The 72,089-nt window shown below is 44.1% G+C and overlaps 2 protein-coding genes across 2 annotated transcripts; one reads left to right on the top strand and one right to left on the bottom strand.

Annotated features, from left to right (window-relative positions):
* Positions 1 to 13,731: 13,731 nt before the first annotated feature.
* On the bottom strand, positions 13,732 to 55,241 carry THFS (10-formyltetrahydrofolate synthetase). Its single transcript, XM_086486417.1, has 5 exons — positions 54,954 to 55,241; positions 16,219 to 16,368; positions 14,599 to 15,774; positions 14,342 to 14,488; positions 13,732 to 14,252 (listed from the first exon to the last, which is right to left on the bottom strand). The coding sequence occupies exons 1-5, from the start codon at positions 55,110 to 55,112 to the stop codon at positions 13,977 to 13,979; spliced, it is 1,908 nt and encodes a 635-aa protein (XP_086342543.1). The 5' UTR covers positions 55,113 to 55,241; the 3' UTR covers positions 13,732 to 13,976.
* On the top strand, positions 49,666 to 50,304 carry LOC147437010 (uncharacterized). Its single transcript, XM_086486418.1, has one exon. It carries the CDS (start codon positions 49,666 to 49,668, stop codon positions 50,302 to 50,304), a length of 639 nt encoding a protein of 212 aa, XP_086342544.1.
* Positions 55,242 to 72,089: the final 16,848 nt, after the last annotated feature.

The raw sequence follows: 72,089 nt of genomic DNA, 5'->3' as shown, positions 1-72,089 counted from the left end.
ACAATCTCAAAAGTGTTCTAAATTGAATCCAAATTTGCCAGCAGAGATAGATTAGCATTGCAAACAAGTCTATATGGTTAGAATTTTCATTGGAAGAAAAGTAAATAATGCCAGTTATTAACATTTCCTTATTCTAGGTGTTTTTTATTTAATAGTTGTGCTCCCATAGTAGTGTACATCTTGTGGGTCAAGTTTGAGCAAAAATATTAAAAAACAAGGGAAACCTACCAAAATATCCCTGTAATTTGTGGAAATTCCCAATATACCCTCATGTTTGACCAAAAAATCCGGAAATGCACTTCAATTTCTCCCGAATTCCCCAAATACCCCTCATTAACCTCTTAAGCATCTTGAACAACAATTTTTTTGCAACTCTTCAAAAGAAGATTGGCTTTCCCTCAATAGATGATGATAGGAATAGGTTTTTAAATGGGATTGTGGGCACATAAGATAAAATTGTTCATCATTTTTAGACACAAACGCCTCTATTTGTGAGCTCATTGGTGAATAATTTTGTTTTAAATACTGTAAGATAGAACTTTATTGTCATAAAGATTACACTATGCCTAAATTAAAGCAAATCCATTCCAAAATAATACAAAGGAATATTGGGAATTTTTTAAATTTGAAGGGTATTTTGGTAATTTTTCCAAAAAGAACATATAATAAAAAAAAGCTCCTGAGACCTTGCAAAGAAAATTCCAACTTTCAATCAAAAGTTTTTCTTTTTGCATATCTTAATTTATCATATATAGAATGGACATGATGCTCAAATTTCCTTAGGTACTAATGAGGAAAGGATCGATGATTGTGATGTAGTGCTTGAGAAAGAAATTGGAACGAACAAGTACATGGATCAAAAGGGGACTAGATATATGAAGATAGAAAATCCCAACAATGTGGATATTTGAGGACAAGTTGTAGCACCACAACTTTGTATACAAGGTATCTTTGAACAGCCTCCTGCTTCGGGACTCGATGGGTACGTCTTGGAAAGTTTGGGAATCATATGAGAAATCAAAATAGACAATAATAGCATAGAGGTATACTATTGAAGAATGGACATTCCAATGAACTTTTATGGAAGACAAATGCTAAACCCATTCCACTATAGGAGAGCAAGATCATCTATGTCTTTCAACAAAAGGAGCCTTCTATGTTGCCACACTGTAGGTTTCAAAATAAGTATAATAAGAGCTTCCATACAATGTTTGATTCAGGCATTGATCAAACTACCTATATTGGATATTCTATTAAGCATTGGATGTTAAACAAGAAATCCTCAAAAAACTCAATAGTCATTTGAGAGTGAACAATGAAAGGAGATCTACACAAAATCAAACAAGATTGGGTGAGAGCAGGGATAATCCCAAAGGGTTAGATAAATGAGGGGAAGAACAAATCCTATCATAACTTATGAGAGCAATAGAGGGCCAAGGGGGTCACAACTTCATAACACATTGGTCCAAGACTTAAGAATGGGAAATGTAGTTTCTTAAAGGGTTGGAGTGGACCGTGTAAGGAATTTTTAGAAATGGGTGAAGAAGTATAATGGAAATGGGACCCAAATGATAATTTGTCTAGCTTTGACCAAGTATTGAGGACTGAAAGAGTTCGCATCTTCCACAATCAATATATGGGTTTCAAAATGACTATAGAAGAGAAGGCTCTTACTTGTTTTAGACTTTGGGGAATGGGGTGTCATATTTTCACACTCTTGCCAGAATTGGATTTAACCATAACACAATAGCACATCTTTATAGCTTAAAACAATCCAGGATTACATTGGGTGAGGCACCAAAAGGGGTAGATGATGATCTACAATATGCATATCTATTATTTGTTGAAATGGGTTCAAGATGTCTTAAAAGTATTATGACTCTAATGATGGTTCAAGATGGTTTTAATGTTAAAAAAATCCCATTGTTTATAACTCCCAAGATAATCAAGCAAACTGTTGTGTACAAGTTACAAGCAAGAAGACTAAACTTACGATGGAGTATTTCCTTTATGTATAGAGCCTAAAGAGCACAGCTTCTATTTGACTCGGGCTAATAAAACCATCACAATTCTTCATCTTGCAAAGGATCAATCCATTAAGTGACTCAAATGGCTTGGCATGTATCGGCCATCAATGAAGCAAGATGTCAATAAGTATGTGGAACAATGCAAACAATTCCATAAGGTATCTCCCATACCATCCACCATATTGTTCTAGATTATGGTGGTGCCTAAGTGGGGTAAAAATCTGGTGCAATTTCTTTCAAGCAAATAATTTTTAAACAAATGATCAAATGCAGCAATGAGCTTTTAATGTTGAAGCTCAAAATTATGTCTAATAGCAGACCAATTATACAGGTGATATAAAGATGAACAGATTTGATTATGTGTCTATGAAGAGGAATACATACCTAACCTAGAGTAGGCACATGCGAGACTAGCAAGAGGGCATTTTTCAACAGATTTGACTAGAAGATTGATAATGATGGTTAGAATATGGTGGTCAACTCTACTCTCCGATGCCAAAGAGTACGTAAAAGATGTGATGCATGCCAAAGGCTAAATGCCACACAGGATAAGATTCCTTTGAGACGAATGGTGGGAGCAAGAGCATTTACCACATGGGGCATAGACTTTATGGGACTCATACACCCTTCAACATATATAATTCAAGATCAATATGTCATTGTAGCCATAGATTTTCTGACAAAGTGGGCTGAAAGAAAAGCCATGCAGAAGAACAATGCTCGAACAATAGATTTGTTTTTGTACATGTAAGTATTTTCATGCTATGACCTACTAATAGGAATAGTTAGTGAAAGGGGAACACATTTTTCGAGTGAAGTGATTGAACAATTGCTAAATGAGTTCATGGTCATTCATAAAAATTGTGCACCCTCTCACCCACAAGCAAAGGGCCAATCTAAACACACAAACAAGATCTTAAGCTATGTCCTTACAAAGATTGTCAATTTGGGTAGAACAAACTAGGAAAATCAGTTGCATTCTATACTAAAGGCATATAAAGTGGCATATAGCATGGCCTTGAACACTACTCCATTCAGTTTAGTCTAAGAATTGCATTCTATACTAAAGGCATATGAAGTGTCCTATAGCATGGCCTTGAACACTACTCCATTCATTTTAGTCTAAGAATTTGATGCCATGTTATCTATGTAATTTTCGGTACCCACTTTGCGAGTACACATCAACTTGATTGAACAGGACATGAAAGAAATGAGCAAAGATCTCGCATGACTCTTAACTTGGGAGTCATGCCATGCATGTTCCACCTAGAATGCAACTTTCTGTGGAGTGGTTCATATGGGTCTACTAACACATGACTTAAGGTATTTCAAAATGATTTTTTGAACAAAACAAATACTTAAGATATGGTTTCAAAAGGATAACCCATATATGCCTAGAATACTCACACAAAAAAAACTCATAAAGTGAAAGCGATTGAGGAAGGTGGTGTCTACATCAAATCACATAAATCATTACCTACAACTTGCTTCAACATATGGACAAGTTGTGAAGAAGACTACTTTTCATGTCATACGTGCTTTAATTTCCAAGAGTACATGAAGCCTTTCCAAGTAAAGGTGAAATGCATTCTTACATGACGGCCAAAAGGAGTCTTATATCCAATAAACAAAGGGTTTTATTGAGCAGGTAAATGAAAGTATGGTATGTAAGCTTAAGAAATGTCTCAACGGGTAGAAGCAAGCTCCACATTTCAAAAGTATGGTATCACTAATTTCTATGTCTTAAGGTTGCCAATGTGCAAAGTGAGGCCATTCTAAACATGCACTATATGCTACAATGGTGGGTGTGTTGGTGTAGTGGGAGTTGTAGTGTGGACTCGTACACAATGGTGGTGCAAGGTGAACAACGAATAGGGGAGCACAAATAGCATAATGTAAGAGATAGAGAGATACTCGAGGGAAAGAAACAAAGTGACCAGAATAGAGAAACTTGAGGAGAGACATTGGCAAAGCATGGTAGACTATGGAAATGGGTAGCACCATAGTTTTAATATAAGAAATAACTACAATAGAAAAAAAATCGATGCTCAACCATTGTTTTTCTCACTCAAAGTACGAAAACAATGTAGCGCATGTACAAGGCACTGAGCGTGCATCAACCACATTTAGTTGGACACTTTGAGCTCCCTAGGTCAGGGTATACATAAATAAACGTTGACATTTTTTGTGTAGTACAAACAATAGAAAAATACAAGTAAGTGCCCTCATAGACATGTGCACGAGAGGCGTTTCTCAAAAAGACATGAAGCAAAGTGAGTGTACATGAGATCAAAGGTTATAAGAGGCGATTGCACCACAATAAGGTCAAAGTAGCAGTAGAAGCAAAAAAGAAGAGAGAGAGAGAGAGAGAGAGAGAGAGAGACTCGAGCTACTAGGAAATCTCCAAGTCGATGGCGTTATTAATTTAGGATGATAATACATAACTAGTATGTTGGCTGGGTGATCAGACAAAGACCAGCTGGAGGCACTTGGCCTTTAGACATAACTTGACATAGTGAAAACTTCTCAAAGGGTAAACCTTTAATTACTAGATCCACATGGCTCTTATTTTTGTGAAACTTGAAAATTTTGATGCGCTTGTCCTTAAGCACTTCACAAAGGAAGCAATATTTCACATCAATTTTATTTGTCTTCGCATGAAACATTAGACTCCATGCTGGTTTGATACCATTTTGACTATTATAATGGAAAATAAGAACCTCTATATAAATTCCCAAATATTCCACTAGATGAGTTAGATGTATAGCTTCCTTACTTGATTCGGCAACATACTCTACTTCTGTGATAGGTTGAGTCTTATATTCTTGTAGACAAGATTTCCATGAAAGTGCACCACCAATAAATGTAAAGAGACATAACTTGACAAAGACCTTCTATTGTTCATGTTCCTTAAATATTCTACATCCTTGTAGCCAACTACACATGCATTGTTACCTTCCAAGCAAATACACAACTCCTTTATACTATTCAAGTATCTCAACACATCTTTCACTGCCTCCCAATGCTTCTTTTATAGATTCATAATAAATATCCTAATAACAAATTTCAAGACAAATGCAACGTCTTCATGAGTCCAAATCATGGTCAGAACCACCAGTAGATGTGTAAGGAATCTTGGCCATCTCAACTCCTTTGTACCATTCAAGTATCTCAATAAACCTTTCACTGCCTCCAATGCTTCTTTTTGAATGGTACAACTCATTTCTACCATACAAGTATCTCAACACACCTTTCACTGCTGCCCAATGCTTCTTTTTGAGATTCATAATAAATATACTAACAACTTTTAGATGTATACAGAATCTAGACCATCTCAACCCTTCTCTTATCAGCTTTTGAACAATCCTCTTCGATAAGATTTAGATAAGGATTGGAAATTGGCCTTTTCCCTCCATATTAAAATTCTTTACTATCCCCAAATGTACTCTTTATGTGACAACTAAAGAACCTTCTTTGACATGTCCTATATAATGTGCATGCCAAGAATGAGGTTTGCTTCTCCCAAATCCTTCAATGCATCTACCTCCAAATTGTTCGCCCGAGCAATGAGCATATCATCCACATAATGGATCAAGATCAAAAGACTATCATCTATAACTTTCTTTGTGTAGAAGCAATGATCAATCTCGCTATTCTTGTATCCTTAATAATTCATAAAAGTATCAAACTTATTTACCATTTTCTTGGTTCTTGCCTCAAACCATAATGACTTCCATTTTCAGAAACCCCCATAGGCTGTACATTTGCCTTATTGGAACTTACATTCGTATTTCCACCACTGAAAAGAGGCAACAAAGTGTCATAAATGTCCTTTGAGCTTACATTACTGTCTCTAGTACATGACAGCAAGGGCTGAACAGAATCTTCCACAAACACTACATCCGGAGAAACAAGAATACGTTTTATTTGCGGATGATACAACCTGTAACCTTTGCTTTCAACACTATAACCAACAAAAATACATTTGACAACCTTATCATCCAATTTTCTGCGCTGCACTTGTGGCACCAAGCATATGCCAAACAGCCAAAAACACGCATGTGCTCAATAGAAGGCTTTCTATCATGCCATGTTTCATATGGAGTAATAGACTGCAAAGCTTTTGTAGGACACCTGTTAAGTACATAAGTGGCACACATGATGGCCTCAAGCCAAAAAGAATGTGGCAAAGCTTGACTTTTGACCATACATCGTGCCATTTCCGTCAGTGACCTGTTTTTCCTCTCAGCAACACCATTTTGCTGAGGTGTATAAGGCACTGTACATTGGTGTTTTATCCCACGACTAGCCAAAAATGCATTAAATTCATGAGACATATACTCCCCCCCTCGATCAGAACGGAGGGTGCCCATAGTACATTTCGAGACATTTTCAGCCATAGCCAGAAATTGTTTGAAGCACATAAAAACTTCGGACTTCGCTTTAAGCGGAAATACCCATGCATGCCTGGACTAATCATCAATGAAAGTCACAAAGTATAGGTAAATGCCCAAGGGCGGAGTTTGCATGGGTCCACAAACGTCACTATGCACAAGCTGCAACCTGCATGTGGCCCGAACTGAACCATCCTTTGGAAACTTAGAACGCTGCATCTTACCCAAACTACAGCCTTTACAAACATGTTTGACAGGTGCTTCAAGAGGTGGCAAAGAAGAAACCATATCAGATTTCTGCAAACGCAGCAAACTGGCAAAATTCAGATGACCAAAACGTGCATGCCAAAGTTTTGCATCTGAAATAGCCCTTGAATCTGCAACAGCATTTGCAAAATTTTGTCCACACTTGTCATACAAAGTGAGCTTATACAGCCCACGGCACAAAAGGCCAGATGCAACAATTTCATCACCAAAACTGAGATCATGAACTGTACATCTATCATCCGCAAATTTGACTACAAGTCCAATTCTAGCAAGTGCGGATACAGACAAGAGATTCTTCTTGATCCCAGGTACATAAAGTGCATCAACAAGTGTGAAAGAACTGCCATTAGCAGCAGTAAGCACAATCTTTCCAACTCCCTGAACTGGATAAGAGGCATTGTTGGCACAAGTGACTGAATTCCCATGAGGGACAGACTCGAGAGAGGTAAACAATTCACGATGTGAGGTAATGTGCTTTGTAGCACCACTGTAGAAATACCACACATGTGAATCTGCAGCAACTGACAAGCATGCATCATGGACAGCAGGATTGTAAGTGCACTCTGCACTAAAAGCCCATTCTGCATCAACATCATCATTACAGTCTCCTTGCACAGAAGACTCAACAATGGCTGCATTTGTAGTGGAACCAGCATTTGCAGTGGATGCAGCATTTGCAGTGGAACCACCCTCTTTCTTCTTAGCCTCTTTGGCCTTCAACTTAGGACACTGCTTGATCAAGTGATCATTAGCTTTACAATAATGGCAACGCATCTTCTTTTAGCCCTTATCACCAGAATTGCTAGACGAAGTGCTGCCAGCAGAAGCATTAGGAACAGAATTTTTGCCACTCGTAGCAGAACCATAAGAAGTGGCTGCATTACTGTTACCACCCTTTCTTTGAGAAGCAATAAAAGCCTGTTCAACTGCACGCTGCCTAGTCCTGTTTTTTCTAGAAAGTGACTCTTGCAACAGCAATGTGCATAATGCATCAAACTTGACAACTTCAGGATTTCCTTGGGTCATAAGTCTCCAAGTACTAGAAAAAGTCTGTTAAGAATCTGGTAAGGCATCAAGAACAGTCTGCACAAGGGAACTGTCTGAAATGACTTCTCCCGCAAAAATAAGTTGCTCATTGATATCCTTGACACTAGCAAGGAAAGTGTCCATATCATCTTCCTCGTGCATCATCTTCGATTCTAGCTCTTTACGCAGCAAAGCAATTTTAGCCTCATTGCGACTTGCATAAAGACCAACTAGAATATCCAAAGCCTGTTTTGCAGATTTCGGTGAACGGATGTGAGGAACAATGGTGTGCTTCACAGACAACGCAATCAATGCATGAGCTTGCGCATCGTTAACATCCCAACGAGCTTGTTCTGTCATAGGCAAAACAACTCTAACAACAACAATCCTTGCAGCAAGACCTGCAACATCCTCAACATCGCCTACATCCTCAGAACCAGGACGTACATCAATGCCCTGCACAATGTTCCACACACCCTTTGACACAAGAACATGTTGCATCATATAAGCCCACATAGGGTAGTTGTCCCCATCCAACCTGTCCTCAGCAGGAAACATCTTGAACACATCTGTGTTGTTGTTGTCAGCCATGGTAAATGCTGCACCTGATGTGAACATTGCCCAAAAATAGGAGAAACGAAGCGGGAACAACCTGTGCTATATAGCACAAACCGTAGAAGACTATAAGGCACCTGTTATGCAGAAAACGGCATTGACAGACATTCTGCTCAAAATGACGAAATAGCCTGTGCAGACCTGCCTATAGTGGAAACGGAGGCCGAAATGAGCCCAAATCAAAATTCTGAGCAGACCAAGCTCTACGAGAGTGATGGGCGTATATACAATGCACGGGGGAAAAAACCTCCTAAAGAGGGAAAAAATGCCCCAGCGGTCCTAGTGTGTTCACACACATCACTACCACATGTATATGGTAACAACGTCCTTCAATGTGATTTGCAAGATATATACCTATTTACATGACAAAGCATCCTTCCCCCTTTTGGCATAGGTTTAAACCCCTTGCCCAAATCTTCTATAATAAATTATCCTCTAATTTTATATAGCACTCTCCACTGTCATCTCATAACATAGACTCATCATAACAGGATGGCTCTCCACATTTCAACACTACTCGTCACACTGATACTACTTTGTAAATTCTTAGAGGTACTAGGAGCCAATACACACACTTTTTTAACCTTGTAGCCCATGGATAGTAGCCTCTCATCTCTCATAAATAGAGGTATAATCTCCTTAAAGGTTATCATTCCTCTTCTCTACCTCTTTTCAAGGGATCGTATGAATTTTCTTCTCATTGAATATGAAATCACTGTACATATTATCTTATGAGACTGTTGATCCAATGACATCTAATCTCACCATCTTCTTCACAACCAAGAAAAATATACTTCAAATGATCATGCAAAGGTGTTCGTCAATTCCAAGCTTCTTATGGAACAACACCATCTAGTGCTTTCATGTATCATATACTAATAACATGAAGTGCATTATTTTGAAACTTGAGGCACCACGTGGTGATGGAAAGATCAGTAGGAACCGATTTTCGCACAATTGGAACCAATCTATAATACTTTTAGTACTTGAGTTGACGGGCACTTCACACTTTAAGACGAGACATGGTAAGGTGGAGTTCCTCTCCTAGATGTATTGGGCCCTTGACGTCGCACCCCTTGTGGTCTTTTTTATAAGTTGATTTTCTTAGATACAACCATTGGTGGGAGTCTGGCTCCAACTGGATGTTGATAGCTCTCACAAGGCCTCACTTTTATAGGTACCTTGCCTCTTGCTTTTACATGGCTCAAAGCCCCAAACACAACTGGTCTCCAAAGATAGCATTCAAAAAGTCCCAAATGTCAATTTCTTTCAAAGTGGGAGCCCAAAAGCACCTACCATATTAGCTGCCTATTCCCGCGTTTTGCACCTCAAATCGCACCACATTTTGAGTGCTCTCTGAAAGCTATTGTTGCCAAGTTTGAGTTCTTTGTTCAAGTGAAATTTGAGCTCAACTCTTCATTCTGTCTTTTTTATATGGTGCCAACATGCTAGCTCACCAAGTTGTGACCCCCCCCCCCCCCCCCTCCCCAAAAGAAACTCCCTCCTACAAGAAGAAATTTGATACTTGAGCAGGCACTGACTTCATGCAGACATGCCAATGGCCATCTCTTCTAGATGGTGCATTCTAAGGCATGCATCCATAGAATATCCAGTTCCACAATTAGCTTCTATCTTGTTATCTCATACTTTATTAAATTCTTCATATTTCAGAATGATGATCTCCCTGGTCTTCTCATCATTTTCAAGACTTTTGGTGCACTAAGATTACCATTCATGTACTTTATCTTATCCAATCCAGAACTCTTGATGCACTAGAGTCAAATCTCCAAAAAAGTATGTGTCCACAAATGCATTCCCATAAACATGAATATGAAATTAAGTACATGTGCTTAGAGCACATCCATTGTATGGATGGATCCTAGACTCTTGTCCAACCATACTAAAAACTGTTACAACTTTGTTCTACACCAGTCCATCTGCTCGATGTAGGAAATATAAACTTGTCCATCTGCTCAAGGCAAGTTTTTCCCTTTGCTCAAAGCAAGTATTTCATCAAGTCCAAACAAGTAGTTGTAGAAAACATCAAAGCTCCAAGGTAGAATCGCCCGTTTAGATGGTAAATCTATCGGCATACAAACATTGACATAATTATAGACATTGCTCAAACTAAATTTCTTAGACTAGCTAATATTATCCCCAACAACAAGCTATGCCTTAACGATAGACCACGTATAGTGACCTCATAAAAAGTTTAAACAAATACCAAACAAGTTGAATGAGAATCAAACAAGTTTGGATAGCACATCGACAAGATTCAAATAGGTCCAAACAAGATCATACGATTTCATATAATACCCAAACAATATTATCGAACAGGATTAAACAGTGATTCAAAACATTTCTCAAACAATTATCAAACAAATAACGCTTCTTTTAACCATGGAAGTTGATATCCATTGCCCATGCTTCCAAAAGCTTGTAAAACAATCTTTTTCGGCTCAAAATAATTCCACTACTTATTATATGCTAAAATAACAAGAAGATCAAGAAACGCAAATTAGGAACATGTTGAAATTTTATATAGAACCCTAATTTAACGTACCTATACCTTGCAAAGTCCTTTTTCACTATCATGGGTGAAACTTCTGCTTAAGCTTTATGGGACAAGTTGTGCAAAACATATAAGAGCAACAGCGCAAGTAACAAGGTGTTCCTCATGAAAAGCTATTTGAGCTTTCCATGAAAGAAAGTGACACAGTTTTTGAGCACTTTGAATGTGTTCAATGTACTTTTCAGTCAATTAACGTCACAAGGACTAGATTTTGACAACAAAGTACGGTCTATCTTCTTGTTATCCTCTCTACCCTTTTCATGAAACATATTATGCACAGCCATAAGCAACTTTGTACTTGAGGAAAAAATGATCTATGATGTTGTAGTTTCATGTCTACTCAGTGAAGAGATTTGTAAGAATTCTATGGAGCCTGAAAAGTAAGGTAATGTGTATATTGCCAATGGCAAAAGATAGAGAGGTCACACTCATAATCGTGCCAAAAGTGAGGATCAGGAGAATTCTCGTAGCAAATCTAGAGGTTATTTACAAAATGTTGAGTGCTATCATTGCCACAAGAAAGAGCATTTAAAGAAATGGCAAAGAGACAAGAAAAAGTCTTAGAACTTAAAGAAGTTTGACAATGATGGAATGGGCAAAGCTAAAATTGAGGAGCTCAATATGCTAGAGTCTAGTTTTGCATAATGGCACGTAATTCATAGTCAAGAATGTCAAACATGTCCCCAAGTTAAGCGAAGATTTTGATATCTGTTGGTTAGCTTGACAACTCGGATTACACAACCACCTTGGAAAATAATTTATGGAAAATTAAAAAGGGCAATCTTGTTATTCTCAAAGGTCAGAAGCATGGAAAACTTTACTCTATGTTTGTCTCGTGTGTAAAAGAGGATTGTATATCCATAATCGAGCTACCGTCTACTATGTTGTGACACAGCCACTTAGGCCATATGAGCCAAAAGGGAATGATAACATTTTGGTTACTTACGTGTGTTAAGTTTTTCAAACTTTTCTATGTGTGAGCATTGCATCTATGGCAAACGAACTAAGAAAACCCCATCGTCATTCGACAGGAAGCATTTGCAGCCACTAGAACTTATTCATAGCAAGGTTTACGGTCCTATGACCAAATCCTTGAGGGAGCTAGCTATTTTGTGACCTTTATAAACGATTCTACTAAGAAGATATGGGTTTATCCTTTGCATCTAAGAATCAAGTTTTCTCTGCTTTCCAGAAATTCTTAGTATTGATAGAGAATCAATTTGGCAAGAAGCTCAAGAGCTGATAATGGTGAAGAGCATGTCTCTAGGGAGTTTGAAAATTTATGTAGCAAGAGAGGTATTAAGAGGCAACTTACTAGTCCTTACACACTCAATCAAAATGGAGTTGCAAAACGGATGAATCAAACGATCCCAAAGTGAGTCACAACTAGTTACAACTATGCTTTCTATGGCAAATCTGACTGTTTTTGGGCAAAAGCAACACTGATAGCAATGCACGTCATTAACAGGCTACCTAGTACGTCATTGAATTACCAAAATCAAGAGGAACTATGGTCTACAAAGAAGCCACAGTATGATTATTTGCGTGGCTTTGGATGTGAGGCATATGCTTATGTGCCCAAAGAGCTTCGATCTACTCTGTGTGGGATGATTGGGGTGTCTTCATCCGAGGGAGTTTGAGGGGAATGGGTTGTGTCCTATGACCACTTCCAATGAACTCTCACTTGGTGCATACACCCATGAGTCATATATACCATCGCATACCATGTGCTAGAGCCAAGATAGCATCCTACAATTGTGAGGTAAGTTTTGCAACTTGCAAATTGAAGAATTCCGATGTGTCAACCCTAAATGCCCGTCATTATACTATCCAAACTAATCACATGCAGGAGCATGATTTGAATTAATCAAGCCAATTCTTCTCTTTTTTCTCCTCTCCATAACGTCACATTAACTTTTCTATATGACATTATTCAATTACTCTCACAACAAGAATCGCTTCTCATGAGAATCCCACCTTGCATAAGACCTTCCTATTCACTGTGGGAACAGTCACCATGTCAAGACCTAGTGTTGTGACAAACCACAGAATGCTTGTGTCAACTTAACTGGTGTATTTCTCCTGAATACCAGGGATAGGTTCTGCATGTGAATATACAATGCAACAGATGTTCAAAATGTTGTCAATATTGCTTTGTTATCGTTTATATGGGTGTATGTGATAATTAAAGTGCTGTTAGTTCATCTATCGTGCCTGGCTTGGTTCTCAGCAATCGCTTTTCAAAACTTTGCCTTGTCCTCACTTATGCAAGGCAACATCATCCTCGATAATCACACTTGCATATTCCAAGTTACCCATCTACCACAGTTTACACCAATGCATGTGCCTTGCTATCGGCATCCAGCTGTCCACATGAAAATTTACATCCTTCACATCAGCTCCATATTCTCAACCCCAATGTTTCTACGTGATTGCTAGATCTGACCCTTGTGCACTTTTTGCTCTGTAAGAAGAGAAAGGAGAGGAGGACCACAGGAGAAAAGAGAAACACAGAGGGAACATGCTATCCAAGCGCATGCACCATCCGCACAATTGAGCACAATGCATCTATTCCAGCTGAAGATTCTGCAGGCACCACCTGATAATGTTTAGATATATCGTACGCAATGCTTTACAAGAAGAATGCAGAGATGGGGCTGGTAACCCAAGCCCATTTTTCTATGTCTGAAGTAAAAATGAAGGATGAAGCTCTCATCGGCTCCAAAGCAGGAATTTTCTTTACCAGCAATTTGTGCCACATGAAGGGTATTGATTAGAACTCTGGAAGTAATCACCAAAATGTTTGATGGTCGTGTGCTTAGTTTCTCAATGACTTGGAATTAAGGACACTTTTACTTCATATTAATAAGCACTCCTTTTAGTACAAATGAAGGGATGCCATTGAAGAATTTGGGCCCAAATTCAGTACAACCAAGGCCTTAAGAGTTGATCATAGCAGCACTATACATCTGTCAGCAAACAAGTTCTGGTGAAAAACCGAATAAACATGATAGCTTGCATCAATCACTTGCTCAAAACCCCATATCCTGTCCCGAACTGACAAGATAGCATATTTCAAGACAGACCCAAGACACGGCCAGTCTCAAGGTCCAAATCAATGTCATAGAAACAAGGGCGTGTTGGTAAACCCGGCATTGTGCTCATGGTGCCAATCAATGGATAAATGAATCCAGCACCAATGCTGGCTCTAACTTCTTTAATAGGTATAGTGAAACCAGATGGGGCACCTTTCAAACTTGCACTGTGAGAAAAAGAATATTGTGTCTTTGCCATGCAAATCGGTAACCCAGAAAATCCTTGCCTTGTGTAAGTTTCAATCTGCAATTCAGCCTGCCATGAAAACAATCCAACCCAATAATGAATAAACACATAACTCAGTACAAAAGCATATGCTCTCCACAATTTGAAATCATACCCACCTCAGCCGAATACTCCACACCATCTGCCCCATACGACTTCGCAATCATTTCTATTTTTCCCTTGATGCTTAGATCAAGTGGGTAAAGGAAATTCAAGGCAGTACGATGCTGCTCACAGGCCCTCTGCACGGCAACCCCAAGATCCACCTGTGCACAAGGTTTCCATATTCTATTACAAACACACTACAAAGAAAAAACACACAAGATAAACCACCAGGTTTTAAGAAACAGGTGTGCAAATGTCAAGAGAGACCCACCGCCCCAGCACCACCTCGGGCATGATGAGTGCACACAATCGCATCAAATGCACCAGCAACAATTGCAGCTTCCTTAATAACTGAAAACTCTGCTTCTGTATCGGTTGCAAAAGCATTAATGGCCACCACAACATTCACACCATAAGATTTCGTGTTCTGAATATGTCTCGCCAAATTAGAGCAACCGGCCTTCACTAGATCGACTTGCTCAGATTTATAAGTATGATCCAAGGCCTTTCCAGCCACCACTTCAGGCCCTCCACCATGCATTTTAAGAGCTCTTACAGTGGCCACAATCACCGCACACTGAGGTGTCAGTCCACTGTATCTGCACTTGATATTCATGAATTTTTCTGTTCCAATGTCAGCCCCAAATCCTGCCTCTGTGACTACAAAACCATGCTCCCCCACCAACTTGAGAGCGATTTGATCAGCTATGACGGAGGAATTTCCATGTGCAATATTGGCAAAGGGACCTGCATGTACCAAAACTGGTGTGCCTTCTAAGGTCTGCATTAAGGTTGGGTTTATTGCATCTTTCATTAACACTGTCAAGGCACCACCAAGACCAAGATCATCGGCAGTTACTGGGTCACCTCCCCTGCTTGTTCCAACGACCATTCTTCCCAACCTATCCCTCATGTCTGCAAGTGAGGTTGTTAATGCCAAAACTGCCATTATTTCACTGGCTACTGAAATATCGAAGCCCGTCTCCCTCACCATACCTTTCTCCTCCGGACCCTGCCCGACTGTAATTTTCCGCAAAAAGCGATCATTCACATCCATCACTCTCTTCCAGGTAATTTGAGCTGGGTCAATATCAAGTCGTGCAAATCGTTTTACCTCTGCAGGCGTCAATTCTCCTGGATCAGTCTTTTCAATTCCAAGTTTTTTCAGGCGTTTCAGCATGATAGGTGCAAACACACGTTTCCCTTCCTTGTCAGCAGGGCACAGCCTATTAAAGAGAGCTCTGTCAGATTGAGTCGACTCATGAAAGATTCGAGCATCGATAGCGGCGGCAAGAAGGTTGTTAGCCGCAGTGATGGCATGAATGTCCCCAGTCATGTGCAGGTTGAATTCGTCCATTGGTATCACTTGACTGTATCCACCACCGGCTGCTCCCCCTTTGATTCCAAAGGTAGGACCCTGACTTGGTTGCCGCACACAAGTAACCACCTGCACAACGGATACCTGACCTCAATTTCCTTTCAGTGCCTGCAACTGTGGAAAAACCTAGACATGCAAAAAACTTATAAAGGTACCATCCAATGTTCTAGAAAGCTGCAAGACAAAGCATATGCTGAAATAACCAACAGATTCCAGAAAACATGACAAAGGAAACAGAACATCAACAAACCCCATAAGCAAAACAGAAAACAGGAACAAACCACACATTGACAAGAATTTAAAGAACACAAATGAGCAATAATTTAACAAGACAGCACAAATTTTACTTGTTAAAAATTGGATCAATCAAAACAAATATACAATAAGTCAGATTGCACCTAAAAAAGGTTAAAAAAACAATTGCATTCACCAAAAAATTGAGCAGCCCCAGAGACGGACATTAAAGGTGAAAGGACAAAACAAAGAGTCACTGTTAAAAGCACCAACACGTACTTTTTTACCCAGATGAGCTCCAAGTGCTTGACATAGGCCAACAGTAGTCGTTGATTTCCCTTCGCCAAGAGGTGTAGGAGTGATACCACCGACAACCACATAAAAACCATTTGGTGAGGCTTTGAGTTTATCATAAGCACTTAGGAGAACCTGCAACAAAGAAAAAAAGTGCTAAGCTAACAAGAAACTGATTGCAAGGCATAGAGAAAGTAATGATGGTGAAATTGCAGCCTCTCAAAAAAATGGATTCAATATTAGCATCCAAACACATCCAGACTGGCCATCTTGCCATTGAACATCAAGCACCATCAGACATATCCACATCACAGCAGCACTTCGGATTCTCTAGCTAGAAAACACGCATGCTTTATCTAAAAATACTTGTTCTGTAATTGCACATTCTAGTGTCCGAATTACCACCAGGATTCAAGTTTGCACAATTAATCTGAAAATTAATAAATACCTCTCCAGGTAAATTTATCAATATGACTAGGTTTAAGAGGTGAACAGCAATAAGCAATTCTCCCTGTGACTACTTATCTTTCAGAATCATTACAAGTTTTCCAATAAAATTTCTACCAAAATTTGAGGCTAGGTTTATGTAATACTTAAGATATTCTGTAAAAGTTAGCTACTTAAAAGCGATAAGCCTTGCTATTATATTTTAATGTCTACTAATGCTTTGAACCACAACCTCATAAGCATTCTGATAAGTACTTCAACTTACAACTGCATATCGAGTTTACAAATGCTTAGGACTTTGGAAGAGGTAATAGACACAATTGTCTATTTCAGAAAGTTACTTTCTAAATCGAGGTGGTGTTTTAGCTCATTATTATCAGCACAAGGTAAAAGCTATGCAAATGCAGAAGTTTTTGAGTTCTAATCTTTTGCAAATCCCATAAATGTGGTCTCCTTTGAATACGTTTTTTCACAAAAATAATCAACATAAAAGGAGCTCCACTATACAACCATAAGATTCATACACTATTACATGATTCATACCTAGGAGAGATTGACGATGGGATCCTTCCCAGCCGTTGGATGATGTGGTAGGTGCAGCGACATTAATAAATGCAATTAGCCGCATGAACCATCATTTCAAAGAATACATGCTAGGGTGATGGCTAGATAACCTATGTCAGCGACGCTGGTCAGAGCTGGAGTCGCAACTCGAGCTAGGAGCCGCATGGCATTTATAATTTTTTGGGGTTTTGAACCCACACCCTTGCCTCAAGATCTGGTCCTGCAAATCTTTGCCATCAATCCCTCGTGGCGCACCTACGTCACTTAAAGATGAGGCCTTGCAACTCTCCTTCGTGGGCTCTTTATTCCCTACCCATCCAGGCATCATATTCTACACCCCAGATTTGGGTATCGGATGGGGCAGCTAGATACATGCATCTCATGATTGTACTCCCTGCACAAATCATTTTCATGTGAGTTTCATCTTCCGTCCGCCGGAGGTGGCTCCAGTATTTCCCGGGAGAAGATTAGGGAGAAAGGGGCTATGCCCGGAGGTATTTTAGGTAGACATTCCTTTTTTGGCAGTATGCGCCAACCCGGTAGGCTGGCATGAGGCAAGACCCCTGTTCCTAGGGTTTCCTAGGGTCAAAGTCCCTACTATCTGCAGTTTGTCCAGTTTTATGCCAGCAGGTGACCAGTCTAGTCAATTTCCAATTTATCACTTGTGGGTATTCGTGTGGGTCGGGCAAGAAGGTCCCTATATAGGGACCTTGCATATTGATTCAGTGCATTGCGGATTGTGCCAACGTTCTAGGACTAGAGATCATCTCTCTAACGTTTTCCCTTCTTCCCCTCACTAGCATTTTCTCTCATCACCCCTATCGCAAGCGCCTTTGCAAATTAGCAATCAATCTCCCTCTCTCTCATTAGCGATCTCTCTTCACCTCTCTCTGGTGTTTGCCCTAGTGTAGAGGCTAGGTAAGTCGATCCCAAATCATTTTCAAGTCCTTCATCAATCGGATGTGACTGATGATCGATGGTGTGCTTTTGAGGATAATAAATGATCCAATCTAGGCATTAGCATGCTACCATAGCTTCACTAGCTTTGTTGCCACTGGATCCTTCGGCTTTTGGAAGTTTCCACTGACAAAGCCTCCCAACTTGTATGAGTCGAAGACCGCCGGTGAAACCGGCCCGTGGGGCAGTAGGCTTTGGCTTTCACCCGAAATTCTTTACTTTACTTTAGACACACAGAGAGGGAGAGTACTTTGCAGAAGGAACCTGCGACGGGAATTAACACTCAAGTACACACACGGCTCGGAAGCTAGAATAGTCCGAGCAGACATCGACAACCTGTAGGCCCCAAAATTGGCACCCCTTTCGGTATTTCTTTATACTTTGAGAGGATAAATTACAAAGTAGAGTCCTGGGAATCCTTTACCTGTATCCCGCTAGATACCCCCTGTTTTGGCCAAATTTCGGCAACATAACAACCCCAAAACCTGCGCCCCAAACAGTCCCCTAACTGTCCTTTGCCAGTGGGGCACTATTCCCAATGATTCTGGTGTCCGTATGGCTGAAAAAAAATCAATTTACAGCGCGTACACAGCGCTGAAAACGCACCTGTACGCTGAGGTTATGACCCTCACCGGTGCCTGCTTTGGAGTAGCACTTAGCTACCCCTGTTCCTGCTCAAGGAGGCTCTTGCCTCATCACAAAAGCATGAAACCACACAGCTGTACATCAGTCAAATGAAGAGCCCTCTTGTGGGGCATCACATAACTGCACGTAGGGGAGAGAGAGCAGTGTGCAGTGTGCAGGGCATCACTTCTAGCACCACACTGTACATGAGAGGGAAAGAAAGCACTCCATAGCTCTTAACCTGTGAGTGGCAAGAAGTAAATGAGGCCTCTCCCAGCTTAAAATTCAGCGCCCATTTTTCTGAATGAGGCAAGTGCATGAAATTGTGCCACTTGGCGCCATTACAAGCTTTTTCCCGTTTCGGGGTTGCCGCCTTACAATCTCCCGATTGGTTGCCCAGTTGACTTCGCGGCAGAGTTATAAAACGTTCCCCTGGTCATACCGAAGGTAATGACGCGAACACATTTCACAGCCCAAAATAGCAGTTCCCTAATTTTTAGGAGATGCTTCCGTTGGGCTCCCACTGGTCATCTGACCATCTATCCTCATTGGGACCGCATCCAAAAGTGCAATGTGGCCCAACTGTCGGATACTTTCTGTTGGTGATCCCACCTTGACTTTATTGAGTTCACTTCCTAGTATCCACCAACTCGCTAAGTGCGACGGGGGGACCTACATGATCTTGCACTGAGCCTGGACATCCTCTTACTATACGAATTCCAGTGCTGACCAACTTCCCGTCTGCGGGTGAAACTACCGTTCACATTGGCCATACAATGTCCGACCATTTGCAACTTCAAAAAGAGGGTCTCAAAAATAAAACAAAAATCGTTGGAAAGAAACCAACAACTAAGGTTAGCAATTGCCACGTCCTCGTGACATAGTTAACAGTTGCCATGTCTTCGTGACATACCCCCCTCTTGAAATCACAAACGTCCTCGATTGCATACCATAAATACACGCCACTGATGATCTTGTGCTATGAACACTCTTTTATCATCGCATTTATCCACAAGAAAGGTTGTAACACATAGATACAAATGACTTAATGAGACCTTCATACTTTTGTCATTTCCATCCATCACACTGAATTCATATGTACATTTGATGTACTAACTCTATCATACCCCTCCTTTGCACACGTTGGGTTGGGGCATAGATAGGCTGTAACCCAAAGGCTTCAAAGTAAAGCTGCAATACATTTGGTGACTGACAGTTCATGCTCTTCCATCCACTTTGCATCCATAGGCGGATAGTTCTTGAACTTCACCAAATAGTGTCTTGCAACTGTCCTTTAACATTTCTATCCTTATGTGTCAAAACTTGCTCAGGTACCAGAATCTCATCAAGTTCCTCAACTTCTGGCTGATCCTCATCTGGCATATCTTCTGGCACATCACCCACGAAGGGTCTTAGAAGACTCACGTGAAACGCATTATGAATCTTCCACCAACCAGGCAATTTCAGCATGTAAGCCACATCGCTAATCTTGTCAAGCACTTGAAAAGGCCCATAGTAACACATACTCAGCTTAGGAAACAACCGTTCCTTGCCCTTCATCTTCTTTAACCTTGCCTTTTTCGAACCTTAACAGAACCCAATCACCAAGTGATAATAGCAGTTCATGACGGTGACGATCAGCAGCCTTTTTCTGCTTTGCCTGAGTCTTCTCCAAGGCAACTTTAATTTTCTTATGCATTTCATCCATGTTCTCAACATATCGATCTGCCTCAAATATCTTGTCCTTTGTATGCGAAATGGAAGGAACCTTTTTGCCGCCTTCAACAATCTCGAAAGGTGCTTTGCCAATTGATGAATGCACCGTATTATTGTACGCATACTCAAGCATAGGAAAATATTGTTCCCACTTGCCCTTATTATCTGACACATAGCATTTCAGCAGATCTAAGACGGTAGAATTAGCCTCTTCTGACTATCCATTAGTTTGTGGATGAAACGAAGACGAGAACTTGAGCGTAGTGCCCATGTTCTCAAACAATCCTCTCCAGAACAAACTGGTCATGCGAGGATCACGATCACGGAAAATCGATTGTGGCATACCATGGTACTTAAACACATTGTACATGAACAAGCGTGCCATCTAATTAGATTTTATCTTCTTCCTGACAGGGATAAAGTGGGCCTGATTGCTGAACCTTCAGATAATGGTCCATATACCATCATTCCCTGTTGGCGTTCTTGGAACATCAAAGATGAAGTCCATAGCAATGCTTTCCCATGGCTTATCCGGAATCGGCAGTGGTTGTAACAACCCTGGTGCCTTTTGCCTGTCAAACTTGACCTTTTGGCAGATTACTCATGCTCACACAAAGGCATCCACATTTCTCATCATCAATTCTAAGAATAGGAAACCTATTCTTGATGGTATTCTTATTCAACGCACGGTAATCAATACACGTGCGCCATGAGCCATCCTTCTTCTGCACTAGGAGCACTAAGGAGCAAAAGGGTGAAGAACTAGGCTGAATCAGCCCTTTCTCTAAAAACTCCTCAACCTAGCCCATAATCTCTTTCTGTTGCGCCGCACTAACCCTGTAGGGAGGTCTATTTGGTGGGCTACACCTTGGCACCAAATCTATCCGATGGTCCTCAAGTCTCTCTGCCGGCAATTGTGACAGTAATAATCAGAAAAACAGTCATTAAACTTTTGCAAAAATGCTAACCTTTCTTTATCTAACACAGATAAATTTGATTGATCATTATCTGAGACATCACGTGCAAAAATCAAGCACACAGAAAGATGATTCTCTATTACAGAAGTGATAGCAGAAGCAGATACAATAGGGACAGACTCCCCTTTGAGCTTCACATCCAAAACACGAGTTTTGCCCCTATGCTGAAGGGTGATCGTCTTGCCGAAGACATCCAGCACGCCATGTACTCTGAACATCCAGGGAATCCCAAGTAGCGCATCGCACCCTTCCAATGGCATGATATAGAACTCTTCTGTGTCCACATATGACTGAATATGCAGACGCAGCTTTCCAATAATGGGAGTAACACACTCTAAGTGGCCAGGACGTGCCAACCCTGCCTGTGCTGTGTATCCCATCTCTTCAGCTCTGATGCCCAGCTTCATAGCTAACTCAGGTGAGATAAACTTTGCTTTGGCACCTAGATCAAAGAAGATGAGTGCCCTTTGATCCCTAACTTTACCCCATGCCCTGCATAACTCACTAGCATCTGTATTGGGCCTGTCACCCACCATGTCTGGCACCAAACCTACCGTGGGATTAGGCTTCTTGCCTTTCTGATCCTCTTTATCATCTAAGTCGGCTGGTCTTTTCCTTTGTGGACAATTGGTAGCAAAGTGACCAAGTTGCTCGCATATAAAGCATTTATTTTCAGCCATTAGGACCTTCTTTTCCTCGAGCGACTTGCGCACAAAAGGCTTCCTTTTCTGTTTCTTTGACAGCGCTCCAAAAGTCCCGGCTGAATCCTTGTCTTTGGTGGCCTTTTCTGACCCCTGTGGCACTTCAGGAGCCGTTTTCACAAAGGGCTTCTTCGCTGAATTTTTCTTTTGCTGCCCTCCTTTCTCGTTGCTCAGAAACCCACTATCCTCTCCTTTCAACAAGGCAAAACCAGTGTTAGCAACTTCCATAAGCTGAGTGAGGGTAGCCACTCTGTTCTTGGTACAGTAATCACAAAGCCCTTTAGGCAACCCACAACAGTATTTCTCTATCTGCTCTGTCAATGGCACAAACCTGTAGGAGGTCACTGAGAGTAACGCTTTACAAAACCTCCGATTGTACTCCAGCAAGCTCTTGCATGTAGCCGAAGTAAGTTGGTGCCAATCTGTCATGACGTCGGCTTCAAATTCATTTGACAACCACGCAGATGCAAACATTTGCTCCAAGTGGTGGGTGCCTGTCCTTGCATTGACAATGTCATCCACCATGTAAGCGCATTGTCCTTTAAGAAAGTCGCAGCTTTCCTGACCTTAGAGGCCTCTGTAAAATTCCCTCCTGCATAAGCTGTATCAAACTGCTGGAGGAAAGTGAGAGCCTTTGCTTTATCCTCGAAGCCACTAAAGGTGCTGAACTTTACAACTGCACCAACTTCTTTGTAAGCTTTCGGCTTCTCCAGTGTCCCCAAGTTGTCACAAGGAATGGTCTGCACATGGGCACTGTAGTATGGCATGATCGGCACATCTTCGCCATTAACATTTTGCATCAGAGGTGCGATATCCGGCTGCTGTCCAGAAAAACCAGCCATGCCAAAATGACCCGTGACACCCCAAACTAGCCCTGGTTGCACTGAAAACCTTGTTGCATGCCGATGCTACTATACATGGGGTTTGGCATCATGCCTTGCATACCCCCAAACACCGTTCCTGGCATGTACGGCTGACTTCCAGGCGCATAACCAGCCATACTTTGGAACACAGATCCACCCCCGAAATACCCAGGATGTATCGTGGATGGTGGAGAAACTGGGTGCATTGCCTGGTAACCAATTCCCTGTCCATTCAAGACAGCATGCGAGCTCTGAAAGGTGGCGGGCTTAACTGGCATAACCTGTGGAATAGGCGTTCTAGCCACCTGTTCAAGCACGGGAGAAACTTGTTTTGGAGCCCCGGACTCCGTAACATGCAAGTGTTCTCTATCCTGCTGAGTCGCATAAAGTACTTGGGCTTGAGCCTCAACAAGCTCTGTACGCGGTGTAGGTTGCCTATTTTGCTGTTGCACTGGTGGCGCTTGCAAGAACTCCATAAACCTTGGATTTTGCACCAGCTGCGAAAAGACATTCACCGCGGCAACTAACTGAGTCTTGAATGCATCATCCTCAAGTTGCCCAATCATAAAGCCCTGTACTACTGGAGGGACATTCACATCAACAGGAGGTACAGACTGACGTGACTGTGAGCTCTCGCCAATCTCGAACACCATAGCAGTTTCCTGTCTGTCCTTCGAAGAGGAACCCTCTTCCATAATGCCCTTCCCTTTGTCGGCCATAGTGTAATCCTGCATTCCTGTACTCTGTGTCTTTACCCAAAACAATTGAGGCTCACTTCTTGGGGAAAAAGTGATTGAGGTCCCGACAACGTAACCTTCAAACCGGTCCGTGGGGTGGTAGGCTTTGGCTTTCACCCGAAATTCTTTACTTTACTTTAGACACACACAGAGGGAGAGTACTTTGCATAAGGAACCTGCGACGGGAATTAACACTTAAGTACACACATAGCTCGGAAGCTAGAATGCTCCGAGCAGACGCCGACAACCTGTAGGCCCTATAATTGGTGCCCCTTTCGGTATTTCTTTATACTTTGAGAGGGTAAATTACAAAGTAGATTCATGGGAATCCTTTACCTGTATCCCGCTAGATACCACTTGTTTTGGCCAAATTTCGGCAACATAACAACCCCAAAACTTGCGCAAAATCAATTCCCCTGTTAGAACTCACTTCCGCTGGCATAAACCCTATGGTTCCTGCCCAAAACAGTAAATTCAGCACCCTGTATTTACTGGTTTTTGCCATGTTTTCAGCCCCAATCAGTCCCCTAACTGTCCTCTGCCAGTGGGACACTATTCCCAATGGTTCTGGCATCCGTATGGCTGAAAAACAGTCAATTTACAGCGTATACACAGCGCTGAAAACGCACCTGTACGGTGAGGTTATGACCCTCACCGGTGCCAGCTTTGGAGTAGCACTTAGCTACCCATGTTCCTGCTCAAGGAGGCTCTTTCCTCAACACAAAAGCATGAAACCACACAGCTGTACATCAGTCAAATGAAGAGCCCTCTTGTGGGGCATCACATAACTGCACGTAGGGGAGAGAGAGAGAGAGCAGTGTGTAGTGTGCAGGGCATCACTCCTAGCATCACAGTGTACATGAGAGGGAAAGAAAGCACTCCATAGCTCTTAACCTTGACAGGCAGCAAATGAGGCCTCTCCCAGCTTAAAATTCAACGCCCATTTTTCTGAATGAGGCAAGTGCATGAAATTGTGCCACTTGGCGCGATTACAAGCTTTTTCCCGTTTTGGGGTTGCCGCCTAAAAATCTCCCGACTGGTTGCCCGGTTGACTTCGCGGCAGAGTTGTAAAGTGTTCCCCCGGTCATACCGAAGGTAATGACGCGAACACATTTCACGGCCCAAAATAGCAGTTCCCTAATTTTTAGGAGATGCTTCCGCTGGGCTCCCACTGGTCATCTGACCATCTATCCTCACTGGGACCGCATCCAAAAGTGCAATGTGGCCCAACTGTCGAATACTTTCTGTTGGTGATCCCACCTTGACTTTATGCCTTTATTGAGTTCACTTCCTAGTATCCACCAACTTGCTAAGTGCAAGACCTACATGATCTTGCACTAAGCCTAGACATCCTCTTACTATACAAATTCCAGTGCCGACCAACTTCCCGTCTACGGGTGAAACTACCGTTCACATTGGCCATACAATGTCCGACCATTTGCAACTTCAAAAAGAGGGTCTCAAAAATAAAACAAAAATCATTGGAAAGAAACCAACAACTAAGGTTAGCAATTGCCACGTCCTCGTGACATAGTTAACTATTGCCACGTCCTCGTGACAACCAGTATAGTCGCTCTCCAAATGGCAGAATTCTCGCCATTTAATTGCCGATCAGTAGGAAAGGTGGGTAGAGTAGGAATCGTGATTCGTTGATCTCCAATGCCGGAGTAGAACTGCAACAAATCTCCCTACTCCTCTTCGTGTGTTCCTCCATTGGCAACCTCTTCATGTACTACTTTCATCGTGGAACGAATACTTGTCAAAACCTTCACCCAATTCTATGGTTGAGAAAAACTTGGGCACGTGCAAAGACTAGGGCAAGATGAGATGAAGGGGTGTTGGAATTAGGGTTGCAGAGAAACACACACAACTTGGAGAAGACGAAGGAAGCTCAAGGCACACAATAGAGAGTGTATAACTTAGTGTGCAATGGAAAGATAGATAGCCCTACAGTGATGGGCGTATATACAATGCACGGGGGAAAAAACCTCCTAAAGAGGGAAAAAATGCCCCGGCGGTCCTAGTGTGTACATGTATATGGTAACAAATCCCCCCTGGAGTGATGCGGTGAACGAGAGCTGGCACATGAGTAAAGGGAAGTGCCATGCCCTAAGGACATGATCAGTCCACAAAGGGGAGTAAGTCCAAAGCTTTGCGGAAAGCTTCAAGCTTCTCACGAGACAATGCCTTTGTGAAAAGATCTGCAAGGTTGTCCTGTGTTGACACATAAGCCAAGCTGATCTCTCCTGCTGAGAGCCTCTCCCTAACATAGTGGTAATGCACCTCAATGTGCTTTGTGCGAGCATGAAAAATTGGGTTCCTCGCAACTGCCAATGCGCTCTGCCTGTCAGTGTAGATAGTGTTGGCAGTGTCCTCTCCAACACCCAAATCAGCCATAAGGCGTCTGAGCCATACACACGCAACCGTAGCTGTGAAGACTGCCTTGTACTCAACCTCACAACTTGAAGTGGCCACAGTAGGTTGCTTCTTGCTCAACCATGATATACATGAATTTCCAAGCATGAAACAAAAACCACTTGTGGACACTCACATGTCAAAACAACCAGCCCAATCTGAGTCCGAAAAAGCATGTAAGTCTGGCGGCACTGATCCCCCCTTGGGATAAAACAAGCCAAGATGTAAAGTGCCACTAAGGTAGCGGAAAATCCTCTTGACAGCCTACCAATGCTTAGACCTTGGGCTATGCATAAATCTGCTGACCTGTGAGACTACAAACTGAATATCCGGCCTCGTGTTGCATACATAAATGAGGCAGCCAACAGCAGTTTGGTAAAGAGTGACATCAGCAGGATCACCAGCATCATGTACACTCAACTTCAAACCTGTTTCCATAGGAGTGGCAATAGGTTTGCAATCCTCAAGTCCAAATTTACATAGCAATGTCTCTATGTAACTTTTCTGACACAAGGCAATACCACCATCACACTGCTTAAACTGTATACCCAAATAATGATGCAACAGCACCAAATGTTTCATCTTGAAAGTAGCATTGAAATCAGCCTTAAATTCAACAATATGTCTCTCATTTGGTCCAGTGATCAGCAAATCATCAACATAAAGAACCACAACGAGAAGTACATCATCCTCACGCTTTACATACAATGTGCTTTCTGTTGGACTGTTACGAAAGCCTTGTTTAACCAAATGAGTGTCAGCTTTCTCATACCAAGCACGAGGAGATTGCTTCAACCCATACAAAGCCTTCTTACATCTGCACACTTTGTCCTCTTGTCCTTTTATGACAAAACCGCGAGGCTGCATTACATAAACTTCCTCAAATATGTCACCATTCAAGAAAGCAGTAACAATGTCTGATTGATGTACATCCCAACCAAAATGAGCTGCCAACGCACATAGAAAACGCACAGTAGTCATACGACAAGTGGGAGCAAAGGTCTCTTCATAATCTATGCCTTTTTGCTATGCATAACCCTTTGCAACAAGTCGAGCCTTATGGCGATCAATCTCACCATCCGGCTTGCGTTTCAACTTGTAAACCCACTTCGTACCAATGGCCTTTTTGCCAGGAGGCAAATCACATAAAGTCCATGTGTCATTTTCTATAAGTGCATAATATTCTGATTGCATGGCAGCCATCCAATTTTTTGAATTCTGTGCTTCATCAAAAGACAGAGGCTCCTCAACATCATGTAAGCTAGACACAGCCAAAGCATAACAATCTGATGCATAAGATGCATGGCGAGAGCCTGAACGAGTACGACTAGACAAAGGTGCATCCAATTTACTATCACGCAAAGTGTGCACCAGCCATTTTGGCATACCTCTAGCCTGCTCATTTTCAGCCCTTTTCTCATCAAGTACATCATGTACATCTGCATCACTAATAGACTGATCTAAAACATTTTCAGAAACCCCCATAGGCTGTACATTTACCTCATTGGAACTTACATTCGTATTTCCACCACTGAAAAAAGGCAACAAGGTGTCGTAAATGTCCTGTGAGCTTACATTACTGTCTCTAGTACATGACAGCAAGGGCTGAACAGAATCTTCCACAAACACTACATCCCGAGAAACAAGAATACGTTTTGTTTGCGGATGATACAACCTGTAGCCTTTGCTTTCAGCACTATAACCAACAAAAATACATTTGACAGCCTTATCATCCAATTTTCTGCGCTACACTTGTGGCACCAAGCATATGCCAAACAGCCAAAAACACGCATGTGCTCAATAGAAGGCTTTCTATCATGCCATGTTTCATATGGAGTAATAGACTGCAAAGCTTTTGTAGGACACTTGTTAAGTACATAAGTTGTTGGAACCTGAGGCTATGGGGGATGCAGCCTAAGGGCCATGGCGTGGTGCTGAGCACAGCAGAAGGCGAGAGAGAGAGAGAGAGAGAGAGAGAGAGCAGAGATCTCGACACAAGCCAAAGCAAAAGAACACGCTACACTAATTTTTATTAATGGAATCCTTTACATAGCCTTTGGAGGATGATGTCTACCTCACCTTTTTCCACATGCAAACTCAACTAACTAATGGTCTATACCTGCATGCCTTGAGACTTGTTCTCACGGGCTGACCAATAAGGGCTTGAACCCAACAATCCCCCCCTCAAGCCCGAACTGGACAAGCAACTCATGATACCTCGAGTTTTTGGTATACTCGTCAACAGTGAGTTTTAGGTTTTCTCACAACCAAGGATTTCTGGTTTATCCATAACCTGGTGCTATGTCAGTAACCCCCCCTTGAACAGATAGGGTGTAGGTCAAAACATTAGCTACCAAAAGTATTGGAGTTTTTGGTTCACTGCCAAACCTTGGGTTTAAGGTGTACCCAGTAACCTCATGAGCGTACAAAAATGGGCTGAGAACTGATAAAATGGGAGGTCTTACCACTTATCTTTGTGGCAGTGTCTATAACCCGTACAATTTATTTTGACTAAAAAAAAGAAAAACAACATGAAAAGAGTTGATCTAATAAATTTCCTCATCAACAGAATATATTGGAGATTCAGTGTCTCCCTCAACCACATGAATTTGAGTTTTACCCTTTTGAAAGCACTTATTTGACGGATGATTTGTTTTACCACAGTGAACACAAGGATTCTTCTTGAAACAGTCTTTCGTCTGATGATTGTTGCGCCCACAAATGGCACAAGTTCTGGTTCCATTGAATGGTCGAGATGAAGCTGCTGTAGCAGCACATTTAGTGACTGCATATGCACTGGAAGTATCAGAAGAACTGGTGGGTGACACAGCATTCGAGATTGTATAAGCCCTAGGAATAATAGTAGAATTGGAACTAGGTACCCTGCGTTCTTCTTCCTGCAATGAATTGATGATACCATCCAAGGAGGGCAGCGGATCTTTCTCTTTTAAAACAGTAACAATCTGATGAAATTTGTCAATCAAACTTTTTAACAAAATGGCTATGAGATCTTCTTCTGGTACTGAAGCTTCGACATAAACAAGTTGCGTTCTAATACTCTTTAGTCTATTGGCTAAAGCTGCAATATTTTCATCTTCACACATGCGGATGGAATATAATTCCATTTTTAAACTCATCTTTGAATACTTAGCTTTGGCACCGAAAAGCTTCTCTAACTCTATCCAGGCATCACTTGAAGAATCGACATCATCCAAATAATGAATAAAATCATCTTCTAAGGAGGTTAGGATAATACCAAAAGCTTGTTCGTCTTTCCTCTGTAGCTCAGCAGATAGTGCTCTTGTAACTGCAGCGGATGTGCCGGATTCGTCGGCTGCGAGAGGCTTGACCACATTCCAAAGATTTTTCCGCATCAGATAGCCCTTTACTTTAATTTGCCAGGTGTGGAAACCGGATCCGTTGAATTTATCCACCTTCGAAGCCATATTTGACGCTTTATAGCTTTTGATTTGACGTCGTTTGAATTGTGCTCCGAGTCAGGGGTTTGTTCGATATTGAATTGCGGAGCCGAACAAAAATCCCTTTGTGTGTTGAAAGCACTACCACAACCTTGATAGATTTTTACATGGGAAATCAACCCTTATGAAGAGGGTGGCCACTTTTGAGGAGGACAAAAGACTGAAATTTGAGCCTTAGTATGGACTCAATATCAAGTTTTAATGAAGAACTCACGAAAAACAGCGAGCTGTGTACTGCGCAAACATGAAGATGATCATGGCGAGCAGGATATGCACCTCTTGGGGTTCTTGAAGAGACGAAAAATGCCCAACATGGCAGGGCGATCCTATTGATGCCGGGCTTGTCCCGTTTTGTGCAGGTAGATGGTGATGCCTTCATGCTGTTAAGCGGCAGTACCCGCGCGTGACTTGTCGAGCGCCGAGGGCAAGGCTCTGATAACAGTTGTTGGAACCTGAGGCTATGGGGGATGCAGCCTAAGGGCCATGGCGTGGTGCTGAGCACAGCAGAAGGCGAGAGAGAGAGAGAGAGAGCAGAGATCTCGACACAAGCCAAAGCAAAAGAACACGCTACACTAATTTTTATTAATGGAATCCTTTACATAGCCTTTGGAGGATGATGTCTACCTCACCTTTTTCCACATGCAAACTCAACTAACTAATGGTCTATACCTGCATGCCTTGAGACTTGTTTTCACGGGCTGACCACTAAGGGCTTGAACCCAACATAAGTGGCACACATGATGGCCTCAAGCCAAAAAGAATGCGGCAAAGCTTGACTTTTGACCATACATCGTGCCATTTCTGTCAGTGACCTGTTTTTCCTCTCAGCAACACCATTTTGATGAGGTGTATAAGGCACTGTACATTGGTGTTTTATCCCACGACTAGCCAGAAATGCATTAAATTCATGAGACATATACTCCCCCCCTCGATCAAAACGGAGGGTGCCCATAGTACATTTCGAGACATTTTCAGCCATAGCCAGAAATTGTTTGAAGCACATAAAAACTTGGGACTTCGCTTTAAGCGGAAATACCCATGCATGCCTGGAGTAATCATCAATGAAAGTCACAAAGTACAGGTAATTGCCCAAGGACGGAGTTTGCATGGGCCCACAAACATCACTATGCACAAGCTGCAACATGCATATGGCCCGAACTGAACCATTCTTTGGAAACTTAGAACGCTGCATCTTACCCAAAATACAGCCTTCACAAACATGTTTGACAAGTGCTTCAAGAGGTGGCAAAGAAGCAACCATATCAGATTTCTGCAAATGTAGCAAACTGGCAAAATTCAGATAACCAAAACGTGCATGTCAAAGTTTTGCATCTGAAATAGCCCTTGAATCTGCAATAGCATTTGCAAAACTTTTTCCACACTTGTCATACAAAGTGAGCTTATACAGCCCAAGGCACAAAAGGCCAGATGCAACAATTTCATCACCAAAACTGAGATCATGAACTGTACATCTATCATCCACAAATTTGACCACAAGTCCAAGTCTAGCAAGTGCGGATACAGACGAGAGATTCTTCTTAATCCCAGGTACATAAAGTGCATCAACAAGTGTGAAAGAACTGTCATTAGCAGCAGTAAGCACAATCTTTCCAACTCCCTGAACTGGATAAGAGGCATTGTTGGCACAAGTGATTGAATTCCCATGAGGGACAGACTCGAGAGAGGTAAACAATTCACGATGTGAGGTAATGTGCTTTGTAGCACCACTGTAGAAATACCACACATGTGAATCTGCAGCAACTGACAAGCATGCATCATGGACAGCAGGATTGTAAGTGCACTCTGCACTAAAAGCCCATTCTGCATCAACATCATCATTACAGTCTCCTTGCACAGAAGACTCAACAATGGCTGCATTTGTAGTGGAACCAGCATTCGCAGTGGAACCACCCTCTTTCTTCTTAGCCTCTTTGGCCTTCAACTTAGGACACTGCTTGATCAAGTGATCATTAGCTTTACAATAATGGCAACGCATTTTCTTTTTGCCCTTATCACCAGAATTGCTAAACGAAGTGTTGCCAACAGAAGCATTAGAAACAGAATTTTTGCCACTCACAGCAAAACCATAAGAAGTGGATGCATTACTGTTACCACCCTTTCTTTGAGAAGCAATAAAATCCTGTTCAACTGCACGCTGTCTAGTCTTGTTTTTTATAGAAAGTGACTCTTGCAACAGCAATGTGCATAATGCATCAAACTTGACAACTTCAGGATTTCCTTGGGTCATAAGTCTCGAAGTACTAGCAAAAGTCTGGTAAGAATCTGGTAAGGCATCAAGAACAGTCTGCACAAGGGAACTGTCTGAAATGACTTCACCTGCAGAAATAAGTTGCTCATTGATATCCTTGACTCTAGCAAGGAAAGTGTCCATATCATCTTCCTCATGCATAATCTTCGATTCCAGCTCTTTACACAGCAAAGCAATTTTAGCCTCATTGCGACTTGCATAAAGACCAGCTAGAATATCCCAAGCCTGTTTTGCAGATTTTGCTGAACGGATGTGAGGAACAATGGTGCGCTTCACAGACAACGCAATCAATGCATGAGCTTGCGCATCCTTTACATCCCAACGAGCTTGTTCTGCCGTAGGTAAAACAACTCTAACAGCAGCAATCCTTGCAGCAAGACTTGCAACATCCTCAACATCGCCTACATCCTCAGAACCAAGACGTACATCAATGCCCTGCACAATGTCCCAGACGCCCTTTGACACAAGAACATGTTGCATCATATAAGCCCACATAGGGTAGTTGTCCCTATCCAACCTATCCTCAGCAGCAAATATCTTAAACACATCTGTGTTGTTGTTGTCAACCATGGTAAATGCTGCACCTGATGTGAAAACTGCCCAAAAATAGGAGAAATGGAGCGGGAACAACACGTGCTATATAGCACAACCCGTAGAAGACTGCAAGGCACCTGATATGCAGAAAACGGCACTGACAAAATTTCTGCACAAAATGACGAAATTGCTTGTGAAGAGGTCCTGCCTATAGTGAAAACGGAGGCCTAAATGAGTCCAAATCGAAAATCTGAGCAGACCGTAATCTACGAGCTCACCCGAAGTATTTGTCGACTTGCAAACGCTCGCCAAAGCTCACTGAAATCGGAAAAAGTGAGCAGGCGTGTACTGGAGCAGCTGGCGACTAAGCCCGGGAGGACGCAACCTGCTCTGATACCAATTGTTGGAATTAGGGTTGCAGAGAAACACACACAACTTGGAGAAGACGAACGAAGCTCAAGGCACACAATAGAGAGTTTATAACTTAGTGTGCAATGGAAAGATAGATAGCCCTAGAGTGATGGACGTATATACAATGCATGGGGGAAAAAACCTCCTAAAGAGGGAAAAAATGCCCCGGCGGTCCTAGTGTGTTCACACACATCACTACCACATGTATATGGTAACAAGGGGGTCCTCCAAATCAACCACAAACATCACCAAATTGTTAAGAGTTTTGGCATCTCTCTGAATTCGTTCAATCGGTCCCAGTTTCTTCAAAGGGCAGGTGCTAGGGAGTCGGGCCTATTTTGTGGCTGCACTTGGCCAGCGTGAGGCAGTTTTTTCATGTCGGTGCATTCTAGCCATGTTTAGTCCTTGAGTTTTGTGACGGGACGTGTTAGATTTCAGATTCCTGTCTGATGGTGGCTCCAGTATCTCCCAGGAGCAGATTAGGGAGTGAGAGCCTTCTGTGGGTGTGCCAGGCTGTATCTGAGGTAGGCATACCTTTTTCTCTGCGATGCACTCCACGGTGTTGCTCGCCCAGTAGGCTGGCATGAGACAGGACCCCCGTTTCTAGGGTTTCTCGAGGACAGAGTCTCGAGTGTTCAGCTAATAACTATGTGTGCCAGGTCACTTTTAGTGAATTTACATATTTATTAGCATTTTTTAAGGCCATTTATCAAGATCGTGGGGTTTTGCAGTAGGTAGGGCAAATTTGGCAATCTATAGATGCAACCCCTTCCCTTGTACTTTTGGCATGTTGTTCAGTGTAGAGATCCATTGTTTTGGGCATACACACCCTCTCTCTAGCATTTTGGTGCACGCGGCCTCTCTCTCTCTCTCTCTCTCTCTCTCTCTCTCTCTCTCTCTCTCTCTCTCTCTCTCTTTTTCCTTGCATCTCACTTCCTCTTGCTAGCGTCCCCTTCCCTCGCTTTGTACACACCCTCTACGATGTGGCATTGAGAGAGAGTGCTCGCCACAAAGTGCAAACGCTAGAGAGAGAAAACGAGCCCAAATGCTGGTAATCTGCATTCAACTTGCCAAAAAGTACAAGGGGGGAGGCTGCTTATATAAAACAAACTCCAGTTTGCCCTACTCAGCTACAAAACCCCACGATTCTGGAAATTGGCTAAAATGGCTAATAAATATATAAACTCACTAAAAGTGACCTGGAACACATATTTAGTGGCCGAAGTGCAGATGACTCGAGACTCTGACCCCGGGAAACCCTAAGAACAAGGATCCTGCCTCATGCCAGCCTATCGGGTAGCAATACCATGATGTGCACCGCCGAGAATAGGTACGTATACCTCAAGTACGGCGGGCACAGCCACAAAACAGTCCTCACTCCCTAATCTGCTCCTGAGAGATACCAGAGCTACCACCGGACAGGAAGATGAACTCTATCATTCACGCCATTGCGGCACTCGAACGGACTCGAAATGCAACGAAACTTTAGGAGGAGGTCTAAGACACCTAGGGGCACTATCCTACCAAGTCTGGTTACAATCCGACATGGTACCAAAATCACAATCCATCATGAAAAAGGTCCTGAAAACTACAACAAAACATACCAGAAAGGTTGCCCTATGGTCCAAAAACACTCTCTTACGGTCAAAACATCAAAAAACAGTGATTTAAGCACTCAAATCTGAAGATAAGGCTCATTAACGCGTAGTCGCGAACCTCAACAAAACTGACAATGCTTACACTTGAATGAAAGAGCAAAGAGAGAGGAACACAATGCAAGTTTCGAAATCGAAAACAAATTACCCAATCATTAGAAAAGTTGATTACAAGTTGGAGCTGCTTAGTAGCTTGAGTGTACGTTTTGCAGAGCTCCTTTCTTCAAATAAATCTCCTTTCACATTAAAGTTATTGACCTTTATACCTAGGGCTTTCTAAATGGCCAGTAGCCGGCTCACATTAACTTTTATAAATGTCATGACAGAATTACAACTCAAGGAGTCGACTTGCTACTCTGGAATCAGGATTTACACAGAGTATCACTACACGAGCTCGGAAAATTAATAGAGTACAAATGTGGTGTCCGGCTACGTGTCTGGTCAGGTGGACGTCTGTTCGGTCAATCTGCTAACGCCCAGCCACCTCCACATCCCACACCACCATCTACTTTACACATTCTCTCTCTGACATATACACTCAGCACGTCTAGCACGTCTATAGTGACATATATCAACTTGATCCATCCGCACCATTCAACACACTCACCACACAATCCTCATCTGTTTTACATGATTCATCTCTCGATAGCTTTCCGTATCACAACGGCCCACAGACAGATGAGATCCCTTACCCGCCGTAAAAAGCAGTAATTTGAGGAGACACAGCAGCTAGATCTCTTCCACTTACTGATGAGCCAAGATTCAATAGTGGCTTGGCGTCGACTACAGCAGCCTCGCCCCATTCACCCTGATTGAGGACCCACAGAGATGGTATGATTATGCCAAGAGGCTCTACCAGATCCTAGGACAGTCACCCATACCAGAGCCTGCGGGACCCTCCACGACCACCTCTGCTTTCTTCACAGCAGTTATGTCAGAGAGAGCTACACGCCACCTACATCATGGACGCTCCACAAATCACACAGGTATGCAAAGTGAGCACCTTATATATGTTGCAGATACACTAGCGCCTTGCATTGCAATGCTTTTTAATAGAGCATTGGTAGAGGGATTGCCTTCATAGTGGACTATGCACACTATCCACAAGTCCGGGGATCCACTTGACCCAAGCAACTATAGGACCATCGTGATTGGTCACACACTGGCCAAGCTTTATGGAGTAGTATTAGAGGCGGAGCTGCATTCTTATGCAGAGCACAAGTACTTACGAGCACCGGGATAGGCAAGTTTCAGACGGGCCTTCTCTACCATAGACCATATTTTCACGCTGTATTGTCTGATTGATCAAACAAAGGCACGGAAGAGACGTCTACACTGCTACTTTGTAAATTTTCCCAAAGCCTTTGACACAGTACCACGCGATAGACTCTTCCATCGCCTTCGGTCACTGGGGGAGTCCCTTCGGAGATGATTTGGGGGATTTCCGCTCTCTACGAGCACGTCTCAGCGAGACATGGATCACGCCAGTACAGCCTCTTCCATCAAAGATGATGTACTACAAGGATCATTTCATGACCATCTTGGAGGACAGCTTCATTCAGAGGCCTAGGTACATGGATGTGTACATGTCCCCCAGTGCCAGAGGAGCCATCCAGCAGCTCAGAGTTTCATCACATAGAGTAAAGATTGAGGCAGAGCGAGCATCTCACTCTCCCAGCGCAGCGGATCTATAGAGTTTACACAACACGGGTAGAGAGCGAGGAGCACTATGTTTGCAGCTACCGAGCTTACCTTGACAGGACAAAATACACTTAGAGAGCTCATGGACCCTAGAGATCAAAGACAATTGGGTCACTTCCTCCAACATAGAGATCTGCTACTACAATCACTTGGAGAAGGTAGTCACCCTCGGCTTACAGACTTTTTCCATCAAGCGACCCTTGTACCACCGGTCATTACCACACCCCAAGCGAGTTACTCTAGAGCAAGCAGATGAGCTCCGATCCAAGAGAGGTCCTATAGCGGTGGGATATCGTGCTCGACGAGCACACCAGAGAGAGATTCACCAGATTCGGACACAGCATGAGCAGGACAGATAGAGAGAGATACAGCGAGCATTCTCTGACCCTGTTGCTATACTACAAGGGCTTTCTTCCACCTATGCATTATATACTACACCCCCAATTTGGTACCGCATGGAGCTAGTTTTGCGTATCATGGTTGTACTCCCTGAGCGTATAGTTTTTTCACATCCACTAGAAATAGAGCTCCATCCCCTCCTTATACATGCACATGTAATCACTCCACCTCTAATGAGATTATCGTAGCCACCTCAGTTTGTATCATTTTTTTCAGCACTTTTACCCTTTTTTTGGATATCCAAAGGATACACGTGTATGGTTTTGTCTCATAGGACGACTTCGGCCTCTCTCTCTCTCTCTCTCTCTCTCTCTCTCTCTCTCTCTCTCTCTCTCTCTCTCTCTCTCTCTCTCTCTCTCTCTCTCTCATATCAGCGATCTCTCTTCACCTCTCTCTAGGCTTGTTTGCAGCTCCTTGCTTACAGTTGTTTGCAAGTTCGAGGCTACCCGAGGCCGTAGCGGTGGGCTCTCCTGGTTCAAAGGGAGTTCTCTCGCGATAGACCCAAGATCCAGTGGCTGCCCATGTTCGGGAGGAGGTTTTGCTTGCAGTTGCAGACTTGATTGTCGTTCGATTCACCTTAGCCGCTGCACCTTTGACCTTTTATACTCCTAGATCTACAGCCACACTCCATCCCCTCCGCACCTACCCATGTTTACACCACCTCACCTCACAACTTAAGGGTTTTTCTAGTGGCTTTTTTTTTTGAACCTTTTGTCATTTCATTGGGTATCTAAGGGACACACTCATGTATAGTGTTATGTCTCATAGGCCTACTTCAGCCTTAAGAAGACGTTAAAATCTCAATATCTCTCTCTCTCTCTCTCTCTCTCTCTCTCTCTCTCTCTCTCTCTCTCTCTCTCTCTCTCTCTCTCTTCAGGGAGGAGTTGCAGCCATTGATACATATAGCCCGCACGGATGAGCAAGCTAGGTACATGTGGGTGAGATTGAGAGCAGAGACAGGCAAATATCTTTACATTGCTATTTGCTACTTTCCCCCGAGTATGTCAGTTTATGCACCACCCAAAGGACAATCCCCCTTTTCTATTTTGGATGATGACATATGGGAGTTCTCTAGAGATGGTGACATCATCATTCTAGGGGATTTCAATGCTAGGACTGCCCATCATCAGACAGTATTTTATGATACTTCAGAGGAGATGCTGAGAGAGCTGGATGTTGCAGAGACGGGCCTATCCAGACTATCACAAGATGGGGAACACACTGAGTATGGACGACACTTGATAGACATGGGGACTGCACATGGATTGGCCATCTTGAATGGCCTACAGAGATTTCCTGTTGCGGGGGGTTTACATGCTTTCCACACAGACATGGAGCCAGCATAGTGGATTATGTCATGGCACAGTCGAGCTTCATATCTAGTATCCAAGATCTCATGGTTGGACCCAGACCTGTTGGTGTGGCAGTGGATCATGCTCTTATGTCGTTGACCATCTCTTTTCAGTTTAGTGTAGCACATAGGCCACGGGCAGCAGCCCCTACTCGCTACACCTTCACACGGGAGATGGACTCTGTATACATAGATAGGATCTACAGACGCCTGTGCACAGAGGAGCCAGGGCGACCTCTGGAGGAGCTTACTACTATACTGACACAGACACTACATGATGCAGCAACAGAGGCATACCCACAACCCAACCTGAGCAGAGACGCCGTTCGAGGAGCATGCCCTTGAACAGTTGGTATGACGAGGAATGCCGGGACACTAGAGCTAGACTTCAGAGGGGGGTGCTTTTGGGGGACATCACTCACAGATAGTTACAGATTGACTTCCGACGCCTAGTGCGGCGGAAGAAGAGGATAGAGCAGGATCTATACCAACTATTCTTGAGTCAGGACTCACGTGAGGCATGGCGGCTCTTTCATGAGCACTCCCCCCCCCCCCCCCCCCCCCGGCCATCACTTCTACAGAGGCCTGGGGCTAGTACGCATCATCTCTGTACACAGTTTCTGAGCAGCCCCCCCTTCCCGACCCCCCCCCCCGATCCATGCCCACACACATGTGCTTTTTTCACCGCTGAGATGGTGAGGAAGGCCATTGACAGGATGAGGACTGGGAGAGCATATGATCATGATGGCTTAGTGGCTGAGCATTTCACGCATGCCAGAGATCTACTAGCAGAGCTTCTAGCAGTTATGTTTAACAGTGCCATGTGTGAGGGCTTGCCTGATACTTGGAGCCTATCGACTATTGTACCTATCTTCAAGTCGGGAGACCCTATGGAGCCTGGGAATTATCGCACTATCATGATTGGACACATATTGGCACGGTTGTACGCATCTATTCTTGAGCAGCAGCTGAGTAGATGGGCAGAGAGGGAGGGGATATGCGCAACAGGGCAGGCAGGGTTCAGGAGGGATTTCCGCAAAGCATTTGACACAGTGCCAAGAGCTAGATTGATGCGCAGATTACAGCAGATGGGAGTACCCACAGAGCTCATTTGGGGGGTCATGGCATTACACAGGTCAGTAGTGGGGCATGTACGCACCTCAGAGGGTTTATCCACACCGGTTCACTCCACTAGTGGGGTGAAGCAGGGCTACCCGCTCTCTCCTACTCTATTCGGTATGTATGTGGATGAGGTTTCTGACTACATTGAGAGAGATGGTGATAGAGGTGCACAGCTGGCAGGAACATGGATTCCACTATTGTTATATGCTGATGATATTGTGTTGATCTCCGACTCTCCGGAGGGGATGCAACGTCACTTGGATGCTTTGCATAGGTTTGCCCAAGAAAGCGGTTTGTCCGTCAACCTTGGTAAAACCAAGGTCATGGTTTTTAATACCACCCCACATTGGATCAAGAGGTCAGCGCCCGCATTCACATATGGCCAGGAGACAGTGGAGTATACAGATGCTTACACTTACCTTGGAGTGGTTTTTAGTGGGCCAGCATTTTCATTGAGGAGGGCAGCAGAGACTAGATTGACCAGAGCCCATGCAACATTGGGTAGATTGGAAAGGATGTGTTCACAGGTTCAGTTTCAGGAGCCTCGGACAAAGCTTTGGCTCTTTGACACTTTGGTGGCTTCTGCATTGCTTTATGGAGCTGAGATTTGGGGACCTTCATTGGATCATCACGAGAGGACAGGCCACAGTGATGGATGGGGGACATGGAGAAGCCTCTGGTCTCTATGATCTCACGGCTCATTAGAGCCAAGGCTTCAATACACGCGCTATTGTCCGAGAAGAGCTAGCTGCCCCCCCACTAGTGGTTGAGGCGCTCACCAGATCTGCCTCCTTCATACACCGCATGTGGGAACTTCCCAAAGACAGATATGCCCGCCTTGCACTTTAGTCCTCTCGACAGTTAGCCATGCAGGGAGATAGCGCATGCTGGTATGGGGAGATGACATCATGGTTTTAGGCGCATGGGTTCAGCATAGACAGATTGCCTCCCTTCCAGTACTCACTGGATGCACCCTCTCTGACTCTTACACAGTCCGAGATCACCAGGCTCATCCACCAGGACTTGACTCAGCTAGACACCGGGAGGATATGGATACAGCTAGCACAGGAGCTGGGCACGAAGATGGCTTTCTACAGAGACCATCTCTCCAGCTTACGGAGGATGGTTTTGTGACGAGGCCCAGATACATGGACACCCACTTGTCTCATGGGATACGATGTGCTATTGGCCAGATACGCACATCTTCACACCAGCTGCGAATTGAGACTGGGAGATACAACGGAGTACCAAAAGAGGCCAGGACATGCCCCCTGTGTGGCATGAGTTGCACTACACATGCCACTGCCCCATCTACTACGAGATACAAGGCCGCTTCCATTGCTTGTTCAGAGAGGGCTTTGGACCACTCTCCAGAGTCATGCGGTACGAGGATCAGAGATGCCTGGGTATGTTTTTGCTCAAGCTGCACACACACACAGAGAGCCTGATGAGAGGAGAGGCTAGCCAGTCTCAAAGACAGATCACAGACTTCTTTAGAGCTTCCATTGGACACCCGGAGGAGTTACTACCACAGCACAGCTCGTCGCCTTACAACAGAGGCACACTGATCGACCGAGTGACTAAGCTAGGGAGATCCATACGCCCACGACTACGGAGGAGGACTACACAGCATCGACGGAGGCTGCATCAGAGGATTCGGATCACTTTGGCCCGACGTGCATGACGCTCGGTCAGACTACTTACCATGGAGGAGATTGATGAGATTCGCCAGCGACCGATGTTGGATCTCTTGTGATCTAGCTATCCCAGCTAGCTGCTTAGCTCACACCTAGCAGTTTAGGATTCCATAATATTTTATTTTTCTGTCATTTTTGTCATCTTGTTACTCTGACTTTGTATCAGATCCAACACATTGTAACTTTCTGGTCTCATAGGTCGCTTTGGCCTTTTGAAGACGTTAGTATAACATTTCATCTCATTTCATTTCATCCCTCCCTCCCTCTCTCTCTCATGTTGGTATGCAGAGATGGCATCTTGGTTTCAGTTACATGGCTTTAGTATGGACCGGCTAACCCCATTTCAGTACTCTCTGGATGCACCCTCCATCTCCCTCACTAGGGAAAAGATTACCAGGCTCGTCAGAAGGACTTGATTCAATTGGATAAGAAGAGGACATGGATACAACCTATACATGAGCTAGGTACGAAGATGACTTTCTATAGAGAGCATCTTCTCCAACTCACGGAAGATGGTTTGTGATCAGAACAGGATACATGGATACTCATCTATCCCACGGGATACGATGTGCTATTGGTCAAATACGCACATCCTCCCATCAGCTAGAGATCGACAGGCAGATTTAGAGGAGTACCCGCTGCGTCCAGGATTTGTCAGGTGCACCAAATAGAGCCAGAGACAGAGCTACATTACATATGTACTGCCCAGTATACTATGAGATACGATGCCGCTTTCAATGTCTATTCAGAGAGGGTTTTGGGCCACTTTCTAGAGTCATGAGATACGGGATCAGAGATCCCTCGGATTTTACTTACTGGAGATTCGCAAACACAGAGAGGACCTCTTGAAGAGGGGCACAATGAGAGAGATCCAGCGACAGCGAAAGATTACAGATTTCTTTCAGTCATAGACAGAGGGGTTCGAGCAGCCCCCACAACATAACAACACCAGAGGCACCAGAAGCATACTGCTTGCTCGAGCGATAGAGTTGGGGCGGTCCCGTCGCCCACCGATGAGGGGGCCCTCTCGATATCGACGCAGATTGCGACAAAGGATCCATACCATATTGGCGCGACATAGGAGCCATCCCGGATACTGATTATGTATATGATGCCTCGACTGTCAAAGAGCTCCATTGTATCAGCTCACCCTTTGTATTTCCTATTCCCTTTGTATTTCCTATTCCCTTTGTATCAGCTTTCACCCCACCCCTACCCACTATTTTATTTTCTTTTCAGTTCTTTGTACTTTTTGTACCCAGACCTCGTATTAGATTCACCACATGTAACCTTTTGGTCTCATAGGTCATTTTGGCCTTTTGAAGACGTTAATATTACATTTCATTTCATCTCTCTCTCTCTCTCTCTCTCTCTCTCTCTCTCTCTCTCTCTCTCTCTCTCTCTCTCTCTCTCTCTCTGTGGAAAAGTCAAGGCTGTATATTACTGAGTACAATATAATCCCCAGCGGATGCCAAAATAGCCTATCACGTGGGGTGTACAAGCTGAATATAAGGAGGAGAGCCACTATAGCGACAACTCGACTAGAACAATCTCATGGTGGTCGGTGTGATGAGTGGAGGAGAAACCACCGAGGAGGGGCATAATGCCACGTAATCTGGCCACCTGTAAGTGTGAAGAAGAGTGGGAATCGGGCCCAACGCCGAAGGAAGGCAAATCGGCGAGCCTCGGCTGCTCGAGATGTACATGAGGAAGAATCCCACTGCCAAATCAGGGTGTGAATGATGTCCAGCCAAATGGCAGTGAGGGTATCCTGAAGGAGCTGTGGAGCCGCACTTAGAATGTGGAGACAACGAGCTCTCCAAACATTCCATAGTGTAATACTAGTGATGACTGAAAAAACTTCATCACCTGTCTGAGAATCCCCCTGCCAAGCAATCTGTGGGAGCATAGCCAAAGTCCCTCGCCGATAACCAGCCGAGGTAAGCATAAAGGCTGGATCTATGTCTGAGCCCTCGTAAAAAAGATGGGGGCCGGGCATCGGCATCAACCATGAGACAGATCCCCAAGTAAGAAATCCATGCTGAACACCTACTCTGCTAAGTAGAAAGCAAACTGCAAGCCACACTACATGGGAAGCTGAGCATGACCAAAGACAGTGTGCAGGTGACTCAAGTAGTCGCAAAGGACAGCGAGTACATAACGGATCATGACCCATAGTAGCTAGCCAAGTCCCAACTGGAAGTCCCGCATGTGCAATCATCCACATGAAAAAAGAAATACGACGAGCCGCATGTAAATCCCAGATGGCGGACCAAAACTGCTGCAGATAGGCATGGGAGAGGCCTGAATGTAACCAGAAACGCATACGAGTGGGCTGCTCTGGCTGTTGTCTCATCAATGCTAACCGTCCAATCCTGACAGTGTACTCAAAGAAGGATACAGGTGCACCGGTGGGGTCAGAGTGAGGCCAATGCCACTCTCCTGGGTCCCAATAAAGCTGAGATAGGGCATGACCCTCCCACACCCAAAGCCTCCAAAGTGCAGCATCAGCGGAAGTGAAACGGGGGTCAACGCAACGACGCTTCCCGCGGGGGCCAACTACTCTGATGGCCTCCCATCGAGCGCCGGGGAGGACAAGGTGCGGAGAGGTGGCATCATATGTCAATCTAGCATGAATCCCCTGAGACTGGTCAGTATCAACTGTGAACAGCATGGTGTCTAAACGAACTAATAAGAGAGTGCTCTGAGCAAAGAGGCCTTCCCAGCCACAATGGGGAGGCATCTGAACCGTGCCTCTCATGACTGCATCCCACTGTGAAGGAACGGCGGAATCAATCTAAAGCAGTCTGTCTGTCACCCCGCGACCAATGTCATAATGTTCTGCCACAAAATCAGCATCCAGCATACGTGTCTCATGAAACAACCGCATAGAGGCAGCAGGGCCAGTGTCCCAAGCAGCCCAATCAATGTGAGTCCTCTCTCCAAGCTGACGGGGTGGATTAACCGAAGAATCAAGAACTGCAGCATTCCAAATGAGAGGCTGGCGCTCAATCTCCTCACGACATGAGGGAGGTGAGCGTATGATAGCCCGTCGCATGGAAACCCAAATCTGAAGGAGCGATCGGATGAAGGGTGAGAGGGTGGTGGTGGACAAGGGGGCATCCGTAAAGAGAAAACGATACCTTGTATGCCAAGTATGACCATCTCTAGTGCCGAGTCGTGGAGTCACTGCGCAAAGAGCGGCCTGAAGAAGCATCTTCCAAGGTTCTTGTCCGGGAAAAAGACCCCGAACAATAAGCTTGGTAAGAAGGGCGCGGCTCTGTAACTCTGGATCAATAATGCCAAGGCCTCCCTCTGACCTAGGACGAATAATCGTGGACCAGCGAACTCGAGCACGAGTATCAGTAGTCCCATCTGTGCCACTCCATAAAAAGTTTCACACTAGGCGGCGGAGCAGAGCTATCACACCAGAATGTAACATCAAACAAGAAGCTGTATACCATACTGTAGCCAGAATGACCTGGTTGGCGACCAATGCACGGCCAACCAACGACAGATGACGTAAAGACCAATGGCATAGCTTCCTGCGAATAGACTGTAGTACGGGTGCAAACTGCTGCTGTGAGGTAACATCGAATCCAACCTGAAAGCCCAGATATCTGCATGTCTGACCCGGTTGCAGCCATGTGAAACCATCAGCTACCCCCCAAGTAGGTATGTCATCACTGTCAACCAGTAACCCATAGGATTTATGCCAGTTAATGCGTGCACCACTGGCAATGCAAAAAACCTCTAGGGCCTCCCGCATGGCATCAAGAGCAGCTAGCAAATAGCGTAACATGAGCATAGTGTCATCAGCAAACTCCTGATCGATAAGGTCTGGAGCTATAGGTACTGGCATGGTCAAGCCACGAAATGCATGACTCTGAGCACGAAGAAAGTCGGACATAGTCTCTCCTACAAACAGATACAGATATGCTGCTAGAGGACATCCCTGACGCACAGATCGAGAAAGCTCAAAACTACGACTGACACGGCCACCAATAGTAATAGCACTGCAGTCCTGAAGAGAGCAGAAATGCCTGAGATCCATCTCAAAGGGAAACCCATCCACGCTAAAGATCCTTCGAGAAAGTCCCACTCAACACGATCGTATGCTTTCTCGAAGTCAAGGATGAAAAAAGCGAGAGGCTCAGAAGATGATATGGCCCACTCTACTGCCTCATAAAAAGTGAAGATATTATCCAGGATGCATCGATCCATGACAAAGCCTGTCTGAGAAGTATGAATAATATCTGGTAAGAACGGCCGCAAGCGATGGCTGATCAGTAACGCTAATATCTTATAGACCGAAGGGAGTAGGGTAATACGTCTCCACTGTCGGAGCTGAGTGGTGTCACCCCCCTTCGGAATAAGAGAGATGAGACCTGAGCAAAGATCCGGATGCATATATCCTGATGCAAAGATGTCCTGACAACCGCGAAGCAGTGGTATATGCAATACATCCCAATATGTCAAAAAGAAAGCTCTAGTGAGGCCATCCTCTCCTGGACAGGAGGATGGATCAAGACTCTCTATAGCAGCATGGAGCTCTGCAAGTGTGAAGGGTGCCAACAAGATCTCTGCCATAGTGTCTGTACAACGGTGTCGCGTGTGATGCCAGATCTGCTCACGGGCAAGTAAAACCTCAGTAGTGCATACATCAGCAGTGAACAATGTCTCCAAATAAGCTGCAGACATATCAAGTATAACATCAGGATGCATATGTAGTGTCCCCTGAGCATCGCACAAAGTCCAAAGGGTGGTGCCAGGAGGCCGCTCTTTACGCGCAGCGAAGAAGTCTTTATTCATTCAATCAGCTTTAGCTATCCAATGAGAGACTGAAGCATGATGAGTGAACTCAGACCTAGCCTCCTGTACGCGACGAATCTCCTCTGTGAGCTCTGTCTGTCTAGCAACGAGAAAAGCATCCTGAGGCCACTCCTCAAGCAAGCGCAGAGTGGAACCAAGAGGGATGTGAAGATCAGACTCGCGTACTCGCAACTAACGATGAATAATAACAGTTTGATCACGGCAGTAAATACTAGACTGAGTAATGCAATGAGCAAGAACTCTCTAGGGGGTCCACAATAAGAAGCATCCGTGGACCATAAGTCACGAATCTACTGCTGCAATATTGGAGTGGTGAGAACACTGTCAGGGATGCGGCAGCCTCGTCTCTGTGTAGAGGATCTAGTAAAGGAGATAAACAATGAGATGGGTAAATGATCTGAGAGGCTAGTCCCTCTCCATATAGTAGTAAATCCGCCTAGAGCTGCTGCCCAAGGGCCAATGTAAAAACGATCAAGTCGCTCTAATAATCTCCCCTGCTGTCTCTAAAACCCCCAAGAGTAATGAAGTGTAGCAGGGTGGTGACCAAAAGAGGGTATGTGCCAGGCGTCAACACCTTGAATAGCTAGAAGAAATCGATCCCAAGCTGGCTGCTCATCGGGAGAAATGGATGATAGAACTGGAGGTGTGATGGCGCGCCAATCAGAGTCGCTCTCAACGTTGTTGAAGTCACCTCCAACAACCCAAGAGTCTACAGCAGGTAGAACAGCAACCAAAGAGGACCAAAAAGTAGCCCTCTCCCGAGGAGTAGTGGGTGCATAGACTGACATAAAACCAATGATAGATTCCCGAATCCGAATAGAAACATAAACTGCTCTGCCAACGACAAGGGTGCCATGTTGTTGAACTGAGGCCAAGTAACCTGGCCCCACTGAGATGCATACACCGCAACTCTGTCCATGAAGGCGCAGAGCAGGCTCCCAAAAAGTGCGGCGCCTGAGGGCATGAGATTACCAAAGGGAGTGGCAATCTTATGCTCCTGTACTAGTAATATATCCACAACGCCCACTACATGAGCGTGTAAATCTCTACGAAGTAAAAGCTTACGGGAACCTTTTACCCGAGAAGTCTGTAAACCATTAGCATTCCAAGAAACTACATGTAAATCCATAGACTGCATGAAAGAGTGTGAATAGCATCTGACTAACTGCGCATCTTCTTGGAGGCAGTTGGGCCATCCAAGGGGTGAGCTTCAGGCGGTAGGAAAGCTACCCGCAAGCCCTCTCTAAGATATGGTGTCTCATTGCACCAACTGCGGACCTCAGCTTGTTTACATTGCATTACCGATGCTGCAGCTTTGACACCCCAAATGCGCATAGACATAGGAAGCACCACATCTGAGGATACATGAATGACCATAGGCAATGAATAGCAAGCATAAACATCACTCCACTCCATAGCACCAATACATGAAGGGTAGTGAGGAGACAAAACATCAGGAGCGGAAGTAGACAACCATTAATGAAGCTGAGCCATAGTTTGTGCGTGCACAAAATGTAGAACCTGATCCTCGGACCATTCCTGAGCAGCGTGGAATGGAAGGAAAAAGGAATGGGTAGGCTGAGAGTGACTGCCTATTAAAGAGGGAACACAACCTGTCTTGTGATGCATAAGATAGAGCTGCACCCGCAATGGCCCTTCTAAGTCACCGCACATCTCAGCCCGATGAGTGCCCCAGGAAAGAGGGCAAGAGCTGAGAAAACATCGTGGAACGTAAGTATGAGCTGCTAAGGGAGGGGGAGGACCAGAAGGCGGAGGGGGGAGAGTAAGGGCGAGAGGAAGAGGAGGAGAAGGGAGAGGTAGTAGCGGTGAATGATCCATCTGCATGGGAACAGGGACCTCGGGAAGAGGGGAAGGAGCGGGCGGGGGAACTCCAGGTGAAGGAGGAGCTGATAGAAGAGGTAAGTCATCCTGTGGCGAAGAAGAAGAATGGCGAGGAGATGCAGGGGGTAAGGGGGTGGTGGAAACTTGAGAGGGAGCAGGAGAGGTAACACTGGGAGCTCGCTGCGTTGTTGGTTGCTGACGAGGACAGAAGGAATGATTACGACCCACTGTATGCCATGCTGCCTCAGTGTGAGCTGAAGCGGAGGGAGGAACATGGAGGGTCGGAGCTCGAGGAGCGCCTGTAGGCTGCCGAGGTGCTTGAGTAGTAGATGGGAAAGAAGGAGGAACCAGCTGTTGACGCTGACCACGTGGCTGAGCATGACCGCCACGAGCCGGCTGTTGTTGCCGCTGATGTCGTGGCAGGGTGGGGCAATCTCGCGCCAAGTGTCCCATCTCGTGACAGGGTAAGCACTGTCTTGGGCGGCCAGTGACTACCATACGTAGAGAGTAGTCTCGATCGCGCACAGCCACAGTAACTGTATCTGGTAATGAAGTATCCCCAAACACCAAGAACTGAATGCAAGGTGGGCTAGATGAGAAGATGCAGGATCCTGGAACTACCATGCCAAAATAAGCAGCAATCTTCTGGAGGAGATGCTCATCGATAAAATGGAGAGGCATATCCGGGAAGGAGAGCGTCAAAGGGAATCTGGGAATAAGGTGTCGACTGTCAAACTCCTCAGTGGAAAACTCGGGATACCACCTCGTCAAGTATATCATCCTGCGATCTGAGAGTATCGGAGAGCGAGCCAGGAGAGCTGAGGCAATGGCTGGATCTGAAAGACGTACCATGAATATGCCTCTGCCAAGGAGTGTAAGCTCCGAGATCCGTCCCTGAGTAGTGCCCAATGCAGTCTGACACCAATCACGTATAGAAGATCGGGGTGGAGACTGTCCAATCATCCGGCCAACTAAGGCATGCTGATCCAAGTGTTGTACTTTGGAGTCAATGCGTGTCAATAGGTCGCCAATGCAGTCCACGCGACAGGCAAGTGGTGATGGAGCGCCGTGAGTAGCACTTGAGACTGGCAAAGCCGCCATGAAGAATGGGCGAGACTGGCAAACGATAAAAGCAAGACCCGAAGTGAAGCTTGGACTCTCTCTCTCTCTCTCTCTCTCTCTCAGGCAGTAGGCAGATGCGCGCAGGCCACAGTTAGTGTTTCGCACAGTTAGGGTTCCGAGCAGTTAGGGTTTCGGGCAGTTAGGGTTTCGCACAGTTAGGGTTTCGCACTGTTAGGGTTTCGCACAGTTAGGATTTCGGGCAGGCAGCAGCAGGTTCGCGCAGGCAGCAGGCGACGGTTAGGGTTTGCGCAAGCAGGCAGATTCGCGCGCAGCTGCACGTTCGCGCATGGCAACAGGCAGAATCGTGCGCAGCACAGGGCAGATGCAGATTCGCGCGCACGCTAGAGGCAGGTTCGCGCAGCAAGTCGCGCGTTAGGGTTCCTGGCGCAACAGACAGTAGGTCGCGCGTTCCCCTCCTCTCTCTCTCTCTCTCTCTCTCTCTCTCTCTCTCTCTCTCTCTCTCTCTCTCTCTCTCTCTCTCTCTCTCTCTCTCTCTCTCTCTGGCCATGCCTACCCGCCACCTTCCTCGCCAACACTGCCCCACCGCGCAGCCCTTGCACCCCCTGTAGCTGCCCACGTGCCACCCCTGTGGCTGCCTACGTACTGCTGCTGCTCTCACCCGCTGCTGCTATTTCATCCCCTGCGCGCGCCACTGTTGCGGCTGCTGCTGCACCCGCTGTGGCTGACCTGTTGCGATTGCACAGTGCCAAGAGTGTAGCGCCTGCCGCCGCTGCCTCACTGCACCAGGCCCGCTGTCTCACTACTGCATGTAGCCACTGCCGCATGTTTCCCCACCTATGCAATCAGCGCACATTAATCAAAGGTTATCCAGAAGCGGTCGAACAGTGAGCTCATCGCCTCTTAAATCAATGCCGAAGGACACGCCCCCCAAGGATTCAAGGGACACGACGATCACATGTACTACACAGGACATTTAGGGACTGCTACTGTCTATCCAAGAACAGGTACGACAACAGAATGAGGTTATTTCACGCCAAAATGAAGACATCAAGAACATGACACTACGCAACCAAGAGTTGGATCATACCATTGCACTGCAAGCTCTGAAGCTTCAACAACAAAAAGACACCCTGAAAACACTGCAAACTCAAGTGCTGGAACAAGGCAGTCACATAACACAGGTCACCAATAATGTAACCGATGAACCCGAGGGGTCTCCTCCATCTTGGGCACAGATAGTGAAACAAGAGAGGACAATGGGACACAAGACAGGAGAGATGTATACGTATGAGAGTATGTATACGCATGAGGATTCTACCGAATACAAGGAAAGGGAGAAAAGATCCCAAAACATTGTGATACGAGGCATGCCAGAACCCGAGGGGGAAACAGTCATGTCATTGAACGTAGACGTTACCACCCTGTTAGCAGAAAAGCTTGATATGCAAGATGCAGGGGTATATGGGGCACATAGAGTGGGTCAGAAGAAGACTGATGCTCATAGGACAGTTGTATGCACAATGTTGGATGCTCGCAAAAGGGCCATAATTTTGGAAACTGCACGCTTCTACTTGAAAGGCACTCAGTACTATGTAAGTGAAGATAGAACACCGACACAACAGGCAACAAGAAGGAAAGCATATGAGGAACATCTCAAGGAGAAAAAACCAGCATCACCGCCTAAAAATGCATAGGGGCACGCGACCCATGGGATCACGACCATACAGGTTACAAGCTGGAATTGTAGAGGTTTCCCATGGCATAAGGGAGAAGGGCTGGTGGATATTCTACCACAAGCTGACAAACTCTTCCTATTGGAAACATGGGAACAAAACACATGCAGGCTGCCGGACATTAGTGGATATATCAAGCACTCCGTATGGTGGAATGGTACCAAAATGCGAGGACAAGGAGGTGTAGTTGTAATGTATAAGGAAGAGCTTCAAAAGATGGTTGAGGTATGCAAGATCGATGACCACAAGCGCTATATATGGGTTAAGGTTTGCTCATCAAAAGGATTGATCTTTGTTGCATGATGCTATACCCCGCATCAAGAGTCACCTTTTTATGACACAAACCAGCTATCCAAAAATGACCCCTTTGCTGACCTATGTACATACATTGCAATGTATGCACAAGAGGGAGCAGTTGTCCTTCTTGAGGATTTGAATGCCCGGATTGGAAACACGCAGGTACAATTGACAGACCATTCAATGCACCCTGCAGATAAGAATGGGGAACTTATACTTGGTTCTATGTGGGATAGATGTTCAAGCGATAACATCATGAATGCACAGGGGTCAGCCATGATAAGTATGATGAACTCAATGCAGCTTGTAGCCATGAATGGTGCGGATAAGTTCGTACACTCTGGATCATACACTTGCTACACGGCAAACCATGGGAGGAGTACAAATGATTATGCCTTGGTGAGATACGATGCATTGGACTTGGTCCATAGTTTTGAAGTGGGTAGCAGGCTACCAACCTCCGACCATACCCCAATTCATATATGCCTACACATGCCCAGTATGCCTATTGTCAACACAATGAATACACCGAATTGGTCATACAAAATGCAACTCACGAAGAAAGAGGACTATGCTAGTCTCTTAGATAGCTTACTGTTTGACCGGAACATGCCTTGTGACATTGAAGAGACGTGGAAGATCTTCCGACATGCAATGGAGGAAGCGGCAAAAATTACTATGGGCAAGTATCAAAATGGTAAACAGACTAGGAAGGGTTTACCTCATAATCCTTGGTTTGATGCAGAATGCAAGGAGGCCAAACGCAAGATGAGAGGCTTAGCACAACACTCAACTGAATGGGAATGGGCTGCTCAAGAGGAAAAAGAGACGCATGTATGAACTCTCAAAAGAACAACTAGACCTCAGCAGGTTCAAGAAAGAGCCAAAGAAGGTTTGGCGTAACATGAAGGGGAAGAAAGGGGATGGGATGGGATATTTCAGCCTAAATGAAATGTATGCTTATGTACAAACTTTGTATGCCCCGTCGGGGACTCAAGAGGCGATATACACAGGGGCTCAGGCCGAACATCCAAAGCCCATCACCTTCCAGGCAGTCATTAAAGGCCTCAAAAGCCTGGAGGATGGGAAAGCAGCTGACACATTACATCTTACCTCTGAAATGCTGAAATGGTCAGGTATTGAGGCTAAGAAATGGATACACCATATGATGAATCAAGCAATCAACCAATACTTACCCCAAGATTGGCAAGAAAACTGGGTGAAAGCGCTCTTTAAAGGAGGTGACCGCAATTTGCTCACTAATTATCGCACCATCATGGTGAGCTCATGTATGGCAAAACTATTTGGAAGCATTATTGAGAAAGATCTTAGCACATGGGCTGAAAATAACGGGAAACGTGCCATTGGACAAGCAGGATTTAGAGCCTGCCACAGCACGATAGACCACCTTATCACACTCCGGGTCTTGATGGATGAAACCAGGCTAAAAGGCAAAACCCTGTATTGTTGTTTTGTGGACTTCACGAAAGCGTTTGACACAGTACCCCGTCAAGGGCTATGGTCACGTATGGAAACTCTGGGAGTTCCTATGCATCTCAAGGAAGCAGTGGGACGCCTCTACCAAGAGGTCAGATGTAAACTCAAGACAAACACAAGTTTCTCACAAGAGTTCAGGAGCACTATGGGAGTTAAACAAGGATGCCCTTTGTCAGCTACGCTTTTTGGACTATGCATAGATTAGCTTGATGATTTCATTAACAAGGCTATGGGAGAGGGGGGAGATCACCCTAGCATTGGTACTTTCACGCTTCTGCTCCTCATATATGCCGACGATGTGGTTCTCTTTGCCTACAAATCCCTCCTTCTACAGAAACTTTTGGATGCAGTACATGCATTTTGCAATGCAACGGGCTTGTCAGTCAATGTAGCCAAAACAAAGGTTATGTCAATCCACACATGTAGAAATGAGAATCAGCCCATCATCACGTATGAGGGGCAAGCACTCCAAGCGGTTGAGAGGTTCAAGTACTTGGGCATCTATGTACCTTCAAACCATGCATGGGGAAGTTGCGCGCAAAACAGAATTGATGCAGGACAAGCGAAATACTATGAATTTGAGAACATGTGCAAGCAAAGTGTCACAAGGCAATGGGAAATCAAGTCTCTGGCATTTGATGTATGCGTGGTCCAAACAATACTTTACGGTGTAGAGGTATGGGGGGGGAGTATCCCCGCTAGCACTTGGAATGACATTGAAAAAATACAGAAAAAATTCCTATGTAGACACATGGGGATCAAAACTACCACCCCATACTCAGTGATGCTTTTGGAGACGGGCAAGAGACCCTTGGAAATGCAAGCCTTACAGAGGGTACACAGATACCTCATGAAAGTTAAGATGATGCCGGAGAGCCGTCTACCCCACATGGCATGGCAAGCCGGATGTAAACCGCAAAAGAATTACAAGAGTAAATTTCTCACATCCAGTCTCGTAGAAGACATACGGAAATGGTTCTCTAGATAGAATGTGGGAGACCATGTGGACATGCACATAGAGGAAGGCACTGAACATGAGCATGGGCTGAATTTTGACAAAAGCATACTTGAAGCCCTACACACTAGATGGAGTACAGCAATACACAGGTCCAAATTTGAATACTACAACAAACACATCAATACACGATATTGGGAGACCTACAAGACTGGGGACACCCAGATGCATATCAGGACACCTATGTCCCACCGGGCAAGACGGGCCATTACTTTGATGCGGACGAGATCACACATGCTCAAGATTGAAACGGGAGGGTGGCTGAGTATTAAGGAAAATAGAAGGACATGCACACAATGCAATTTAAACAAAGTGGAAAGCGAGGCCCATGTCACCATCGAGTGCCCAACATACGCACACATCCGTGTTGATTTCCCACTACTATTGCAAGGAGATGTCACCTTTGAGGAGCTTCTCTCTCGGACACACCCCTCCTCAGCAGCTTTAGGCATCTACTTTGCCAAAGTATTGGATCATCACACAACACTAACACACAAGAAAGCTACTAGCCCACTACCCCCTCTACAGACATGAGGGGAGCCTCTTGTAGATTTTTTTTGTGGTCCCATGGGTCATTTTGGCCCCCCGAGGACGTAAATACAACATCATCATCATCTCAGATTTGGGGTCTGCACCTCTCTCTCTCTCTCTCTCTCTCTCTCTCTCTCTCTCTCTCTCTCTCTCTCTCTCTCTTCCATCTTAAAAACGTCTCCTCTCATAGGCCGACTTTGGCCTCAACAAGACATTAATAAAGCTTTCTCGCTCATCTTATCCTCTCGTGCTCTATCTTTCCCTCTTCAATAAGCCTGCACTTTGACAAAAACATCTTGCTGATCTTACCAAATAAAGGTTTCCTAGATATTACCATGGCTAGCACACCTAAGAGACATATTACTTCCAATCTTGGGTCTCAAAAGTCACAATGGCACAAACACTTGCTGAGCTCAGGGCGGCCAATGGCATGGGCAATAGTCTAAATGCACTGCATGCCACTTCTGCTCTTCCAAGCCAGAAGTTAACATCTAAGAGGGAATAATAGGACTTTCAGCGGACCTAGAACAAGGACAAGGTCTAGTCACACCACTAGACAGTGCACTGCTGTTCTTCCAAGCCAGCAGTCTACATTTAAGAGAAAATAAAAGGACTTTTGGTGGACCTAGAACAAGGACATAGTCTGCTCACACCACTAGACAGTCCACTTGCCACAGTTGTATATACATCATACCTACTACGTTACCAGACCCTTATTATAATTATTTCCCCATACAATCATGTACATAGCTCAACTGTAGGATTTGAATTCCCTTACGTGCATGCAGTTGTTTCCATAGTGCTGAATGAATTGCAAGTGAGTTTCCGATGGCAAATTCATGAGCTTGAATTACCTTTGAAAATGGGAAATAATACTGTCACAATAGGCACAAATAATCTCTTTCTACAGACAACAATTATCAGCACAGTATCAAGGGAGAGACTTGCAGCTACCTTGTGCGGATGAAAAAACCCACCATGGCCCAAAAACAGTAGAACCAGCCACTTGCTTCATAACAAAACATACAGCACAATCATCACAATTCCTCACTGCAATGCATTTAAGGATCTCCCCTTACTCTTCCATCAGCTGCTGCCCAAACTTCCGATTCAAGCGTTCTCGAAAAGTTTAAAGATGCTTACATCACATAGAGCACAATCATCACAATTCCTCACTGCAATGCCGTTAAGAATCTCCCTCTCACACACACACACACACACAGTTTTTGCCTAGCATAAAACGCACATACACGCAAGCACACGCACCCACCTTGGCCTTTGCTTTGCCATACAACTCGTAATGAGCGGGATCCAGGCCTATCTCCGAAGCAATGACGCTGATAGGGAAGGGCTCCACAGAGTTGGCGATGTCAATGTCGGCAGGGACAGGCGAAAGGACCTGAAGCTTGCGAGCTGTGGAGAGCGCCATGGCGAAGTAAGCAAGTATAAGGAATTGAAGAGAGTAAAGTAGGAGGGGTAGACGAGAACGAGCAGGCAGCTAAGTGAGTGAGCGCTCAAGCGTGGACAGAAGGTATCCCCCTCGTGTGATGGGGCGGAACTTTTTTCCAAAGTCAAGCTTGTGCAACAGATTAACAGCCAAAAACGCTTGAAAACTTTGAAAGGTGATTTCAAGTTAAAATTTCAACCCTCAAAATGGCGTTTTCCATAAAGAACTTTTTGGCCGCACAGGTTTTAGAGTTGTGTTCTCTTTTTCTGGCTTAAAATAGGATTTTTTTTTTAAAGCTTGTTTTATGGTATATATATATACCTAGCTAGATGAATCCAGGATAAACGCAGATTCACCCTTGAAGGAAAGTGCAAGGTATAGACCCATGGTAGTCACCCACAAGACAATATAACCATTAGCTCCATCGTGCATAGTATTGACTAAATACCACATGGGTGCCCATACTGTAACCAATAACAAACTAGGGTGGGTAGGTAGAATAGATTTGATGGGAATAGAAGGCTTAGGGGTGTGGAGGTGGTGTGGTCCACGTATGCTAAGGTTCTTGATAACCTTATCCTATTCTTGCCTAACAAAGGTAGGACGTAGTTTTGTGTGCATTGTCCCTTGCTTTGTGGCAACCTCCAACGATTGGGAATCTTTGTGCATGTGTTGCAGCTATGGTGGGTTTTTTATTAAGGCTTTGTTGCTTTGGAGGTGTTTGTGAAGAGTAGGCCTTATCACTTTACGCTTCCATGTTTGCATGTTGTGGAGTGTTGATGGGATTTGAAGAGGAGGATGTGAGAGGCGGCTTGCATCAGCATATTGTGCAAGGCTCTATTGGAGTTGGAGGAGGTTTTTACTTTTGTTATCTCTACTGCTATGGTTTCTCTCTAGGCCTTCATCATCACATGTGCAAAAGCCCTTTGTGTCTTCAGCTTTCTTTTTGCTTGTTGTTTGTTGGGCTTAGCTCATATTAAACACCACATGCTTAATTTGTGTTTCTGTCTAGGCAGTGCATTGACAAGAGGCTTTTGGCAGTTTTTCCCTAGCGTTCAAAGTGAAGAGACGACCATGTCGTCCTAGAGGGTCTAGAGAGGAGGCGACCACATCCTATATCTTTTGGTGAAGCTTTGGTGCTTGGTTCCGGGGCTGCACACGCATGGAGTAGTTTGAGATTTGTGAAGATAATATGACCTTGTGCGCTATAATTCTGATTTGTTGGGTTTGCACACATTTCAAGGAGTTTACACGCATTTGAATGAAATCGATGATGTAAGGTATTCTTGATTATTGTGCACTTCCTTAAGGAGTAAAGGGATTGACTTGTTGGACTTGCCCATGCTTACCTGAAATCGATAATTTAAGGTATGCTTGAATATTGTGCATTTTCTTAAGGAGTAAAGGGATTGATCTGTTGGACTTGCCCATGCTTATTACTAACCAGGTTGATTCATTGTTGCCACAGAGAATAGGTTAAGAAGGAGCTTGATGATATTGTGGCAAGTTGATGAGCTATGAGTTGTGATGATGTTGCAGAGCAACAAATTTGGACTCTTATGATGTTACCGATGTGTAAAGTCATGGTGCGATGATGATGTTCGGAGCTGATGAATAGTGAAATCAAGTTTTGATGATGTTGTTGTTGGAATTAGGATTGTAGAAAAACACACACAGCTTGGAGAAGATGAAGGAAGCTCAAGGCACACAACAGTGAGTGTTTTACTTAGTGTGCAAAATGAAAAGATAAATAGCCCTAGAGTGATGGGCGTATATACAATGCACGGGGGGGGAGGGGAGGACCTCCTAGTGAGGGAAAAAATGCCCCGACGGTCCTAAGTGTGTTCACACGCATCACTACCACATGTATATGGTAAAAAATCCCCCCTGGGAGTGATGCAGTGAGTGAGAGCTAGCACATAGAGTATAGGGAAGTGCCATGCCATGAGGACATGATCAGACCACAAAGGGGAGTAAGCCCAAAGCTTTGTGGAAAGCTTCGAACTTCTCATGAGACAATGCCTTTGTGAAAAGATCTGCATGGTTGTCCTGTGTTGGCACATAAGCCAAGCTGATCTCTCTTGTTGAGAGCCTCTCCCTAACATAGTGGTAATGCACCTCAATGTGCTTTGTGCGAGCATGAAAAATTGAGTTCCTCGCAACTGCCAATGCACTCTGATTGTCATTGTAGATAGTGTTTGCAGTGTCTTGTTCAACACCCAAATCAGCCATAAGGCATATGAGCCATACACACTCAACCGTAGTTGTGAAGATTTCCCTCTACTTAGCCTCACAACTAGAAGTGACCATAGTAGGTTGCTTCTTGCTCAACCATGAGATACATGAACTGTCGAGCATGAAACAAAAACCACTTGTGGACACTCGCGTGTCAAAACAGCCAGCCCAATCGAGTCCAAAAAAGCATCTAAATCTGGTGGCAATGATCCCCCTTTGGATTAAAACAAGCTAAGATGTAAAGTGCCACTCAAGTAGCGAAAAATCCTCTTAACATCCTACCAATGCTTAGACCTTGGAGTATGCATGAATCTGTTGACCTGTGAGACTACAAACTGAATATTCGGCCTCGTGTTGCATACATAAAAAAGGTAGGCAACAACATTTTGGTAAAGAGTGACATCGGCAGGATCACCAGCATCATGAAGACTCAATTTCAAACCTGTTTCCATGGGAGTGGTAATAGGTTTGCAATCCTCAAGTCCAAACTTACATAGAAATGTCTCTATGTAACTTGGCTGACACAAGGCAATACCACCATCACACTGCTTAAACTATATGCCCAAGTAATGATGCAGCAGCCCCAAATCTTTTATCTTGAAAGTAGCATTCAAGTCAGCCTTAAATTCAGCAATATGTCTCTCATTTGGTCCAGTGATCAGCAAATCATCCACAAAGAGAACCACAAAGAGAAGTACATCACCCTCACACTTTACATACAATGCGCTTTTTGTTGGACTGCTATGAAAGCCTCGTTTGACCAAATTAGTGTCAACCTTCTCATACCCAGCACGAGGAGATTGCTTCAACCCATACAAATATTTCTTACATTTGCACATTTTATCTTCCTGACCTTAATGACAAAATCGTGAGGCTGCGTTACATAAACTTCTTCAAATATTTCACCATTCAAGAAAGCAATAACAATGTCTAACAGATGTACATCCCAACCAAAATGAGCTTCCAATGCACATAGAAAATGCACAGTAGTCATACAACAAAAGGAAGAAAAAGTGTTAACCCTCACGGCTCACTGACACCCTATCACCTACGACGGATGATTGTTTTATTTACTTGGTAGAGTCAGGTACCGGGCTTGTCGGTCCAATAGGAAAAGGGTAAAAGTGATCGCCGATGAGAGGCGCACTCTAACTGGAACATTCAAGGGATTAGTTGGCTAAGCATGGGCTCCCAAGTGTGAATGGGGCGAGCTCATATAAAAGTCAACTAAACCTAAAATTTACTCATTCTCTCATTTGTGCAATAGAAGAGTGCTTTTGCTCCATCTCCATCTTCTTCTTCTTTATCTCCTTGTGTGTGTGTGTGTGTATGTGTGTGTGTGTGTGTGTGTGTGTGTGTGAGAGAGAGAGAGAGAGAGAGTGTGCGATCGAGTATTGCGACGACGGCACGGCGGCGAAGCGGTTGAGCGCGGCGAAGCGGCGGCTCCTTCTTCTTTGTGGCGAGGAATCCTCCACAAAGCAAGCGTAGAGCGGTGAGTGACACACCATCTCCTTCTTTGAGCTTACTAGTTTAGGCTTGTTGTGTGCTTGGAGCCATTTGTGGCTTGCACACGGTGTATCGGCAAGTTCCTTGCCATTGACACGTGCGACATATGCGCACATTTTGGGCGCCGTTGCCGGGGAATGCCGTGCATTAAGCTCAAGTAGCACTCTGTGCTTCTTTTGTGGTGCAATTTCTATTGTAGGAAAGGTAAGGAAGGAGGGTGTGTGTGTTGAGAAGAGGGATTTGGTGTTATACTGTGTGTTTTTTTTGTTAATGGATTTTTCAAAGATACTGTGTTTATTCTCTGTGTATTAAGGTTGTTAGTTTTCTTTGTTAATAGAGTTTTCAAAGGTACTGTGTTTATTTTCTGTGTACTAAGGTTGTTAGTTTTCTGTGTACAGTAAGTAGGAAGTAGATCTGTGAGAGTTAATCGAGTGTGTTAGTGTGTAACAGTAGGTGTATTAGTTAAGAGTAGGTAGATAGAGTGTGTGTGTGTGTGCTCTCGCGCAGGCCGCGGAGACCTTATCCTTTTTTTTTAAAAAAATAATTAAAAAAATTAAAGGTAGGACCGGGATCGGGAATATCTCCCAGACCCAAGCCCAAGCTCATGCTCAAGCCTAGGCCTCAGTCGCCTTTAAAAAAAACGAATTTTAGCTTCACACGTAGCTAAAAATTGATTTTTTGAGGACCAACGGAACTTTAGATGCCCGAAAATTGTGCTATAAAGCACACAGCGACCCTCTAAGTGATACGCTCGTTTCGAGCTATCACACACTTTTTTTTAAAAAATCAAACATTAAAAACGTAAAAAAAACACGAGTGAAAACGGACGCTTAAAAAAGGTAAACGGTTAACCTTCGAGGTTATTCGCCGACGTTTGTAGGGTGCAAAAGGCACATGCATCTGCGCTCTGGTCGTGTGCTAGAGATGGAGCAACTAGAGAGATTTCGACTTACGCGAGTTCTCAATATCCACCTACTTTAGGTTCTGGACCCTCGCGGGGACCCAAGGTAGTACAAACCAAGACCCGAACATAGCGGCTAGTGACTCTTCCTCTGACTACCACGTCATGGAGGGTTTCCCAATGCCTAATCCTGATAGCTCGAGCCAAGACATACATGCCATGGGCCCTCGGTCCGGGCCGAGCGTGCTTAGTCGCCTAAAGGAAACCTTTAGCAGAGCCACTCGCTCCGAACATGGAGCTAATGATGTAAATGAGGGGGGTGCGGAAGTAAATTCTCCATTCGTGACAAACGTAGACCCTATATCGTTAGAGAATGTGCACGTCAATACTTCATTCACTCCACCTCCTGACTCTTCAGAGTTATTTCCCTCTGAGGTCATATTACCCGATGGTAGAAGCCTTGCCGAAGTGCAAGAGGTTGAGCGATATATCCTTGCAGCGAGGGAAAAGGAAATCGAGAGCTTACACAAGGCGGAGCAACGAAGAGAGTTAAAAGCGAAAGCCCCTATATCAATATCCTTGTTAAGCAACATCGTACCCAACGTGGAACCCAAGGGCTTCCTATGCGCCAAGCCCAATGCCAATACCTACTCCACATGTAGTCTCTAGAGCACCTCCACCCACGGTGCCTGCTCACTTAGGTGACTTTGCAACATTTGCTCAAGCTATTGGTCGATCTATTGCTGAGAATATGCGTAACACGTCTAATAGAGAGCCTAGAAGTAAGGCAGTACAAATAGCCAAGCTCAGACAAAAATTTAGTGGAGATGGAGATGTGAGAAAGCATATCGAAGTGTTTGAACAAATATGCGATTCTCTAGGAGAACACAATGACCTACATAAGAGCAATGCTTTAAGCCTAACCTTAAGTGGAAAGGCTGGGGATTGGTATAGAACCCTAAGGGTGGAAGAAAAAACGACTTACCGTACTCTTAGGAGACTGTTCTTCAAAGAATACATACAAGAGGGAGTGCTTTGGGGTGTAGCCTCTTAGCTCCAGAAAGCCCAACGAGAGGAAGGAGAGTCGATGAGAGACTTTATAAGTCGCTTGAAGCATTTGAATTCTCGTTGTAATCCAAATGAGCGCTTCAACAATAACCAATTGCTTGATAGATTCATTAGGGGATTACGACATGAGGATATCTACAATGGCCTAGTCATTAGAGGTATCACCACTTGGGAAGCAGTCACCACCAATGCGATCCAATTGGAGAATAATTTAATGATTCAAGGAGAAAGAGTGTCTGTTGAGACTAAATCTATTAGCTCGCAAGCATCAGGACATCAGCCAATGACCCTAAAGCCTATTGCTAAGGAGCCAAAGATATCTGAGATGACTTTAGCAGATCTCACCAAGGCTATTCAAGAGAGTCTTAGAGACAATCGTGCTCTGCAAAACAATTATATGTATCCAAGAAGGGAGCGAGCAGCAATGGTGCTCAGTATGCTATGGACCGCATAGTACCAGTGAATGCCCTACTTTTAGAGTAAAATTCAATGGGAATTGCAATGCTTGTGGGAGGTATGGTCATGAAGCTAAGGATTGCATAGTATTTAAGCGCGCGATAGCCAATAGACCAACCTTAGCATGGACAGACACACCTCGAGTGCCTGCATTGATGCTGGCCCCACCTCTTGAACAAACAGCACAACACATGGTCCTTAGGGCTTAAAATGTTGTTCAAACAACACCCTTACCACCTCGAGTTCTAGGACCGCAACCACCACATCCGAGAATCACTTCTGTGAATCAAGTGGGTTGTGAGTCATCTATTTCTTGTTTGAAAGGCTGTGAGGAAGATATAGATCCTAATATCGCCTATAGGATGGATGTGCTTGAACAAAGTCCACAATACTACATGGAGGACTATTGGGGACAAGTCAAACCTGTATATCAAGTAGCTGCTCTTGCGACAAGAGGCCAAAATATCAATTACACTGCTAAGAGACCACCTCTTCAATGCTATGAGTGTGGAGGTCCACATCGTGTAGCCGAGTGTCCTATTAGGCTACAAAAGAATGCCACACTAATGCAAACCAATCAAGCGAGCACGTCTACAATGCCAATACTCATGTGTAATCGATGTGGCATAGATCATTTGATTGCCCAATGTCCAAATAATCCAAATGCGCTGAAGATCACGCCCTTAAACTTGATTGAGGTTACTGAGGAGCCATCACAAAGTACACCTGTGGTACCAGTGAATGTAATCACACAATCGATGCTCCAAAAACAAATTTTTATTCTTGAAGAAAGAGACACGGCATCGATTGCCCAATCTCGGAAAAAGAAGAAAACACGAAGAAAGAGATCGCAAAAAGCAGCGAACTCAGACCCTAGTTCAAAGACCAACATAGGGATTGGTGACGACCCCGTATATATGAACGACGTTGAAGAGGATTCGGATTCATGAGAAACCATGGAGACCAAAACGACCACTAAGATAGAAACCAACAAGGAAGATCTTCATGAGCCACAATGGCCAGGATCGAAGAAGAAGATAGGAACTTATCCAAACCCTATAGAGGAGATTGAGAGAGTCAAGCAATTAAGGAGTTTGGTAGAAGATACCCAAAGGGATCTAGAATCAACACCTAGGAAGATCCAGATTACAGACACCGTGTTCCCTACGCAACAACAACCTCACCAAGTCCATAGACCCTTAGACATACCTAGTGTCATCCAAGACGAAAGTGACTTAAAGTCATGGGAAAGTGGGCGTACTCACTTCTTGACGGAAAGAATGTTTACAGAGGGACTACCTGATCCTATCGAAGAAATGGAGATCCCATCTTCCCCACATCAAGGGACTGAAGTCCAAAAGGTGCCGTTAAACATTGCAAAATTGATGGATTTCATGTCTTCAGAAGTTAGAACCACCATCATGTCCAAACTATATAAAGACCTTGAGCTAGTCTCAGCTCTTCGAGCCTTCCCCAATGGAGAACTAAAGTTTGGGCTACCACAATTTGCACAGATGGATGGACCTGGAGAGATGCCAATAGAGGAGGAACACTTAGATCCACAACCCAACCTAGATGAGAACCTTGTTATAGAAATACCTGTTAACAAGTTGGGACAATACTTTGAGGGTGATGAATCCAATGCGACCATACCAATCACTACTAAGGGATTAACTGTGAAGGGAATCTTTATGGTGGCGCTGGGGTTAGCATTGTGACTAAAAATTGCTGGGAAACTATGGGAAGACCTCACCTTGCAATCACAACCATAGTAGTGAAGATGGCCAATGGGTCTATCGTTTAACCTATTGGGATGCTAGAAGATCTCAAGATCAAGGTCTTTGGACATAAAATAAGAGTTACCTTCATTGTTATGGATTTCTCCAAACACACTATGGCATCGGAGATGATCTTAGGACGTCCTTTCATGAGGGAAGCAAAAATGGTGCATGACTGGTCTAAAAACCATGTCTACTTGCAGTTCCAAGATTCTGTCATTCGAGTGGATCATGTGATTGGTCGAGCACATCCTCTAGGAAACATGTTTATAATTGATCATAGATCTGACACCACAGTTCACTCAGCCCCATTGCAGTATTGTTACACGTGTAAAGAGGACACTGATGTTGGGGAAGATTCTCCTTATATGGATATACTACCTGGGATGATTGAGTCGTACAATGTGGATTGGGTCCACCTAGCAGCAACCATAGACACTTGGGGAAATAGGGGGACAACCTGGGTAACACGTGAGGTGAATGAAATGCCCGTACCCTTAAATATGCTACAAGCAATGTATATAGCTTCTGACAAGACTCATCCTAATATAACAAAGAGAACATACAAGTGGGTCCCTAAAGCCTCTTTAGCGACCATATCTAGTGCTAAAAAACAGAAGCCTTGTAAGAAACGTCCCACTCGCTCTAGGAAATGTAAGGAAACATGGCGATGGATTCCTAAAAAACTATTAGAAGCCCAAGGCTACTATCAAGGAAATGATCAAATATGGGTGCCAAAAAGTAGATTGTGTTCTTACCTATCACCTGACCCATGTGAACTCAATCCCGTAGCTCCAAAACAAATCGACAATCGTGGAAAGAAAAAAATCATTGAATGCTACACACCCGCTCAAGAGCTAGTTTGGGTACCGAAGAAAGAACGATTTGTTCCACTTAGCTCAGGAACAGGGAAATCAAATGAAGCTTCTAGCTCCTCATATAATGCATCCATAGAGGTAAAAGCTTCTCCACATTCTCCACCTACAATAGTGGACCTCCATGAAGATACAAAGGAATCCACACCTCCTAGTATTCAAGAATCACCTGATGGACCACTTCAAGTTCAATCCTGGGAGAGTACCTTACCATCCTTGCAACTCGACGAGGCACCTAAGGTAATAGAAAACTACTGGCAAAAATCCTCACCTATTACCAACTGGAACAATTGGTTTCAAAGGGTGACAAGCTCATTTCAAACAGTATGATCTACCCAAGGAAGGGGGGAGTGTTTGCTGACAGTCATCATTCACTCACTCCCCTCTCAACCTTTCTCCCTGACCTCTCAATTTCCCAATCTTAGGGAATGTACATATAAAGCCTTATACTCACAAAAAACAAAAATAATAAAGAGCAAGAGCAATTATCAAACAAGTATGCACAAAAAAAGTCAAAACATTGACTCATACCTACACATTCACATCCGGTACACTGAAACAAAAACCTATGTCATAAAACACCTTTGATCCTCATCACTCGAGTGACGGAGGGTAGGTAGAATTAGTTCGATAGGAGTGTTTCTATTTTAGAGTTGAGTGATTAGCAAAGTTCCTTTTTCCCACTAATGTGCCTCCTAGAGGTATTCTTTGTGTTTCCTAGTGTGTATAGGAAGGTGTTGCTGTGGTTAGGATTTGGACCTTCATGGGATCTTTCTCTCGTTCACACTTCAAATCAAGCACGACCATCAACACAAACAGGTGTTTCTTGTCCATTAGCATTGCCCCTTATCTTTTTTGCATCTATGATTGTCTGCTTTGATTGTGATTGGTAGCATAATATCCAGCACATTTGCTTAGTATCAAACATTTAATTCAATGTCATTTTTTGTCATAATCACTTGTTTAGGTTTAAACATCAAGCAAGTTTGACTAACCTAGTTTGACCAAGTTAGGTGTTAGAGATCTTCTCTTAATACCATGGGGAATGCCTTCTTAATAATTAATGGTTACTTAGGTTCTTAATCCGATTTATGCAGCATTGTGTGAAATGTACTAGGGCTTTCTAGTGGGCTTGACCCTATTGACCTTTAACTTAAGTATTATAAAGGGAGTTTACTTGTGTGATGAGCCTGGGGAGGTGTATGAGTGTTATATGACCCCCCAAAGTTACAAAATTAAAATGATGAAAATGAACAAACAAAAAATCAAAGTGCCACATTGTAAAATCTTAAGCTGGAAGAGAAATCTCAGCTTGATTGGGTACTTCACTCACATGTATCGCCTATGGTACTAGAGCCCTAGAGGTTCCCAGTGTGGGCGCTTTTCCTTGAAAAGCAAAAAACCCAAGGCATACAAAATAAGCACACACATCAAAATTGAATCACTGTGAAAAGACTTTGGGGGGTCAAAGAAAAGGTAATCAGTCAGGCAATGATTTCATGAGAAATTCCTTTTATCGTAGCTTAACTACAAGGTCTTCTAGGTATAGCCTCTAGTCAGCCCTCGAACATGAAATACTTGGCTCTCGTGATTAAACAACTTTATTGACTAGAGAAAATTAAGAAGCTTACCCATGGTATTAATAGTCGATCTCTAGTGCCTTTCGACCATTAAATTAGCGACCCCAGACTTGTTTAATTTTTTACCTTTACATCTGTTTATGCGTTTGATTATATTGCAATTTAATGTTTATTGTTGACAAATTGTTTAAAATTCTGTTACCAATCAATTTGTCTGCCTAGAACTGTATATGCTTTTTAATCGCTTATGAGAATGCAATTACTGTGCCAATTTTGTTTGATTTTGCAGTGAGGACTGAACAAGGCTAAGGACATTCATCTCAAATGCTCTTCCACCTCGATGATCGCGCTGCAACTCAATAGCTTTCGAGGACGGAATCTACATCAGGAAGGGGGGCATGTTAACCCTCACGGCTCACGGACACCCTATCACCTACGACAGACATTGTATTATTTATTTGGTAGAGTCAAGTACCGGGCTTGTCGATCCAATAGGAAAAGGGTAAGAGTGATCGCCGATGAGAGGCGCACTCTAACTGGAACATTCAAGGGATTAGTTGGCTAAGCATGGGCGCCCAAGTGTGAATGGGGTGAGCTGATATAAAAGTCAACTAAACCTAAAATTCACGCATTCTCTCATTTGTGCAATTGAAGAGTGCTCTTGCTCCATCTCCATCTTCTTCTTCTTCATCTCCTTGTGTGTGTGTATATGCGTGAGAGAGAGAGAGAGAGTGTGTGCGATCGAGCATTGCGGCGGCACGACGGTGGCGAGGCGGTTAAGCGCGGCGTAGCGGCGTCTCCCTCTTCTTCGCGGCGAGGAATCCTCCACAAAAGGAAGCGTAGAGCGGTGAGTGACACACCAACGCCATCTTTGAGCTTGCTAGTTTAGGCTTGTTGTGTGCTTGGAGCCATTTGTGGCTTGCACGCGGTGTATCGGCAAGTTCTTTGCATTGACACATGCGACATACGTGCACATTTTTGGCGCCGTTGTCGGGTATGTCGCACGTGTCAATGCAAGGAACTTGCCGATACACCGCGTGCAAGCCACAAATGGCTCCAAGCACACAACAAGCCTAAACTAGCAAGCTCAAAGATGGCGTTGGTGTGTCACTCACCGCTCTACGCTTCTTGTCATGGAGGATTCCTCACTGCGAAGAAGAGGGAGACGCCGCTATGCCATGCTCAACCGCTTCGCCGCCGTCGTGCCTTCGTAATGCTCGATCGCACACACACTCCCTCTCTCTCTCTCTCTCTCTCTCTCTCTCTCTCTCTCACTCTCTCACACATACACACACACACACAAGGAGATGAAGAAGAAGAAGATGGAGATGGAGCAAGAGCACTCTTCAATTGCACAAATGAGAGAATGAGTGAATTTTAGGTTTAGTTGACTTTTATATGAGCTCACCCCATTCATACTTGGGCGCCCATGCTTAGCCAACTAATCCCTTGAAAGTTCCAGTTAGAGTGCACCTCTCATCGGTGATCACTCTTACCCTTTTCCTATTGGACCGACAAGCCCGGTACCTGACTCTACCAAATAAATAATACAATGTCCGCTGTAGGTTACAACGTCCGTCGTAGGTGATAGGGTGTCCATGAGCCGTGAGGGTTAACATGCCCCCCTTCGTGATGTAGATTTCGTCCTCGGAAGCTATTGAGTTGAAGCTCGTTTGTCGAGGTGGAAGAGCATTTGAGATAAATGTCCTTAGCCTTGTTCAATCACTGCAAAATCAAACAAAATTGGCACAGTAATTGTATTCTCATAAGCGATTTTAAAGCATATGCAGTTTTAGGCAGACAAATTGATTGGTAACAGAATTTTAAACAATTTGTCAGCAATAAACATTAAATTGGAATATAATCAAATGCATAAACAGATGTAAAGGTAAAAAAATTAAACAAGTTTGGGGTCGCTAATTTAACGGTCGAAAGGCACTAGAGATCGACTATTAATACCATGGGTAAGCTTCTTAATTTCTTTGGTCAATTAAGTTGTTTAATCGAGAGAGCCAAGTATTTCATGTTCGAGGGCTGACTAGAGGCTATTCCTAGAAGACCTTGTAGTTAAGCTACGATAAAAGGAATTTCTCATGAAATCATCGCCTGACTGATTACCTTTTCTTTGACCCCCCAAAGTCTTTTCAAAGTGATTCAATTTTGATGTGTGTGCTTATTTTGTATGCCTTGGGTTTTTTGCTTTTCAAGGAAAAGCGCCCACACTGGGAACCTCTAGGGCTCTAGTACCATAGGCGATATATGTGAGTGAAGTACCCAATCAAGCTGAGATTTCTCTTCCAGCTTAAGATTTTACATTGTGGCACTTTGATTTGTTTTTGTTTGTTCATTTTCAGCATTTTAATTTTGTAACTTTGGGGGGTCATATAACACTGATACACCTCCCCAGGCTCATCACACAAGTAAACTCCCTTTATAATACTTAATCTAAAGGTCAATAGGGTCAAGCCCACTAGAAAGCCCTAGTACATTTCACACAATGCTGCCTAAATCGGATTAAGAACCTAAGTAACTATTGATTATTAGGAAGGCATTCCCCATGGTATTAAGAGAAGATCTCTAACACCTAACTTGGTCAAACTAGCTTAGTCGGACTGCTTGATTTTTAAATCTAGACAAGTGATTATGACAAAAAATTCATTGAATTTAATGTTTGGTACTAAGCAAATGCATTGACTATTATGCTACCAATCACAATCAAAGCAGACAAACATGGATGCAAAAAGATAAGGGGCAATGCTAATGGACAAGAAACACATGTTTGTGTCGATGGTCGCGCTTGATTTGAAGTGTGAATGAGAGAAAGATCCCATGAAGGTCCAAATTCTAACAACATCAACGCGTTCCTGTACACACTAAGGAACACAAAGAATACCTCTAGGAGACACATCAGTGGGAAAAAGGAACTTTGCTAATCACTCAACTCTAAAACAGAAACACTCCTATGGTACTAATTCTACCTACCCTCCATCACTTGAGTGATGAGGATCAAAGGTGTTTAATGACATAGGTTTCTGTTTCAGTGTACCGAATGTGAATGTGTAGGTCTGGTCAATGTTTTGACTTTTATTGTGCATACTCGTTTGCTAATTTCTCTTGCTTTTTTTTTTTTTTTTTTTGTGAGTATAAGGCTTTATATGTACATTCCCTAAGATTGGGAGATTGAGAATTCAGGGAGGAAGGTTGAGAGGGGAGTGAGTGAATGATGACTATCAACAAACACTCCCCCCTTCCTTGGGTAGATCATACCGTTTGAAATGAGCTCGTCACCCTTTGAAACCAATCGTTCCAGTTGATAATAGGTGAGGATTTTTGCCATTAGTTTTCTCTTACCTTAGGTGCCTCGTCAAGTTGCAAGGGTGGTAAGGTACTCTCCCAGGATCAGACTTGAAGTGGTTCATCAGGTGATTCTTGAACACTGGGAAGTGTGGATTCCTTTGTAGCTTTATGGAGGTCCACTATTGTAGGTGGAGGCTATGGAGAATCTTTTACCTCTATGGATGCATTACATGAGGAGCTAGAAGCTTCATGGGACTCCCCCCTTCCTGAGCTAGGTGGAACAAATTGTTCTTTCTTCTGTACCCAAACTAGCTCTAGAGCGGGTGTGTAACATTTCGTGATTTTTTCCTTTCCGCGATCTTCAATTCGTTTTGGAGCTAGAGGATTGGGCGCACATGGGTCAGGTGACAGGTAAGAACACAATCTACGTTTTGGCACCCAGATTTGATCATTTCCTTGATAGTAGCCTTGGGCTTCCAATAATCGTTTAGGGATCCATCGCAACATTTTCTTATTTTTCTTGGAGCGAGTGGTACGTTTCTTATAAGGCTTCTGTTTTTTAGCACTAGCTATGGTCGCTAAAGAAGCTTTAGGGACCCACTTGTATGTTTTCTTTGTTATATTAGGATGAGTCTTGTCAGAAGCTATATGCATTACTTCTAGCATATTTAAGGGTACGGGCATTTCATCCCCCTCAGGTGTTACCCAGGTCGTCCCCCTATTCCCCAAGTGTCTATGGTTGCTGCTAGGTGGACCCAATCCACATTGTCTGACTCAGTCATCCCAGGTAGTACATCCATATAAGGAGAATCTTCCCCAACATTAGTGTCCGCTTTACACGTGTAACAATACTGCAATGGGGCCGAGCGAACTGTTGTGTCAGATCTATGATCAATTATAAACTTGTTTCCTAGAGGATGTGCTCGACCAGTCACAAGATCCACTCGAATGACAGAATCTTGGAACTGCAAGTAGACATGGTTTTTAGACCAGTCATGCACCATTTTTGCTTCCCTCATGAAAGGACGTCCTAAGATCATCTCAGATGCCATAGTGTGCTTAGAGAAATCCATAACAATGAAGGTAAATCTTATTTTATGTCCAAAGACCTTGATCTTGAGATCTTCTAGCATCCCAATACGTTTAACAATAGACCCATTGGCCATCTTCACTACTATGGTTGTGGTCGCAAGGTGAGGTCTGCCCATAGTTTCCCATCAATTTTTAGTCACAATGCTAACCCCAGCACCACCATCAAGGATTCCCTTCATAGTTAATCCCTTATTAGTGAGGGTATGGTCGCATTGGATTCATCACCCTCAAAGTATCGTCCCAGCTTGTTAACAGGTTTTTCTATAACAAGGTTCTCATCTAGGTTGGGTTGCGGATCTAAGTGTTCCTCCTCTATTGGCATCTCCCCAACTCCATCCATTTGTGCAAATTGTGGTAGCCCAAACTTTAGTTCTCCATTGAGGAAGGCTCGAAGAGCTGAGACTAGCTCAGGGTCTTTATATAGTTTGGACATGATGGTCGTTCTAACTTCTGAAGACATGAAATCCATCAATTTGGCAATGTTTAACGGCACCTTTTGGCCTTGAATCCCTTGACGTGGGGAAGATGGGATCTCCATTTCTTCGATAGGATCAGGTAGTCCCTCTGTAAACATTCTTTCCATCAAGAAGTGAGTACACCCACCTTCCCATGACTTTAAGTCACTTTCTTCTTGGATGACACTAGGTATGTCTAAGGGTCTATGGACTTGGTGAGGTTGTTGTTGCGTAGGGAACACGGTGTCTGTAATCTGGATCTTCCTAGGTGCTGGTTCTAGATCCCTTTGGGTATCTTCTACCAAACTCCTTAATTGCTTGACTCGCTCAATCTCCTTTGTAGGGTTTGGGTAAGTTCCTATCTTCTTTTTGGATCCTGGCCATTGTGGCTCATGAAGATCTTCCTTGTTGGTTTCTATGTTAGTGGTCGTTTTGGTCTCCAAAGTTTCACATGAATCAGAATCTTCTTCAGCGTCATTCATATATACGGGGTTGTCACCAGTCCCTATATTGGTCTTTGTACTGGGGTCTGACTTCGCTGCTTTTTGCGATCACTTTCTTCGTATTTTCTTCTTTTTCTGAGATTGGGCAATTGATGCTTTGTCTCTTTCCTCAAGAATATAATTTTGTTTTTGGAGCATCGATCGTGTGAGTACATTCACTGGTACCACGGGTGTACTTGGTGATGGCTCCTTGGTAACTTCAATCAAGTTTAATGGCGTGATCTTCGGTGCATTTGGATTATTTGGACATTGGGCAATCAAATGATCTATGCCACATCGATTACACATGAGTATCGGCATTGTAGACGTGCTCGCTTGATTGGTTTGCATTAGTGTGGCGTTATTTTGTAGCCTAATAGGACACTCGGCTACACGATGTGGACCTCCACACTCATAGCAATTAAGAGGTGGTCTCTTAGTGGTGTAATTGATATTTTGGCCTCTTGCCGCAAGAGCAGCTACTTGATATACAGGTTTGACTTGTCCCGAATAGTCCTCCATGTCGTATTGTGGACTTTCTTCCATCACATCCATCCCATAGGCAATATTAGGATCTATATCTTCCTCACAGCCTTCCAAACAAGAAATAGATGACTCACAACACACTTGATTCACAGAAGTGATTCTCGGATGTGGTGGTTGCAGTCGTAGCACTGGAGGTGATAAAGGTGTTGTTTGGACAACATTTTGGGCCCTAGGGACCATGTGTTGTGCTGTTTGTTCAAGAGGTGGGGCCGGCATCAATGCAGGCACTCGCGGTGTGTCTGTCCATGCTAAGGTTGGTCTATTGGCCATCGCGCGCTTAAATACTATGCAATCCTTAGCTTGATGACCATACCTTCCACATGCATTGCAATTCCCATTGAATTGTACTCTAAAAGTAGGGCATTCACTGGTACTATGCGGTCCATAGCATACTGAGCACCATTGCTGCTCGCTCCCTTCTTGGATACATATAATTGTTTTGCAGAGCACGATTGTCTCTAAGACTCTCTTGAATAGCCTTGGTGAGATCTGCTAAAGTCATCTCAGATATCTTTGGCTCCTTAGCAATAGGCTTTAGGGTCATTGGCTGATGCCCGGATGCTTGTGAGCTAATAGATTTAGACTCAACAAACACTCTTTCTCCTTTAATCATTAAATTATCCTCCAATTGGATTGCATTGGTGGTGACCGCTTCCCAAGTGGTGATACCTCTAATGACTAGGCCATT

This window comes from Adiantum capillus-veneris, chromosome 17 (assembly GCF_014529385.1).
Source record: "Adiantum capillus-veneris isolate H3 chromosome 17, ASM1452938v2, whole genome shotgun sequence".
Lineage (NCBI taxonomy): Eukaryota > Viridiplantae > Streptophyta > Polypodiopsida > Polypodiales > Pteridaceae > Adiantum > Adiantum capillus-veneris.
This window is presented reverse-complemented; position numbering and strand designations above follow the sequence as displayed.

What these genes read in the sequence shown, in the direction of transcription:
- LOC147437010 (XM_086486418.1), top strand. Translation starts at nt 49,666, where the DNA reads ATGACACTACGCAACCAAGAGTTGGATCATACCATTGCACTGCAAGCT.
- THFS (XM_086486417.1), bottom strand. Translation starts at nt 55,112, where the DNA reads ATGGCGCTCTCCACAGCTCGCAAGCTTCAGGTCCTTTCGCCTGTCCCT. An exon ending in ATGGCAAAGCAAAGGCCAAG is followed by an intron (nt 16,369 to 54,953) that starts GTGGGTGCGTGT and finishes TCTTTGTTGCAG; the next exon opens with GTTCTCCTAAGTGCTTATGA. An exon ending in GAGCTCATCTGGGTAAAAAA is followed by an intron (nt 15,775 to 16,218) that starts GTACGTGTTGGT and finishes TCCGTTGTGCAG; the next exon opens with GTGGTTACTTGTGTGCGGCA.